Source organism: Monodon monoceros, unplaced genomic scaffold (genome assembly GCF_005190385.1).
Source record: "Monodon monoceros isolate NGI ecotype Baffin Bay Population unplaced genomic scaffold, NGI_Narwhal_1 Super_Scaffold_7, whole genome shotgun sequence".
In the NCBI taxonomy this organism is placed as follows: Eukaryota; Metazoa; Chordata; class Mammalia; order Artiodactyla; family Monodontidae; genus Monodon; species Monodon monoceros.
This window is the reverse complement of record NW_021703784.1, coordinates 93,577,877-93,648,048: the sequence shown is the minus strand read 5'-3', so window position 1 is coordinate 93,648,048 and position 70,172 is coordinate 93,577,877. Positions and strand designations below refer to the sequence as shown.

At 52.5% G+C, this 70,172-nt stretch overlaps 1 protein-coding gene across 1 annotated transcript; it reads right to left on the bottom strand.

Annotated features, from left to right (window-relative positions):
- Window positions 1–12,283: 12,283 nt before the first annotated feature.
- On the bottom strand, window positions 12,284–47,447 carry CREB3L1 (cAMP responsive element binding protein 3 like 1). The gene is made up of 12 exons (XM_029208474.1): window positions 46,893–47,447; window positions 27,979–28,207; window positions 24,671–24,855; window positions 21,990–22,068; window positions 20,029–20,186; window positions 19,265–19,414; window positions 19,053–19,111; window positions 18,796–18,864; window positions 16,704–16,803; window positions 15,678–15,804; window positions 13,197–13,464; window positions 12,284–13,010 (listed from the first exon to the last, which is right to left on the bottom strand). The coding sequence occupies exons 1-12, from the start codon at window positions 46,992–46,994 to the stop codon at window positions 12,974–12,976; spliced, it is 1,563 nt and encodes a 520-aa protein (XP_029064307.1). The 5' UTR covers window positions 46,995–47,447; the 3' UTR covers window positions 12,284–12,973.
- Window positions 47,448–70,172: the final 22,725 nt, after the last annotated feature.

Sequence of the window (70,172 nt, the reverse complement as noted above, 5' to 3'; positions counted from 1 at the left end):
CAAAAGAATATTTGTGACAGTAGAAATGATATGAAATTTAAAGTTCAGTGTCTATAAATAAAGTTTTACTGGAGTCCAGTCACGCTTATTGGTTTCCATATTGTCTGTGGAGGCTTTTGCACACTGTGACTGCAGAGCGAAGTGACAGAGACCATGTGACCTGTGAAGCTGGAAATATTTACTGTCTGGCCCTGGATGGAATCATACTTTGGTTGAGAGAAGAATGTTATCTCATGCTTCCATCTCATACAGTGTCCGGCCCAGGGTCAGAGCTGCAGACAGAGGCGCTGACCCTCCTTCAAGGTCTTTCTAGGGCCACAAAAGCACCCAGGACAGGGAAACCCCCTACCAGCCACACCCCAGTGATCCACCTCACACTTTACCCTTGCTCTCTCTCCTCCAGCTTCTCCGCAGGTGAAGTCAGTGGTTTCTGAACCTACTTGGCTGTCAAAATTACCTGGGGAGGTTTTTAAAAGTTGGCATGCCCAGGCCCAATCCCAGACTCTCTGTAACAGGATCTCCAGGAAGGGCTTTAGAAATGATTTTAAAAGAGATGCTCAGCTGATCTGATTTGGGAACCACTGGGCTTATCTCCAGAGGTTCAAGTTCTGCATCTTCTGACTGCTCCTTTCAGACCAAATCCAGTGTCCCTTGTACCCCTGGCTTCTCCCAGGCTGGAGGCCACCCTCCAATGGTCCCTTGAGCCCAACCCTGAGCATTTAGGACTTCCTTGAGTGTCTGGGAGTTTTCCTCAGGCCCAGATGCAGACACAAGATGTCCTCCCACTTCCCTCTCCCTATGAGTTTCCACTGGCAGAGACCTGCCGTCTCTCCATCCCACTAAAACAGCTGCCAGGGCGGCTTCCAGCCCACACCAAAGCTGTGGGGTAAAGGGAACCTATTTCCCAGAAACCTCCACGTCCCTAAAAGCTCCTACTGTGCTGCTGAAAATCCCCATCCTCACTTATGTCAGAGGCAGCCAGGCCTCAATCCTGCTTCTGCTGCCACCCCTCGCCCTCGGATTTTTTTGCCCCCGCATTTCTGTCTAAAAGCCTTTTCTCTCTGTGAATGGCTTTCAACTGCTTTTCTTAGCAACTCCTCACAGCGGGGTGGGAGGTCTAGTTGCAAGCCAGAGCTGCGTGGAACTGTGGCAGGCAGAGGATGTGGGAAGGGCCACCGTGGGCCTGGCTCTTGCCAGCCCCCAGCGGCCTGTATGAGAAAGAGCAGCATTGGTCACAAGGCTGTTTAGGATGGCAGCCACAGGGGAGGGCTGAGTCATTCCACTGGGGTCCCCTGGGCAGCCCAGGGCTCTGTCTCTTTCCCAGGGCTTCCTCTCCCCTCTACCCAGGGTGCTCTTCTTGACCTGACGCTCTGTCCTGCTCTGGTCCTAAGATGGGGCTTCTGGCCTAACCGCAAGGTATGAGCAGGTGCCTCACTTGATCTGTCCAGGGGTGACAGCTGGCATCCGCCCTGGTGCTTCTTCTGCAGCCCTCACACAGGTGACCCGGAGGTCTCCTGATCTTTTCACAGTCAGAGAGGAGCCACAGCTTGGTGACCCTGCATCCTTAGTGACTAGAGGCCTCAAGTTTGGGCTGTGGAGGGGCCTCCATTCAGGAACCACCCTGGGGGAACCCCAGCCCTTGTGGCTATCTCTGAGTGTGCATGTGTGTGAGTGTGCACGTGTGTGTGAGTGTGCGCACACAGCATCTTCTATCTCAGCCTTTTGATTCTTCTCTGCCCCCATCCCTCTAAGCCTCTACCCCACTCTGGCACTCTGGCTTCCTTTTCAGCTCCAGATGCTCTTTGTTCCTGACCTTGGGTCACCCTCTTATGTCATAGGTGAAGAACTGAGGCCCAGAGAGAAAGAGAGATTGTCTAGCTCAAGGACACACAAGTCACTGGCAGAGTGAGAATACAAGCCAGGCCTCCTGACTCCCAGACTAATATTTCTTTTATTCTATGCCCCATCACCCATCAGTCTCTTTGTACTCTCTCCTCCCCCAGGGGACTTTCAGGGGCCCTTCCCTCTGCAGCTAGGGGACGGACGACGCCCTTCTCTCAGCACGGTGTTCTAGAAGAACTCAGTAATGTACTCCCGATTCCTCATAGGCCCCAGACAGCGAAGGTAGGGCCCATGGGAACGTAACTTCCTGCCCGTTTATTCCGAGCATCTCACTTCATGATGGTGGAAAAGTCCCCTCCTGTTCTCTCTCATCTTCCCCCAAGTGATGGAGGCCCGATGGTCTCATAGCCATTAAAAATACTGGGGTCCTTCAAGCTCCCAGGACTGGTCAGTCTTATGAAACACCCTCCCAGAAGCCCCACATAGCAGGGCAGCCTCAGACACATCCCAAGTCCTCGGGTTGTAAACAGGAAATTTGTCCTCTCTAAACAGGCCGATGGTTTCAAGGACTACAGACACCTCGTTCTCCTTGCTGGATCCTCCAAAGGTCCCTCTGGGCCAGGGGCTTTAGAGGGGCAGCAAGTCCTGGTTGAGGCTGTTGTCTGGGAGAGGAAGAGGATGGCGAGGGCCGCCCCTGTCCTGCCTCCACCACCCTCCTCAGATCCCTCCTCTGTGTAACGTACGCACCCTTACTGAGGGGCAGTCCTCCCCCACCCCATCCCAAATCATAAAAGTGGTCTCTGGGGCCCGCTCCAGCTGATTCCTCTGGGCATAGGTGGTGGGACCTGGGAGGCCGGGAATCTTTCACAGGCAGAAGACGTTTAAGAAGATTCGGGTGGGAGTGCAAGTTTCAGTCTGCCACGGGGATGCCGGTGAAGGTCTGCTTGGGCAGAGGGGTCCAGGAGGGGATTCCTTCCCCTTTTCTAGGCAGCAGGGTCTCAGCCATGGTGGCAGCGAGCATCATTTCGGTCACTTCCACAGGCCAGTGCCTAGCACAGGGTCAGCCTACAGGAAAGCTCAAGTAAGGCCTATTGAATGAGTAGGGGGTCCCTCTTTCCCCTAGAAGAAGAGCCAGGAGCATCTCCTGGCTCTCCCCAGCAGATAGAGGTTCGTAGGATCATGTCTTGGTTATTTTTCCCCTCAGCGCCCAGTACCGTACCTGGCACACAGCGGGCATCAGTAATTTCACGTTGAATGAACAGGGCTTTCACTGTTCATTAGAGAAAGGGTCCCAGAAGCTCCCCCTTGGACACAGAAGGCAGAGACCCCTTGGCAGTCATTTCTGAATCCCCAGGGCCTAGAGCAGTGTCAGGCAAGCCGCAGGCGCTCAATGACTGCTGACTGAAAAGGGGAGTGGTCCCAAGCGCTGGGCTCCCCTCTACCCGCATTCTTACCTGTAAGACACCTGCTTTCGTAGGTGCATCTGGCGGAACCGCTCCTCCACCGGGGGTCCAGCGGCCATGCCCCGGGGCGCCTCGAGCCACTGCTGCTGCGAGACCTCGGCCTCCGCCCCCCGCCGGCAGCGTCGCCGCACCACCTCCTCCTCGGCTGCGCGGCAGCCTCCGCCAGCCCCGTCCCCGCGGGGCCCTCCGCCGCCCGGCCCCTCGGCCATCCTCAGGCCGCCCTCTTCCCGCGGCTCCTGCGGCCTTTCGGGGTTCCCTGCTCAAGTTCAGTCTCCCTTCCTCCTGGGCCCGGGAACGCGAGGCGGAGAGGGAGGGAAGCGCCGGGTCCCGCACGCCCCTCCCGACGCCGGGGCTCAGACGACGGGAGCGGCAGCTGCTGGACCCTGCGCCTCGGAAAGGCCGGCGGGGATCTTCCCGGGCCCCTCGGGAGGGGGTCTTGGTGGGTGTCGGGGTGCTGCGTGATGAGCGCTGGGGCGGCCCCCGGACGGCTGGAGCCGCAGCCTGAGCGGAGCCAGAGCCCGGGCGATGAGCGCGCGCCTGCAGCCACCGCCGCTGACGCGCACCGGAGTGTCACCTTAGAGACACCCGCCAGCCCGCGGGGTCCGGTGCGGAGGGCGCCGCCCGGCCCAGCCAGCCCGGCTCGAGCACTGGAGGAGCGAGCCCGGCCCAGCCGGCGGCGGGCACGAACCCAGCCCTGGGCGCCCGCCAAAGCCCACCCCTGCGCCCCCTCCCCTGTACCCTGCAGCTTGGCAGCGGCCAATCACCGCCCCGCCCGTCGCTCAGCGGCTGTGATATACCCACCTTGTCCCGCGCTTTCCGGCTTCGGCATTCGCCGCTGCGGCGGGCAGGTGGGGTGGCGGGGGCGGTGACACGAGCTGGCTTTAACCCCGTCGGCGCCACGGGACTTTACAGACCCAATTCGATTTGGGGAAGGGGCACAGGAAGGAGAACATACTCTCGGACGCCTGGAATGTGGGGATGGACCCGATTGCTGGTAACACTGCCTCTAGGCCTAGAGCTCTTCTCAACCCATCCGGGAAAGGGACCCAGCTCGGGGTGGGTGTGGGATGGAGAGCTTCCCGACCCTGGAGCCTGGCAGCCTCCTCAAGGCCCAGCTGCCTCTTGTGACCTGCCCCCTGAGGCTCCTGGGCCAGGGTCTCCCAGAAGTTTGAATCAGCCTCCTGGGTCGGGAGAGGGGGGGACCCAACTCCGGAAGGAAAGACTAGAGGTCTCCTTGGGGTCTTCTTCCCCCTGGAAATCCCATGGTTCCTCCTTGCATCATCTCCTCTTGTCATTGGGGTGTTCTTCACCTGAGCCTTACATCTGGATGATGGTGGGACCCTGGTTAGCTTCTCAGGTCTAATGCCTCCTATCTACTACCCCAGACTCATCTTTCTGAAGTCAACCTTTGACCGCAGCATTTACTCTCCCTCTGTAGTATTTAGTGGTTCCCCCTTGCCTATACTTCAGCCTGGCATTTGAGGCCTGCCTTGATCTTCCCACATCCTATCCTCCAATTCCATCCATTTCCTTCCACTCATCTGTGTTCCTTATTCTGGGAATTGGCATCAGGGCTGTACAGCATTGTTCATCTGAAATCTCCTTCTGTTGCTGTACTTCAAATTCTGAGGATCCACTAAAATGCCTCCTCTTCCAGGAAGTCTCCCTTGATGGCTCCAGCTGAAAGGCACTCTTCTTCCTCCCAGATCCCATTGCCCTCTGCACCCAGTGTCTAGTCTAGTCTGTCTTATCTTTTCCCACTGACTGTGAGCCCAGGAAGGTGGGAAGGACCAGATTCTCAGAGGTAGAGAATGGATTACAGAGCGGGGAGAGCTGTACTGCTCAAGGCTCCTCCAACTCTCGCCAGCCCTACAGTGGCTGTCCTGCTCTGTGCTTTTGCTCACGTTGTTCCCATTGCCTGGAATATGTGCCCTTCTCTGAAATCCTGTCTATCCATCAAGGCCATTCTCAGGTGCCACATCTCCCATGAACCCTTCCTGGCACTCCACTACAGATGCTGTCTCCCTCCTTCAGCCCCATAACTATTTCCTGGGCCCCTCTCTGGGCATTCCCCTTCACCCTCTAACAATAATTAACATCTCATTTGATTCTTACCACAGGCCTGGGTGGTAGGTATTATCACTTCCTCCATGTTACAGATGAGGACGCTGAGATGTCATTCAAGTGCTTTATTTGCTCAAGATAGCTCAGGTGAGGTGAGTGAGTGGTGAGCCAGGATTTAAATCCAGGTATTTTGGCCCCAGAACTCATGCCATTTTCCACTCTCCCGTGCTGCCTGCCACACAGTAACAGCCTCACATTTGCCCGTTTCCCTCATCTGTAAACTCCCAAAAGGCGGATGCCCCAGCTCTGCCTCCCCCCTCTCTCCTGGTCCAGCAATCCCATCTTGGATGAATGGTATAAATGGAATTGCATTGAACAGCTTGGCCACAGGGGAGCTTCCTCCCTAAAGCCAAGTTCTAAAGAAGCCCTGTTGCTGAAGAGGGTGGGCTGGGGCACTTGGGAGTTCCTCCTTCCCCACATCTTCGCCCCTGAGATTGCCTTTAGGATTGCTAATTTTCCAAACACCCAGGCTGCCTATACCAAGAATTTTGGTAGTTCCAGCTGGATTTGACATTCCCTCACAGCTGCTTAGCTGCTGGGTTGCCTGTTGGTTTCTTGTTCAGCTCTTTCCTTCGAAGCTCTCCCCGCTCAGTCCTTTTTAAAGTGAAGTTTCTCCACTCTGTCCTCACACCTTCCCCACTTAGGACCAGCTGCTGACTGCATTATTTTTTAGCTGTGGCTCTGCCCTCTTCCCAAGAATCCAAGGGAAAAATGAAAGCCCCCCTCGCTCCCACCCCGACCCGCTTGACCACCTTCTGCAGCCTCTCCCAGCTGCAACTCTCCTAATGGAACGACTGCAGCCATCGTCTCTGCGCTCAGAAAACAATAGCTAATGCCTTTTGAGTGTTTACTGCATAACTGACCTTGTGCTAAGGTCTTCATGTGCAAGCTTTCGTTTACCCCTCACAGCAACTTTAGGAGGGTGGGTACTGTTCTTCAGTTGAGGGTGCTGAGGCTTCGAGAGGCTCGGTAATTTGCCAAGGTCGCATACAAAAGTGCAGCATGGACATCAGACCTATGCTCTTAACTGTCACTCCGATGACAGAGAGACTCGGGCTCCTTTGGAGGTGAATTCCCAGCCTGTCTCCTCCATCCCAGTGCCCCAAGGGGCACCTGTTACCCACATCAGATAGGTGCCCCATTTGGCCAGGGTGGTCCACCCTCTGGAATTGGAGCCTGGCCCTGGCCCATCCCAGCTCCAGGCATCGCCCACAGCTGCTCTCCCTGCTGCTAGAGCTTTGGTTTCCAGGTGTAACAAAGTGTTGGTTGTGGCAACCTGAGTAGGATGACTGGCCCCATGAAAGCCATCACACGTGTTTGCGGCAAGGCCAGCTGCCAGGGCTGACAGTAGAGTGCGGAGCTGCAGCTCCATCACTGGGGCCATACTGGGGATGTGCCCCCTTAGCAGCAGTGACACAGCGCTGAGGAGGCGGGATGTCAACAGGTGGCTTGTGCGAGGGGATTAACCCTGCCTCCTAACATAGGTGGGGAAGACTGCCTGGGATGGACAGGCATAGGGTGGTGACCGCAGATGACCATGCTTTGACCAACTTGCCAAACCCTGGGCTCCAGGACGCCCCACTGTGCTTGGATCTTGTGCAAGGATAAGAAGCTCGGCTGTGGGGAAGGAGGGAGGAAGCTGTGCTGGGATGAGAGCTGGAGAGCCGGAGGGGCAACATAAGCTCTGAAGCCAAACAGACCTGTCTTCAAGTACCCACTTTGCCACTTACTAGATGTATGACCTTGGTCAAGTCATTTCACCTCTCTGAACCCCACATTGTTCATCTATAAAAATACTCACCCTTTAGTATTATTTTGATTCCTAATTGGACATGTAAAGTTCTCAGTCCAATGCTTGGCGGATGGTCGCAAATCAATAATGGGAGGATGCTCGATTTCAAGCCCTTTGCTATCAGGAGCTGGGTCTTGTTTGTGCTCCAAGGTCAGCATGGTGCCATGTACCTAAGGGATACTCCGTAAATATTTGGTTTTTAAAATTTTTTAATTTTGGGCTGTGTTGGATTTTCGTTGCTGCGTGCTGGCTTTCTCTAGTTGTGGCGAGTAGGGGCTACTCTTCGTTGTGGTGCATGGGCTTATCATTGCGGTGGCTTTTCTTGTTGCACGAGCTCTAGGCATGCGGGCTTCAGTAGTTGCGGCACATGGGCTTAGTATTTGTGGTACCCGGGCTTCAGTAGTTGTGGCTCATAGGCTCTAGAGAGCAGGCTCAGCAGTTGTGGCACATGGGCTTAGCTGCTCCGCGGCATGTGGGATCTTCCGGGACCAGGGGTCGAACCCGTGTCCCCCGTATTGACAGGCAGATTATTAACCACTGTGCCACCAGGGAAGTCCCAGTAAATATCTGTTGAAGGATGAGGCTTTGTCTGCTACTCCTCTGAGTGACTATTTCAAACTCTTCCCCTTCTCCCCAGTGCAACTCCCATGCCCACCGTCCCCATTGCCCATCCCCAAACTTCACAGCCTTATGGGGGCTCCCTCAGTTTCCTGTCTCTCCATGTTCTGCACTCACAACGTGCCCTCCATTTCTGTCTAGGCTTCTCCAGTCCTAAGTGGATCTCTTGGGACTTCCCTGCTGGTCCAGTGGTAAAGAATCTGCCTTGCAGTGCAGGGGATGCGGGTTTGATCCCTGGTCAGGGAACTAAGATCCCACATGCTGCGGGACAACAAAGCCCGCACGCCACAACTACTGAGCTCCCGCGCCTCAACTGGAGCCCGCGTGCTGCAAACTACAGAGCCCACGCACTCTGGAGCCTGAGCGCCACACCTACAGAGCCTACGCACCCTGGAGCCCGCGCACACCACAGCTAGAGAAGAGAAAATCCGCATGCGGCAGCTAGAGAGAAGACTGCATGCTGCAACGAAAGATCCTGCATGCCTCAACGAAGATCCCATGTGCCGCAACTAAGACCGGACTCAGCCATAAATACATAAATAAAATAAATTTAAAAATAAATCAATCTTTAAAAAAAGAATAAAGTATTTCTTTTAAAAAAAAAGTGGATCCTTCCACCTGCTCCCTGAATCCCTTCCTCTCCCCCACCCACCCCCATCATCCATCATCTTCCCTCTCTATTGGGTCTTTGTCTTCTAGAAATAACCATGGTCAACTCTCCCCCATCTAAAAGAGCAGCCCCAAACTGCTCTTGATCTCACCTACATCCCCCCTCTAGTTGCCACCCTCTGTGACAAGTGTTCACTACATTCCCCGTCTACCCCAGTCTTCACATCTGACCCACCTGTCCTCACTTCCACCCGGGTCTCACTTCTGCCCCAGTTCTTCCCTACACAGCTCCAGCCACGGTCACTGGCGACCTCCTCATTATCAAAGCAAATAGACACGTTGTCTTCTCATCTTTTCCAGCCTCTCAGATAGCATCTGACACTTGTGAGCACCGTTCCTGGAAGCTCTCTCCATCAGTCTCTGGGGCACTCACCTCTCCTGGTTTTTCTCCCCTCTCCGACCATTCCTTTTCAGCCTTCTTGTTCACTCCTCTTCCTCCACTGTCTCTTAATGTCCAACTTCCCTGGAGTCCTTCCCTAAATCTCTCTTCACTTTGTGTAGACCCAAGACCTTTTTTTTTTTTTTTTTGCAGTACGCGGGCCTCTCACTGTTGTGACCTCTCCCGTTGCGGAGCACAGGCTCCGGACGCGCAGGCTCAGCGGCCATGGCTCACCGGCCCAGCTGCTCTGCGGCATGTGGGATCTTCCCGGACCGGGGCACGCACCCGTGTCCCCTGCATCGGCAGGTGGACTCTCAACCACTGCACCACCAGGGAAGCCCCCAGACCCAAGACTTTAACATACCACTTGGATGCTGACAATTTTCTAATCTGCCTGGGATCCCTTTCTGGCAAGCCCTGGACTTGCATGCTAATGTGAACATTCTACAGGCAGCTCAAATGCAAGATACGATAAAACGAATTCTTTTTCTCTCCAAACCTGCTCTTCCTCCTGCATTCCCTGTCTCAGCGAAAGGTCTCATCCACCACCACCGTGGCCTCCAAGTCAGACACCTAAATGTCATGCCGGGCTCCACCCTCCCTCTTGCACTCCACAGCCAATTTGATGTCAAAGCCTGTTGATAATTCCTTCTAATTATCTCCAGAATCTGTCTCATCTTCACTATACCCGCTGCAGAGCCCCAGGACAGGCAAATCTGATTATCTCATGCTCCGGCTTAACCATATTCAGCGGCTCTCTATCACCTTCAGGATAAAATGTTCTTTCTTTAGATCCCTGCAAGGGCCCTACTTTCTATCAGGGCCGGGATGAGGGTGAAGCAAGTTGGGGCTCCTAGGGTGCCAAATTTAAGGAGGTACTCACTCTCAGGGCTATACAAGTGCCTCCTTAAATTTTGCAGGCTAATCACCCCCCTTGCCTCAACCGGGTCCTGGCCCTGCTTTTCATGGCTCTGTGTCTGCACCTGACATTCTCTCCACCCCAAACACCCTAACCCTTGGTGTACCTCGCCAACTCCTACCCATCCTTTAAGACTCAGTCCAAGTTGCCCTCCCTGACCCACAGAATCTGAATTACATGACATTCTTCTGCATCTCCTTAGCATCCTGTACACCCCTCCATCACACTGGCTCTGATGACTGGTTTACTCCCCAGCCTCCTCCACAAGCCTGGGGGACCTTTGAAGGCAGTTTGGTGAATGACTAATAGAGAGAATGGATGAATCAATCAGGAAAGGGGGTGTGCTAAAAGTTATTGTTAATAATAATCATAGCTTTGGCCCAGAGCCCAGACTTTAATGGCCTTGCTGCAAAGGCCTGTGTGTTCTAGCAGTTAAAACTGATGCCCAGCAGCAGGCAATGAGGTCCCCATCAAGTGGTCAAGATGAGGCTGTGGGAGGAGGATAGAGGATGGGGCTTGAAGGCCAATTCTTTTTATTTTTTAAAGATTTTTTTTTGATGTGGACCATTTTTAAAGTGTTTATTGAATTTGTTACAATAATGTCTCTGTTTTATGTTTTGTTTTTTTGGCCGCAAGGCATGTGGGATCCTAGCTCCCCAACCAGGGATCGAACCCGCACCCCCTGCATTGGAAGGCAAAGGCTTAACCACTGGACTGCCAGGGAAGTCCCTTGAAGGCCAATTCTGAGGCTCCATAGTTCTGTCTGGTCTTGTCCATCTTTTCCTCTGGTGGGCGGCTGGCCCAGGCGCCATCCCACCACCAGGCTCCTTCTTCCGAGTATGAAAGTACCACGCCTGCATGATAAAGTCCAAATGCTAGAGCAAGGCATTCAAGGCCCTTCTGGATCTAGGCCCTGATCACTATCCAGCCTCAGTTCTCAGCATCCTTGCCCTTTACTTTCTGGCTGTTCTGAACTATTTGAGGTTTTCTTGAAGTTTTCCTGCTCTCTCTCCCACCTTTGAGGCCTTAGCCCAGGCCGTTTCTTTCTGGAATGCCCCTTTCTCTCTCCTGCCTACTTCCAACAGTCCTTCGTGTCACCTCTTCCAGGAAGCCCTTACTGCTTGTCTGGGTGAGGCACCCTCCTCTGTGCTTATAATAGCACCCCTAGCTTGGCTCTTAGCTCACTGTATTGATACTGCCTCTAAATGCACAGCTAATCTTTCTCAGAGCCAGTGTACGTTGGGCCCTGTTCTAAACTCCTTATATGATTTACCTCATTGAATCCCTACAACAGCCTCATGTACTGAATCTTAGTTATATCCTCTTTTTATAAACGGAGAAGTGGAGGCTCAGAGAGGTTCAGGTTACGTAGTGTCTTAGCTTCCTACACGGCATAAGGAATTACTACAAACATGGCTTAAAACAGCACATGTATGATCTCAGTGTCCATGGCTCAGATCTGGGTACAGCTCAGCTGGGTCCTGTGCTCAGGCTCTCACCAGGTGGCAGTCCAGGTGTTGGCTGGGCTGGGGTCTCATCTGGAGCTGAGGCCCTCTTCCAAGCTGTTCAGGTTGTTGGCAGAATCCGATGCCTTGCCACCATACCATGAGGCCTTCAGCACCTAGAGGCCACCCTCTCCATGTGGTTCACAACAATATGGCTGTTTGCTTCTTCAAGGCCAGCAGGAGACTATCTCTTCAGGAAGGGCTCAGTCCCTCTTTTAATGGCTCTCACCTGATTAGGTCAGGCCCCCCCACCCAGGATAACCTCCTTTTTAATTAACTCAGAATCAACTGATTTGGGACCTTACTTACACCTGCAAAATCCCTTTACTTTTTCCATGAAAGGTCACCTAATTACGGGAGTGACATCCCCTCACATTCACAGGTCCCCTCCAGACCTTAGGGGAAGGGATGAAACAGGGTGTGTATGCCAGGGGGCAGGAACCTTGGAGTCATACTGGAATTCTGCCCACCGCACATAGCTAGCAAGTGGCAGCTCCAGTAGCCAAACACAGCTGTTCTTACTCTGAAGTCTGTGCTTTTAATCCAGCTGAAGCAAAGGATACAAGAACCAAGAAGTTGGCAGGTCTTAGGAGGACCAACCTGAGTACGGCGTGTACAGTGCCTGGTACAGTGCCTGGCCACCCTAGGTGTTCGTTATCGCAGTTACCACCCCCTAAGGGCCATCTTGGTGGCTTATATGCCTTTCTGCTTCCATACTCAGCAATCGTAGGTACTTGGAGGAGCCTTGGGGTGGGGGAATTGCTGCAGAATTCTTTGACCATCTAGTTTGAACTCTCGCCTGGCTGGAAGAGGGAACTCAACGCAAATGCTTTCTCAAACCCCTCACCCCCAATCACCTCCGGTCAGAATATAAAATAAACTTACCCTTCTTATTCCTTCATCCTTCAGTCCCACCCCCCCGCCCCCAGCCCAACGATGAAGAAAGGCACAAAGTCAGGAATTGATGCTGCATCTTTTTTTTTTTTTACTTATGCCTTCTTAAAGCATGTGCTGAGCTGTTGGGTGAAGCAGTTTGGCAATTAAAAAGGCCCAGCGCTTGGGCAGCGGCAGGAGGAGGCCAGGTGAGGGGTGGGGGGGGACCCTCTTTCCTGGGCCAGGGAGCAGCAAAGCCCGCACTAACTTCATAAAATATAAAACAAGGGAGGGGTGCAGGTCGGAGGGAGACTTGTAAAATACAATATCTTAGGGATTGGCAATAATAAAAAATAAGGTTCATTATTTACAAACAATTTCTGTTCTTGGTCTCTGTACAGTGGGGGGAAGGGTGGGGGTGTGTGTCGGTCTGTTGACGTGTGTGTGTGTGTGTGTGTGTGTGTGTGTGTGTGTGTGTGTGTGTGGCGGGGCTGGGGCAGGGAGGCAGTGGTCCTGTTGGTCGTTATGAGAAAGGTAACCCAGTGAGTGGTTTATCTGAGAAGGACGGATGGCTGTGGAGTGGTGGTGAGAACAGAGCGGTTGGCCTAAGGGGACAGTCCAAATGTGTGGGGAGAGGAGAGGCCCCAGTCAACATCTGGGGCAAAGGTGGGCTGGGGGGAAGACGGACCCCAGGGGGCAGGGGTACTAGCCGGATCCGGGTTAGTGAGTAAGACAACCCCTCTTCTGAGTGCCAGAGGGTACGTCCTGTGTCCTTGGTCTTGGCACTGCCTAGGAGAGTTTGATGGTGGTGTTGGGGCCCAGATCCCTAGAGAGAGAAGAGAAGTCAGGGGTGACTCTGTCCAGGGACGACCCTCTCACCGCTCTGCAAGCTGGATTTGGACACGGGAGGGACGGGGCCTTGGGAGGGTGTGGCTGAGGACATGGGGACCACGGGCAGGCAGAGGGCGGGGGGAGCCTGGGACCCCAGGAAGGGAAGGGGTCACCCACCCACCTCTCGTGGAACCACTCCTTAGGGTGGGAGAAGTCAGAACTGGTGCTGTTTCCACCGACGTCCTTGGGCCAGGCCTCACTCAGGTACTTGCTGGTCTCGTGGGTGCTGTCCAGGTGGTCATGCTGCAGGTGGTCCTGGGGTTGCTGCTCCGCCGGCCCCCCGGGCTTGATCTCCCAGCCATCTGGGGGCTCCACGGGCAGCAGGGCGCTGCGGCCATCCTCCCATGAGCCTGGCCCCTCATCATAGAACAGGAGGCTTCGGGAGGGCACTGGAGAAGGAGCTCAGGGTGAGCCACGGTGCCAAGAGGCTCCCTCCCCATCCAGGCCACATTCAGGGCCTGGCGTTTAAGGACCTGGGCCCTGGAATCTTACGGGCCTGGATCTGAATCCCAGCTCTAGCAATTCTGAGCTGTGTGACTACAGGCAAGTCATGCCTTTGTTTTCACCTTTCTGAGCCTCAGTTTGCTCATCTGTAAAATAGGAATACGGGGGCTAACCTCCTGTTGATGTGAGGTTTAAATGAGATAATAGAGTGATTGAAACTGCACTCAGAGAAAGTTAGATCTTCCTAAGCAGAGGGTACTGGACTGGGGCATCTGAGACCTGGGTTCTGATCCTACTGTACCACTCACTTTCTGTGAAACCTTGAATTAATCTTTTTCCTGTTCTAGGCCCTAGTCTGCCCTTCAGGGACATGAAAAAAAAAAAAGAAAACACATTTTTTGGATATCTATCACGTGCCAGGCATTGTAGGCATCCTTTAACCTATATCAAATCATTAACAGAAACTCTTGGAATGAGATATTTTTAGCTCCATTTCACAGAACAGGAAATTGAGGCTCCAGGTTGCCAGGCACGCTGTCCCAGGCTAGTCTGCAGTGAAGGTGAGATGTAAACCCAGGCGTGCCTGACTCCAGGACCCACCACCGCCCTTCTCACTCTCAGGGCCCGAATCTCACAGTCTATGTGAGCGGAGCCCCTGGAGCTGTGCGGTGCACCAGCTCTGTAAACCAGCCTGCTCCAGAGGTCATCTCCTCTTCGCCCTGCGGACACTGGGCCTGAAACCCACTGCGCTCACTCAGAGGGGCTCATTCATTCCCTCGCTCCTCTGGCTCCTCTGACTCTGGTTTTGTCCATCAACACTCCCTCCCTCTCCCCCTAACCCCAGCCCTCCCCCCCCATTTCCATTCCTTCCTCTCCAAGGTTCCCTGTACCTCCCAACACACATAGGCCCCTCAGGCCTTGGGAAAATGGACACGTGGCTCTCAAGACCTTACATCCCTGCCACCCACCTCCCTTAGTAACTGTCCTGTTCTCTCCTTCTCAGGCTGCTCTGGTCCAGGGAGTGGTTTTCACTCCCCACCTCTGCTTCCTCTTCCCCTAACCCTCCCCACGCCGCTTCCTCCCCTCAAGGCCCTGCAGGCTTAGCTCATTCTCCCTGAAGTATCCCTCCTTCTGGAAACTCACCCCTCCCCAGCTCCTCTCTCTCTGACCTCCCATCTGTTTCCTCTTCCTCCTCCTGCCCTGCTGGATAACTCGCTCCTGGTGAATGATGAGGGACTGTCTGGAAGTGCCTCCGCAGGTCTATCTGGAGTATCCTCTGCTTCTGGGAGCCCATACTATTCTTTGCTACACCCTATACCAGTTCTCCCCTTGCCACTGTGTGTCGTATCTTTTCTCTCCTCTTGTGAGCTCATCAAAAAGGAAGCGATTGTGTTCATTTAGTAGGTGCCTGCTGTGTACCAGGCACTGTGCTAACGGCCTTTGTGCACCATGTCATTTAGTCTTCACAACAAATGTGCTCAGGAAGTGTGGAACTTGTAACTCCCATTTTCAAGATAAAGAAATTGAAATTTAGCGTGAACACACATGCCTGAGGTCACGCAGTTAGTGAGTGGCAGATATGACTGACTCTGAAGCTCTATGCTCTTAACAATCCTCACAGTCCCCTGTGGGATGGTAGCTATCTGAGCTCACACTACCACTACCCCGCCTCTGCCCATGACAGACATTACCAGTGGATCCTGGCACTCCTTCCTGTTGATCCTGAGTGGCGCCTCAGAGTCCTTCTTAACACAGTGCTTCAGGCAGCCACCACCATCTTACGGAAAATGTCCCTGGAGCTGAAACTGATTTCCTATCCCAGTTGTAAAATACTGATGGTGCTTAGCAGATGTCCCTACCAACTGGCACCATAATACATGGGGGCTAGGGTGGAAACATTCCCGTTATTCCCTAAACCTACCCCCGCAAGCCACTCCTGGGTGGGCTGGGAATCAGGGGCTCTTCACTGTAGTCCTAATTCTATAACTAACATTGAACACATCATAGACCCTTTGGGGGCCTCAGTTTCCCCATCTGCAAAATGAGGAGGTAGAATGAGACGGCGCCAGCCCCAAACCTGGCTCCTCTCTTGTGTCTGGCTTCTGCTCAGAAGTTGGGGCTGGCGTGGGGGGAAGGCAGCCTGGCTCAGAGCACTCACTCTGACTGGCAGTGTAGACGCTGTCAGTGGCCATGGGGTCTTCCTTCACAGTCTGGGAGCCGGAGGAGAACTCAGGGAGGCAGGGCACGAGGGAGCCCAGCACCAGGACGAAGCACAAGGCTGCCACCTGGTAGTGGAGAGAGAGCGGAGGGGCTGCAACCCTGGCCACCCCTATCCTCCCCATGCCCCCGAGCCAATGGGGGCAAAAGGCTCAATATTTTTCCAGGAAAGCTGCTCCCGGAGGAGAAGGTAGAGGCTGTTGGGACATCTCAGCCCATTGTAGGGGGCCGCCCCAGGCAGTGCTAGAAAAGAGGGGGAATTGGCCAATGTGGTTATCACCGGTGGGGTGGAGGAATCAGGAAGGGAAGGAAGGGGTAGGTGTGGGAGGAGGCTGAGATTGGGGCAAGGCAGGGGGACGTATCTTCACACCAGATTCCCAGCAGGATTCCCAGGAAGATGGGCCAGCAGGAGGAGGTTAAGAGTCACAGAGCCCAAACTAACCCCTGCCTCTACTGGGGCTTTGCCACCTGAGAGCTTGAGGATCTCGGAGGGCCTGGGGAGTGATTAGCCAGGAGGCGACAGGCTGTACAGCTCCAGGAAATGTGGAAGAGGGGCTAGCAGAGGCCTGAGCCACAGCCTAGGCACCCACCCTCCATTCCAGAAAGAACCAGGTCCATACTTCCCCTCATCCCCCCAGCCCATCACTCCACTCCACTGGGCCTGAAGAAGCTGCCTCCTCACGGGACTTGCCCTGCCATCCTCTAGCTGAGTTCACGTGAGTCACTACACATCCACACCGTGTTAGAACTGGTCAGGGAAGGTCATGTTCTAGAAGGTTCCATGGACTTGGGGAAAAAGGTTGGGGTCTGCTGGACCCACTGCACCAGGTACTAGGATGGTTTACTCTGGTGACACCGCCCACAACATGGCCAGGCCCTTGAAGCTCTGCCCGCCCCCCACCCGTAGAAAGCCAGCCTGGGGAAGCCCTGTCCTCCTGTGGCCCTGCGGTGAGGGAACAGCACCTACCATGAGGCAGGTCCCAGTCTGGGTGGCAGCCATCTTGTAAGGTCTGGAGATCTTGTTGGTGACCAGAGTCTGGAGTTTCTGCAGCTGCTGGAGCAGGGTCCTGAGGAGGGCACAGCGGTCACCCGGCAGGTTCTGACCCAGCAGGCATCTCTGCCTCAGGGAGCTCTCCCGGGGAGGAGCTGGGCAGCCTCCAGACATGGCTTCCACGCCAGGTGCCCGTTTCAATCAAGACAGAAAAGGTCACCTCCCACGTGGCTCCTCTGTGGTGTGGCTGGGTCACCCTATGGAGGCTCAGGGGTGCCCCACGACGCGCTCCTGGCCAAAGGCGGGGGTTGGAGGAGAGCCTGGACCACCTCAGCTGAGGCCACTTTCTTTTTCTTACCCTGCACCAGCCACAGCTAAATTGACCCTCCCTCCTTTGTATCCATGGCACCTTGAGCTGATACGAAGGACACATCTGGCAGCTGCCTGGTATATGGTGAGGAGCAAGTGTCCAGGAAATGGTAGCTACCAGTTTTGTTAATTTTGTTGCTGTTTTTGCTTTTATCACAGCACCTGTAACACTTCGTTTATTTATGAATGTCTATGTCAGTCTCCTTCACTAACTATGGGCTCCCTGAGGGCAAGGACTGGGTCCCTCCCGGCGAGGAATCCTCTGGGTACCCACAGAGGGTGCCCAGCCCACCCTTGGTGAACAAATGTTTAATTCTCTCTTTCCTCCACCCAGCCGGTCGGTGGGGTTGCAGTTCCCAGAATGTACAGCAGGTGGCGAAACAGCTCCAAGGGCCTCGGCCTATTTGGGACTAGGGAGGAATCTGGGCCAGAGGAAGGGGGTGAGGGGTGAGGGCTCCCGCCCCCCATCCCTGAGTCAGGGGGGCATTCTCCAGGTCATTCAGGGGAGTGGCTGGATCCCGCTGGAGAAGCTGGGGGAGAAGGAAGGAAAGAAGGAAAAAGCCTTCTGTTGAGCACCTGCTACATACTAGCTGTTGTCTGTTATTTTAATTACTCCCAGCAAACAATTATTACTCTCACAAACCTACTGTGGGCTCATGGCTGGTCACTATCAAGAATTCAGAATAATAACAAGAAAAAACGAAGAAGAAAAGCTAACATGAATGGAACATTCTCAAATGCCAAGGACAGTGCTGGCCCTTTACTTGCTAGGTCTCATCGCATCGTCACATGAATCCTGGGAGATACTGCTTCTATCATCTCCATTTAGACAGAGAAACTGGGGCCCAGAGAGGTGTACGTAACAGTTTTTCCAGGGTCACAAAAATGGCACCCAGAGTTGTGACTTTACGTGGCTACTGCATGCCAGGCCCTGTGCGGGTTCCATACTAATGTTTCTCAAGCTTAATTGTGCACGTGAATCACCCAAGGATATTGTTGAAATGCAGATTCTGATTCAGTAAGTCTGGGGAGAGTCCCGAGATTCTGCATTTCTTTCTTTTTTTTTTTAAAGATTTTTTTGACGTGGACCATTTTTAAAGTCTTTATTGAATTTGTTACAATATTGCTTCTGTTTTATGTTTTGGTTTTTTGGCCGCGAGGCATGTGGGATCTTAGCTCCTCGAACAGAGATTGAACCCACACCCCCTACATTGGGAGGTGAAATCTTAACCACTGGACCGCCAGGGATGTCCCCTGAAATTCTGCATTTCTAACAAGCCCCCACGTGATGTTAATGCTGCTGGTCTGAGAAACTCGCTTTGGGTGGCAAGCATGTACACTGGTAGGTTCTAACTTTAGGGTGCATCAGAATTACCTGGAGCGTTTATTAAAACACAGATCATTGAACCCTCCCCCTGGAATTCCTATTCAATAGGCCTGGCATGAGGCCTGAGAATAAGCATTTCTAACAAGTTCCCAGGGGCTGCTGCTGTGCTGGTCTGTATCACCACATTTAAGCACCTTACCAGCCCTGTCTGGTATCTAGATGGGAAACTGAGGTTCCCAGGCTGCAGAGTCCCTGTTTCTGGGGTTCTGAACTCAGTGACCTCTCCTCTCTCCTGCCTCCCAGAGCTATGCCATAGCCAGGCACTGGCTGCAGGAGGGCAGGGGCCGGGGGGACGCAGGTGGCACCACCCACCTGTTGGCATTCTCCAGGGTCTCCACCTTCTTCCACAGTTCGTTGTTCTCGGATGTAAAGGTCTCCACCCTGCGGGGGCCAAGCAGGCACAGGCTCGGGGGCAGCCCCCAGACTCACTGCTGCCCCCTTAGCCCTGCCCACCAGCATCCTAGTCCCCGTGCCCCCCCACCCCTGTGAGAGAGGGCTGGGGCGAGCAGGCCAGGCTGGGGAGTGGGGCCCAGGCCACCCAAGCCGCCCACCTGCCCAAGACCTCTTACTTCTTTTCTAGACACTCCACGTACTCCTTCTTCTTACGGCGGCTCTCCTGGGCCGAGATCTAGAGGGGGAAGCCCCCAAGCGGGAGTTACCACAGCACATATCTGCTTCCTGGGGCTCCCCAACTTCAGGGCTGGCATCACCAGGGGAGCAGAGCCCTCCCCCCGAACCAGGGAAGCTCCAGGGCAGGGGCAGGGCCTGGCTCACGCTTTACCTTGTTCTTGATTTTCCTCCGGACCCTCTTTAAGGCCTTCTCCTCAGCTTTGGTGAGGGGGAGTTTCGTGGGGATGGGGTAGCCCTCAGCAATCAGGGTGCGCTTTTCCTCCTCCGTCAGGAGCAGTGGCCCCGACGTCCCCTGTAATTTCTGTGGGAAGGGTGACACGATAGTTAGGAACCAGACAGCCCCGCATTCAAATTCCAGCTCTGCCATTTACTCTTCGCGTGACTTGGGCAAGGCACTCAACTCACTGAGCCTTGGTCTCCTCATCTGAAAAAGGGGCAGATCTGAATTAAATCCAATAACATGTATCAGGTGCTCAGGACGTTGCTGGGAGCCTGGCATGTTTGGCCCTCCGTATATTGCTGGGGGTGGGGTGGTCCCGAGATCCCATCCTGGAACCCACAGCCTCAAAGCTTATTTGTCCAGGGCCCCCTAAACAGCACCCACCTCAGACATCCACCACCTCTTGGGAGGTTCCACACCCATCCCAGTGGATTCTGGGCCTCCTGAACATTGTTCTCCAAACAGTGCCCTTTGGGGGCAGCCTGGGCTGTCGCCCTGAAGGTGAGGAATGTCAAGCTCTAGTCCTGGCTCTGCAATGGTGTGGGTTCGGCAGGCCTCTTGGACTCTCTACCTGTTTCGTATTTACCCCAAGGCACTCCCATCTGCTGGGCAGGCACCTCTCTGAATTCTGATGGGGGTGGGGATCAGGCACTCAATTCCTTGACTCTAGGGTCAATCCACCCCCAGCTGCTTACGTGAGGGGCAGTGAGGAGCGGGGAGGTGGAGATGGCTGTGGAGGAGCGGGCCATGGGCCGGATGGGGCTGGAGGGGGGCAGAGAGCGGGGACTCTGGGAGCCGTCACTGTCGCTGCCATGGCTGCTGGGGGGCGTCGGAGGCATCTGCACCAGGTCCTCTGGGGAGAGCAGGAGAAGCCAGGTTAGCAGGGTGGCGCCCCAGCTCTGGTCGTACAGAGTTCAGCACAGCACGGGCCTAAGCCAGCCCGGAATGACTGTGGGACTGGCTGCTGGGGCCTTGACCGCTATAACATCGGAAGCCCCTCTGCCGTGTCAGAAAGACGAGCTGATGTCCCAGAAGACAATTCCTGAGTGCCACCCCATCTCTGACTCCACAGAAGCCTGGCTCCTTTAAGCCTGGTTCTTGGTGGGGATATCACAGAGGCTGGATTCTTGGGGTCCCTCCCCTACCCCTGACTTCACAGGGCTCAGGATCTTTGAGCCTCCAACTTGGCAACCCCAGGAGGTGACTGGAATCTGCCCATAGCAAGACCCATGGGGATCAGGCTGGGCAAGCCGCAGCCTCTGTCCCTTTCTTTCCACTGCAAAACCCCAGGGTGTCCATTTTCAACATCAGGGTAACAGGACAGCAGGCACTGGGCTTTCAGCAGATCCACCAGGAGCGCTACTCTCCCCAGCATGCCTTCTGTGCTGCCTCTCTGAGGCCACAGCATCAGGAAGATCGATGCTCTGCAGGTGGTCAGGAAGAGGCCTGGGCAGAGCCAAGAGGACCAAGAGCCTTGCTGCAGGGAGAGCTCCCAGGCCAGCACAGAATGCCCAGATTTAAGTCCAGGTGCGGGAACCTGGAGCTGACTGCACCGCAGAGCCGGGCTGAGGCTGGCAGGAGGAAGAGCAGCATCCTTCCGGGCTCGGCCCATGACTGCCTCCTGCAGGAGTCCCCTCTCCCTTCTTTGGCTCTCATTTGCCTATTATGGATGCCAGACTGTAAAGACCACTGAACTTGGACTCAGAGAGACCTGAGTTCAAGTCTTGACTGTTGCACCCCACAACTGTGTGACCTATAGTTATGTTTACTTAACCTCTCCCAGCCTTGCTTCCCTGCTGAATGGGGGTGAAAGGACTCCTTGCATGGAGCCAGGAGGATGCAATGGGCTAATGTATGGGAACACGCTTTATGAATTGAAGGGCACTCTACAATGTAAGGTGTTTTCACACTGGTCCCTTTCTACCTCCTGTTAATTCTGTATCTTCTCTCAGACGCTGGGACCAACTTGAGGGTGAAACTTGGGCCTTATTCATCTTTCTAAACCTTGTGGTACTTAGTCCAGGGCCTGAATAAGCACAGTAGATGCTTAATCAATGTTTGATGAATTAATGAGGTGGGATTGGAAAGATTCAGTTAGCCCTTTCTCTTTCTGGTCAATCCAAGAAGCTTCCTCTGTTCTCTTCTCCCCTGTCAGGTCTGGGGATGTGCTTTCAAGGCTTCCTGGGGATCTGCCATCTTTAATCCATAAACTGCTGTATAATTGGTGGTTTGTCTGTGGCTCACACTACTCTGTGATCTACTTGGGTACAGGGACTGTCTTCTCTCTCTGCTTACCCAGCTCCTGGGACTAGGAGATGTCCAGTGAACTCTAGTTGGATGGATGGATAAATGGATAGATGGATGGATGGACAGATAGATGGATAAATAAGTAGATGGATGGATGGACTGATGGCTATAGAGTGGACTTCAAGTAAAGAATGATGGGAGGGGTGAGAAGGTGTTGATAATAGTGATGACAGCTGTAGATTGTGTAAGAAGGGGACCGGAGGGATGGAGAATGGGCAGGGTGGGAAGGAGAGAATATTCTGGGGAGAGGTGGGAGGTGTCGAGGGAGATGGGTGGGCCAGACCAAGGGAGTAAAGAATGCGGTCTGCCCAAGACTGGAGAGGAAGAGTCCCTCTCTGGACACACTTACCTGGTGTCACTTTGAGGAACTGGTTTACCTCCTGAGGCTCTGCTTTGATCACTGGCAGCTGAGTCATCTCTCCCGGGGCCTGAGGAAGAGACAGGCCCAGCTCCGTCAGCTGCCCCGGGGGGCCCGTCCCCACCATGCCATCCAACCTCCCTCTCTCCCTGGGCCTGGGGGTCTGCCCTGCAGCATTAAGGAAGTATCTGGGACTTCCCTGGTGGTGCAGTGGTTGGGAATCTGCCTGCCAATGCAGGGGACACGGGTTCGATCCCTGGTCCGGGAAGATCCCACGTGCCATGGAGCAACAAGCCATGTGCCACGACTGCTGAAGCCGGCACGCCTAGAGCCCATGCTCCGCAACAAGAGAAGCCACTGCAATGAGAAGCCCGCGCACCGCATGGAAGAGTAGCCCCCACTCGCCGCAACTGGAGAAAGCCTGCGCGCAGAAACGAAGCCCCAACGCAGCCAAAAAATAAAAAATAAGTGGATAAATTTAAAAAAAAAAAAAAAAAAAGGATGTATCTGGGCCCAGGGTTCCAGGCACATTCCAGAGGAGCAGAGGCAAGTTCTCATGCTTAGAGAAATCAAGTAGACCTAAGAAAAGAGAATGGTGGCCAAGTAGCATTGTTTAGCCTCTAAGCTCAGAGAAAGGAGGGCCTCCTGTGGCCTCTGAGGCCAGGGCCATCTTTTTGGTGGAGGCTGACCCTACACTGACTGTGAGCCCATGTGGGTTGCCATGAGGACGGGAGGTAATGCCTGGCAGGTTGTAGTTGTTCAATGAGCGGTAACAACAGCACAGACGAAGGAGGCATTAACTGGCTGGGGGCCCAGGGAAAGCTCCCTGAGCAGCTGAAGTTTGAGTCCTGATGTATAAATAGGAGTATTCCAGATAAGGGATGGGGCAGTATGTAGATGAGGGGAGAGGCGTTCCAAGAAGAGGGAAAAGCATCTGCAAAGGCACAGAGGCCAGACAGAGCACAGCTTAGATCTGGAAACTGCAAGTATTAAGGGTGTCCAGAGTATAGGGGTGTGTGTCAGAGGTGGAATGGTGAGAAACAAGACCAGAAGATCTGGGGGGAGGGCGTGGGGAGGGGGTGAGTAGAATCCAGACAAAGAAGTTTGAAACAATGAGGAGCCCCTAATGGGTTTTTAAGCAAGGGACTGATAGAATTAGATTAATGCTTTAAATAAACATGCATTCCTCTTTCTTTATGCCATCCCAACTTGCTGTTCCAGAAAGGACATCAACAGGCATGGCTTCCTACACATGAGGACCAACACACATACAAGGGGTGTTCTCTTTGAGAAGGCGCTGTGCTGGGTGTTGGATTTCAGGGCCATCTCTCCCCTCCAGGTCTGCAGCCAGCAGAGAGGTCATGATATCGTGGGTGGGATCCAGAATCCCGAATTTAGGCAGGTGAGTAAGAATCCCAGGAGGTTAAGGCTGGCAGGGACCTTGGAGATTCCCTGGTCTACATCCCAGCTCAGGCCTCAAGTGACAGATGAAGGGACTGCGATGCAGTAGGGTGACAGCTCTCATGTGGGTCCCACGCTCATCATTGTCATACCAACTCCTGGTTCCTGTGCCTTCCACTAGGGGGTCTCGGCCTCACTAGAGTGGAAAGTGTGGGCTCTGGGGTCTGGCGGCTGAGTTTGGAATGCAGCTCCATTGCTTCTGACGGTGCAATGTGGGGCAAGTTGCTTAACCCCTTCCACCTCAGTTTCCTTCTCTGAGGCATGCGCACAGCTTCCAAGACCCTGGCTGCCACTGCCGTCATGCCTTCCCTTCCTGCTATGGCGAGGGCTGAGGAGTCGCAGAGCCAGTCCTAGAGGTGGTGCCCAAAGATCCTCCCCATTTGCAGCCAACCCTGAATCCTCAGGTCCCTGGTGGAGTAGGAGGGGCTGACCTTTCTCACTTTTGGTCCCGTACATTTTGATCAGGTGAGCTGAGTGGCCAGCAGGGGGCAGTGCCAGCCAAACCTTGACTCTAGGGATTTCAAGGTAACCCTCATGCTGTAGACTCAGGGTTAGGACCCCCTTAGCAGTAGTTCATGCTCCCATTTTACAGAGAAGGAAGCTGAGGAAAAAACAGGGAAGGCAACATGCCCAGAGCACAAATGAGAGCAGAGCTGGGACCCAGGCAGGGCGTCTCCCAGGAGCCAGGGGTCTGGGATGTCAACTTTGGATTTACAGCCAACTGCTCTTATCTATACATTCACGGGGGTGAGGGCTGGCATGAGGGTGTGGGTTAAAAATACTCATCTCATGAATATAAACAATTGAAATATGGCATCATTTTTATATTTCCATTTAGGTGTTTCTTCCTTTTTAAAAATCCAGACACTTTGAGAAAATTAAGTGGCCTGGGCTGTCTCCTTCCCTGAGACCCTGGACTGGGCCCCTGATGCCCAGCCCTGCCTGGGTCCCTGTCATTTTTCTTCTGCACACAGTGAGGGCCCCAGCTTATTCCGAGGGTGCTGTGGTTTGAGCCCGTTCTAGGATGGTGAAGGGATGGCTCAAGGGATGGGCAGGGGTCTGGTCTGGGAGTTCCGACTCTCAGTCCTGAGGGTCACATTGCTCCCTGTTCACAGAGACCCTGTGTGCACAGGGCTTTGGATTGCTCTTCCCACAGAGACCCATCATCCCTCCTCCCTCCCTCAGCCCCTACTAACAGTCCCCAGGCTCACCTGGTGGGGGATGGGCAGCCTGGTCAGGGGGCTGAGGCCCAGCAGCGGGGTGGTGGCCATGGCGGCAGCGGCAGCCATGGCTGAGGAGGCAGCCAGAGGGTCCATGGGCAGCTCCGGGCTCTGCTCCTGCTTCACCATGACCGAGCACAGTTTGTGTCCCAGCACCCACGCTCCGTGTTCCATATCTAGGGAAGGGGGCAGGACCCAGGCTCAGGGGACTCCTAGAACAGAGGGCTCAGCCCCTCTCCTGGCCCCTTGGAGCTGCTCTGGACAGGACTGTGGAGAGATGCTAGGGTATATCGGGAGGCAGGCGGAAAAGGGCAGGGGGCGGCGCTTGTGAGGTAGGAGGGCGGAGTGGGCTGGGGTCAGAAGAGGTGAGGGCATCTTCTTCATTCAGCAGTTTACAGAGTGGGCTTGGACAACAGACCCCTCCTGACTGGCTGTGTGACTTTAGGTAAGTTGCTTAACGTCTCTGAGCCTTAGCTTCCTCATCTGTAAAAGTACCCGACAAGAAGTGAGTGTTCAGTAAGTGGCAGCTATTGTGAATACAATTATTGTTATTCAGTAAACATCTGCTGGGCACCGGGCTAGGTGCTGGGGATCTGGTGAGAGTCACGAGCAGTTTAGTGCCGTTAGAACACAAAGGGAAGGAGAAGATGGGGTCAGAGAGGCCAGCAGGGATGGCGTGGCCTTGGAGCTGCGACTTTGTCCTAAAGGTAACGGGGAGGTACTGAAGAGTTTTCAGCATGCTCAGATTTGTAATGTTAAAAAAGATCGTTCTGCCTGTGTGTGCAGACTGGCCCGGCAGAGGGAGGCAGGGAGACCCGCAGGAGGCTGTTGAAATTGTCCAGCGAGAGAAGGTGATGCACGTGCTAAGGCAGTGGCAGTGGGGATGGAGAGGAAGGAACATACTGGAGACAAATTTAGAAGGAAGAATCCACAGGACCTGGTGCCTGGGGGGGCATGTGGGGAGTGAGGGCTGATGCTCAGGTTTCCCAGGGCAGTTTCCACCTCGTGGGCCTCCTGGCCTCACCTGGGTCACAGGGCTGCTGGGCATCCCCCCTTTTCCTGATGGGTGCCACTTGGAGTCAGCCCTGCCCTTGTTGGCCCCAGCGCCTGGCTCTGGTGAGGCAGAGGTCTGAGGAGCCAGCATGGGTGGGCTAGAGGGGACTCTAGCCTTTGGAACCCACTGTGGGTTGGGGAGAGGGGTCAGCAGCTGCCTGATCCCACCTCAGAGGCTAGGCCCCACCCTGCTGGGAGGCTGAGGGCCTCAGTTCTGGGCTGCAGGCTGCCCCTGGGCTCCAAGAACACCCACAATCTTCCCAAATTACAGGGCCAGCCCGCCGGCCTCCGGGAAGCTGCCCCCTGCAAAGGACCCACAGACAAACTGCTCTAAAAATAGACTTGGGGTGGTGAAGAATTGCCGGGCTGGGAGGCTGTCCACCCCACATGCTACCCTTCCCCAGGCTGGGGCCTGACACCCCATCGAGGTGACCTCCAGAGGCTGGGCTGAGGCCACGGCACACAGGGAAGTTGAGACCTCCACAGCCACAAGCCCTGGAGCCACTTAAAGCCCCAGAAGGTGTCCCTGCCCTCAAGCGGCTGGATGGGGGCTGGGTACAAAGTCCCGTCTCTGCCCCTGGGGAATCTCAAAGACCCTCAGAAGCAGCTCACACTTCTTGCACTGAGTCTAATTCTAAGCTCTTGCTGCATATGAATTTGTGTATTCCTCCCACCAACCCTGGCGGCGGGCACTGCTCTTCTGCCCATTTAATAGTTGAGAAGATTAAAATACTCACTCAAGACCATTGTTCTCCAAAGGGAAAGAGGAATAAGAGCCCTGTTCATGGTTCTAGACACGATAGTTTTAATAGGACTTTTATACACATAAGGAAATAGTCACTAATTATGTATATATATATATATATATATACACATATACACACATACACACACACACACACACACATATATGAAATGTGCTGGGCACTGACTGAGCTGGGTACTTTTCATATATATATTTTTAATCCTGGCCAGAATTCTCAAGATACCTAGTATCTTCATTTTGTAATTGAGGAAACCGAGGTCCAGAGAGGTTAAGCAACTTGTTAAAGATCACACAGCAGCTGGTTGAGGCGCCGGGATGCACACCAAAGCCAGTACCCTTTAGCGCCCCTTAATGCCGGCAAGTGTGGTGGGTGGCATGGGTGTGAGGTTTAGAATCAGGGGGCCTTCTTGCTCCCAAGTCCCTGCTCTGCATTTACTGTGTGCGTAACCTAAATAACTCAGCTTTCCCGAAGTCTCATTTTCCTTATCAGACAAATGGGGAGTATGATAAAAGTGATTCTGACCTCACCTGTGAGTTGTGAGAGACAAATGAGATAATAACACGAAGGTACTTTGTGAACTGGAGAGTGCTATAGAAATGTTTATTGTTATTCCCATTTGTAGATGAAGAAACTGAGGCTTATCAAGGCTAAGACATATGTCCAAATATGATGGAGCCATGTGAGGAAATGCCCAAAGAGACCATTTCTAGGTGGGGCACAGTCTGGAGTTCTCAAATGTTGATCACCTGAGAGGAAAAACTTAAAGGGCCCTTTGCTTAAAAGGGAGGGAGGTGGGGGAGAGGAGAGCTTTAGAGAACCCTACCTTTGGCAATAAAAGTAGGGTGCAGGGGAGTTCCCTGGTGGCCTAGTGGTTAGGATTCCGGGCTTTCACTGCCGGGGCCCGGGTTCGATCCCTGGTCGGGGAACTGAGATCCTGAGATCCGTGTGATGTGGCGAAAAAAAAAAAAAAATAGGGTGCAGGTGTTTCACCCAGGTAACATCTCAGAGGACATCACAGGTGGTAAGGTTGTGAGGTGGTAAGGTTCTAGAGTCTTGGTGACTTGTCCACATTTATTGTTTAATCCTCCCCTCCCCCCCAGCTGTTCCATCTAAGGCTGGTTCCCAGACCTAAGCATGCATCAGAATCACCTGGAAGGCTGGATCCTCCCCACAGGGTTTCTGATCCAGCAGGTCTGGGTGGGACCTGATAATCTGCATTTCTAACAAGTTCCCAGGTGTTGCCCCTGGTCTGGGACCCACCCTTTGCACATCACTGACCTAAGTCAGCCAAAGACCCTCTTGAGAAATGCCCTTCTGGGTCTGACTTGCGGAAGAACAAAAAGGCGGGGGGGCTCCTCTGAGAGGCTTTTGTGGGAGCCCCCTCGGGTCTGGTGTCCTTCCTCTGGGTCTGGTGTGCCCCCTCTGGGTCTGGTGTCCCTCCTCGGGTCTGGTACCCTGGGCCCTGCCACCCCTTCTTACCTTGGGTGGTATCCTCCATCTTGATGGGCACAATGGGGCTCTGAGGTGCCGAGTCACCGCTCAGGGAGTAGCTGTGCTCGGCCTGGATGCCCGGTGTGGGGGAGTCCAGTTCCATGTCCAGTAGAGGGCTCTTCTCGTCCAACACGGGGTCATCAAAGAAACTGCTGAACAGGTCGTTGGAGAAGTCCTCCATGTTCTCTGCAAAGTGGTCCAGGTGCTCAGGGAAGTGCTAGCAAAGGGGGAGGGGAGAGGAGGGAGTCAGCTCACCCTGGAAAGGGGACGCAGATGCTGCTCTGGTGGTGCCACCAGCCCTGCCACCACCACTGTCCCCACAACCTCCCCATTACTCTTCCCTCCATCATTAATACCACCAACAACAACACCAACTTCTCCCCAGCCCACGTCATCATACCAACTATTATCATTTCTATCACTCCTGTCACCCCATCATCACATTACTGCCACCACCACCTCCACCACCGTCTCTAGCCTCTCCGTCAGTATCCTCAAGGGTGAGTCCTGGATGGTGTGAAAGAATCCAGGTGATAGGGCACAGGGCTTTAGTGCTGGCTCTGTGACCTTGGTCAAATCACTTAGATTGCCCAAGTCTGTTTCTCAGTCCACCCTACTTCCTTCATGGGAGGACTAAGTACTAAAGAATAAGTGTATCTATGCCAGCAAGTTTGCATTCCAAAGGCAATATCAGTGACTTTTGTAGTCTCTTTTGCTGGAATGCAAGGTGGTGAGATTATTGAGGACGCTGCCCCCCTCATTAGTACAGTCCCCATTTGTCCACATGCCTCCAGTGTCTCCCTTTTCCCAGCCATTCTTTGTACCAAGAGATTAGGCTCCAGAGCCATATCATTTGGATTTGAATCCTGGCCCTGATGCTCCTAGCTATGACTCAGTGCCGTTCAAACTGTGGGTGGTGACTCATTAATGGGTTGTGAAATCAATTTAGTAGGTCACGACCAGAATTTAAGAAAACAGAACAAAATAGAGTAGAAAAATATCAGAGTGCACATAGGGAAGTTAAATACTTGGTAGATTTTTTTAATCTCAGTTTTGTATGTGTGTGTGTGTGTGTGTGTGTGTGTGTGTGTGTTCTTGGGAAGGATGTCAAATATATTTCTTAGAAACAAAATAGTCTGAAAAATATTGGTCTCCACGATCCTGGGAAAGTTGATTAATATCTCTATGTTTCATTTCCTCCTTTGTACAGTGGGGATGATAATAGTTCCTATCTGCTAGGGTTATTGTGAAGATTAAACAAGTTAATGCATGTCAAGCACTTAGAATAGTCCCTGGTACATAGTAGCTACTCAACAAACCTCTTATTAGTAAAGCATCCAGTGGCTGGCACATAGGAGGTGTTTGTTTTTTCTCTCTAAAGAATTATAAATATGTAAGGAAATGTTGTTCGTTCTTTTTTTTTTCTGGCCGCGCCACACAGCATGTGGGATCTTAGTTCCCTGACCAGGGATTGAACCTGAGCCCCCTGCAGTGGAAGCACAGAGTCTTAACCACTGAACCGCCAGGGGAGCTCCCTGTTCATTCATTTTTTACTGACTGAATGAATTTGCTGGGGCTTTGCTTCTGGCCCTGGGGTCCCACCTGGAGAGTGGGTAAGGACTGACTTCTGGAGTCCGGAGTTGTTGGCTTTCTGGCCTGGAATACTTGGAGCCTGTCCTAGTCTGGAAGGGATGAGCAGAAAAGCCCTCTGTCTGAGAATAAGATTCAGAGCCACATGAGCATCTGTGTGTGGGGGGCAGGGGATGAGCCCAAGCTCTGCAGATAAGCTTGCTTTTGACTCCTAGCTCACTCCTTGCTAAGTTTACTTCACTTCTCTGGGTCTCAGTTTCCTCATCTGTAAGGGGGAAATAATAGTTCCTACCTCACAGTGTTGTAATGAGGATCAAATATTTGTTAGGTGCTTAATGCTACCCTCATAGGATTATGAGGATAAAATGAGGAAATACATATAACACATGTATACAAATAACATACGTATATATCTGTACAGCAAACACATGTAACACTGAGAACAGGGCCTGGAATGCAGTGAGTGCTCAACAACTGTTAGCCATTGTTATTATCAAAAGCCTAACTCTGGGCCTGAGGTGAACGGAGCCTGGAGCCAATGCAGGGAGGTGGCTTGGTCCTTCCCCCAAACAAAGCATGGATCAGAGAATCCATGATAAAATGAGTTCAGAAACCCATCGTCTTAAGTACTCTCTCCTCTCCCCAGCTTGTCAGAACTTACCATCCCTATCCTACACTTTTCTTGTGGTTTTAACTTTCTGAAGTGCTTTCATACACATTGTCTTATCTAATCCTTACAATTACCCAAGGAGACAAGGAAGTTGCATATCTATATTTGACAGGTAGGGAAACCGAGGCTCAGGGAGCCAAGGAAAGCAGGGAAGCATCCACAACCACAGTCACACCCCAGTCCTCCTCCAATGGCAGCAGACGTTCCCCTCATCGGGAATTGCCTGCCTGTCAGACTATGAACTCCCTGAGGTAGTAGGGTCTGGACTTGTTTACCTGCTGGGTCCCATCCCCTGGCCCAGGATAGACACTCAACAGCTATTGGTGGAGGGACAGCGCCTTGTACCCCAGAGGGCAACGCCATCAGTATGTCATTCGTCCCATCAGTGCCTGGGGTGAGGCAGTACCAGGAAGTCAGAGGCTGAACAAGACTCCAAGACTGTGATCTCAGCCAAAGGCCATTTACAGTGTGCAATGCCCCCCAGCCACCTAGCCAGCCACAGTCTGGACTGTGCTAGCTACACCCTCAGCACAGTCTGGGTCAGCCCACCTGGGGGCGCCCTCTCTCCCCCTCTGTCTCTCTCTCTCTCAGGGTCTCTGAAAGGCCTGGTGTGAGGCCCAGCGGGAGGGGGTTGTGAAGAGCCTAGTGAGTCAGCTGCTAAGGTATTTCTGTAGCAGCTGCTTCTCAGGCGATAAGCGTTTGCCAAGCCCTTTCCCCGGGCCTGGGGGAGGAGAGAAGCTTCCTCCAGTCTGGGCCGGGGTCCCTAAAGGATTCCAGGCAGATGAGCCAGGTCCTCCTCAGAGACCCCTTTTGGGGTGCCCGCAGGCACCTGCTGAGGGAGATCAGTTGGTCCCTGCTTTGTGAGTAGTCCCACCCCACCTGCTGGAGACAGCAGCAAAGGCCCAGCAGGACAGAGCTTCCAGAGGGTGGGAGCCAAGTGGAAGGGGAGGGCGGCCAAGGGGCAGGCGGATTGGGGGTGGGGGACACTCAGAGAACCCAGTCCTCCTTGCTCAGGGCTTCCCTGTGTGCTGGGTGGACCTCTGGGGGCAACGGTGGGATGTCCCATCATCCCCAGGCCCACCTCCTGCTCATGCGAGCATGCCAGAGGGCCTCCCTTTAGAGAGCTTTGAGCCCTATTTCTATCTGGTGTCTGGCCTCTCAGAGCAGCCCAGTTATGGCTGGTTGATACCATCAATTTAGAGGCAGAAGGGACCTGAGAAAGCCCATGGTCCACGCCCCCTCTCCCCACTTGCTAATGAGGAAACAAGTCCAGAGAGGGACCTACCAGGGTCACACAGTGAATTGGTGATGCTGAGGGAGAGGTTATCCGCAAAGGAATGTGGAGCAACTTCTCCTTCGTGTCCTCTCTTCTTCCTCTGTACCCACCCTCCCCCCAGCCCTGGAAAGCCCCCTCTGGAGATCTCAGGCCTCCTCAGCTTGAGCAAGGCCCCTTGTCCCTTCTCCCACGCCCCCAAAACCACACCCAGCTCTTTCTCCAGTTCACACACAAAAAGTTCAGGTTTCAGACTACCTGATGGAAAACGATTCGGGCAGCGAGTCAACGTTCTGAGGGGGATGGGGTTCTACTGGGGGTGAGCGTCCTACCGGGGGTGCCTTTCCAAGCAACTGGGGTGGGAAGCCAGAGAAGGAAATATTATGATTTGTTTCCCTCCTTGTTGAAGACTTTTTCCAACAGTCTTGCCAATGTAAGCTCCTTCCCGGCTGCCACGCGCAGCCGGCGCCGGCTCCCCTCTCTTGGAGGACAGGTCCCGAGCTCTCGGGCTCTCAGCCCCGCGCACCCCTCCCCCTCCGCAGCATCTCCTCCCGGAGCCGGGTCTCAGTCGCCGACCCTTTAAGTTTAAAGGAGAGTGTCCAGTCGGCCCCGCGTGCCCAAGAGAGGTTAACGCCTGCGCGCGGGGGGCCGCCCCGCGCCGGAACCCAGCATGCTCATTGGTCGGATCTGCGGAGGTCGTGGCCAATGGGAGGAGGCTGCGAGACACCCGCCGCTGGAGCCGCGGGGAGGGGGAGGGAGGAGGGCACTGCTCGCGCCGGGGAGGGCTCGCGGCCTCCGCCGAAGGCGCGAGCTGCGCAAGGTTAGAGTGTGTTTGTCTTGTGTCCCTTTCTGCACCTGAGGCAGAGGCAGAAATGGCCCCTTTGAGCTTTCAGGTGCGCCTGGCAGTTCTGTGGTGCCCTAAGACCCTTATCAGCTGCGTGGCCTCGACCCTGCGCCGGGAGCCCGAGGAAGTGAAGACAGAGGGGAGGCCAGGCCCCAATTCTTAAATTCCTTCGCGGCTCTTCCAGCTCAGCGACTTCCTTCCCTCCTCGAATAATCCTACCTTGGGCGCATTGATGGGGCAACGGGAGTCTCTGTCCCAGGTAGGGGGAGGTGGGACACTCCAGGGCGGTAATAGCGCCGTCTGAGGCTCCTCTCAGTTCCCTCCCCTAATTCCTCCCTGGGGGTCGATGCAGAGAGAAGGAAAAGCTCTGGGGGCGCGGCTGTCACCTGAGGGTGTGTGTGGGAAAGAGGTTCCCCCACCTGCCGCAGCCTGAGAGCGCCCCCTTCTCTCTGGTCCCTACCCCTCGGCGCCTGCACCCCCATCCCGGGCCCCTCCCCCTCCCCCGGTCCAGGCTGATTCAGTCTGTGTTTGGGGGAAGGAGGGAGGAGGCCGGAGTGGGTCCAGGCTGAGCTGTGGGATAAGGAGTGGGGGGAATGCCGAGCCCGGACATTCCTTCCGAGAGAGTGAGCTCTGGGGAGCGATGGGAGGAGAGTCCTCTCACATTTCCCCTTCCCCTCCCCCGCAGGTTAGCCCCCCCCCCACCTCCTCCACTGACCCATACATTCCGGGACGGTTACTTGCCTCGTGGTCACTAGAAAATTGCCCCCATTTCTAGCTGAAGGGCAACCAGCCTGAGTCACTGTTGTGCCCTGTGTGTGGCGGTGAGGGGTGGGGGGTAGGGTCGAGAGAGAGCAGGGAGGGGCTTGGGGAAGGGAGGCGGGCCCCTGGGTACCCAGTGGTCCTCCTAGTCCTGAAGCATCACCATCCAGTCATTTGGGGATAGGGGGAGATCCAGGCATCTTCCCAGAGCTAGACTGGAAGGCTGTCCTATGAAGGAAAAAAGGCCCTAGACTCAGACTCAGGAGGCCCCCGTTCAAGATCCATCTGTGCTGTGAGACCTGGGCAGGGGCAAGTGGTGTCTCCTCTCTAGGCCTGTTTCCCCATCCATTCCCCAACATAGTCTGTGTTCCTACTGAGGCAGGGGTGGCAGGCATAGGGTGAAGTGGACTAGTCGTCAGAAAGTGGCCTCTTTTCCTCTGCTCTGGCATCTCTGGGGACTGTGAAGGGACAGAGCCAGTTTTCCTCATCCCTGGAGCCAGCCCCTCCCTGAGCCTTCCTGGCAGGGCACAGGGGTGAAGGGAAGCACATTGTTCCAGCCTCCAGCCTCACTCTCACCCCCATCCCCACAGGCCCGGGGAAGGCGGCTGCTGAGGTTTCATATTTTCCCCCTACCGCACTCTTCACCACAGAGCCCAAGTCCAAATAAGCAGAAATGCTTCCCTGTGTGTGTGTGTGTGTGTGTGTGTGTGTGTGTGTGTGCGCGCGCGCATATGTGCACATGCTACACAGACGTGGGCTGTGAGGTTCTTTCTTACACAGGGAAACACCATCTTCCTGACACCACACAACATAAGATCCCCACATTTAGACACATTCAGACTGTTCCCTATACAGCCTGGCACAGATACTAATGCACATACACACTCTCTGGGCTCACATAGGCTGACACTGGCAGGCACTGACACAGACCCAACAAGGAAACACTCCTCAGATGTGATCAGACAGACACAGACTCCCATGTGCGCACACACACACACATACGTGCAGTTACCCGAGACAGTCACGGTCATAGACGTGGGCATGCACACTCTCACACAAACACACACAACATCTCACAACACCACAGCGCTGAATGCTGACTGTGCCAAGCCACATGCCTGAGTCATGTGACCCCCAGCAAGGGAGCGTTGGGAGTCCCGGGCTTGCCTGGGGCTGGGACGGTGAGGGCTGGGACTGGAGGAAGAGGTACCATGGGGACTGAGCTTTCCCGTGCCTGTGCGCTGGAGAAAAGAAGTGGGAGAGGAAAGGGCAGGCTGGTGCCCACCACAGGCTGCCGCTGTGCAGAGCAGGGTCCACGGTCTCTGCAGCCCCCAGCCCTGTTAGTCTGGCTCTCCAGTTCCCCCTCCTGACACTGTGGTAGCCCTTCCCTGGCCAGACCACAGGTCCCTCAGGAAAGTGAAGAGCTGGCCTACAAGTTCCCAGCCAGCCCCTGGCATCTTCTGACCGGGCGGCCCATGTGCTGTGGCGCAGCCTTGGGGTGGGTGCCAGGTACTGTCTGGGCAGAAGGAAGCGATGGCCGCTAGTGCCGCCGCCCAGGGCTGGGATTAGCTGTGACTGGCACCACTGAGGGCACAGCAGCCCAGGGTCTGGCTGCTGGAGATGTTGGTCCCTAGGCAGCAGCCGGAGGATCCCTGTGGGACAGCTCAGGACACTGGAGACTAAGTGCCAGGGCTGGCGCTGGGGGCCTCTGGAGAATAAGGGCATCTAGTCCCATCCACTTATTCATCACTCGTGCATTTGTTCAGTGTTTACTGAGGACCTACTGTGTGCCCAACCCTGTGGATACAGAGATGAACAAAGCCCAGTTCCTGCTCCCAAAGGGCTTCCTGACTAGTGGTGTGACCACCCATTTATGAAGGTAGGTGCAAGGCTTGAACTCTGATCTGTCTCCAGAACATTCTCCACCTTGGGATCTTCTAACATAAATATGACCATGTGACTCCCCTGCTCACTATCCACTAATGACTTCCGCTGTCCTTAGGCTAGTTTCCAACTTCCTTAGTATAGCTTGAAATGATCCAGCCATGTCACCTCTGTGTCTCGCTGTGTCCGATTCTCATCTGTGTCTCCAAAGCCTAGCACTGGTCCCAGCACATGGTAGGTGCTCAGCTCTTTGCTGAGTGACTGAGCGACTGAGTGGGCGAATGAAGGAATGTGCCAGTGAGCAAATGGACTGAGGCCTTTCCTTCTGCAGCTGAGCCTCCAGGAGTGACTGCCCTGAGTTCCGCTCTGCTGCCAGCCTGCTTCTGCCCCAGGCAGTTTCCATGCGCCTGGACGCCTTCCCTCGGCTCCTCCCTGGTGGGGCCCGTTGCACCCATTCTCTGGGTTGTTCTTTCCCAAGGCCTTTTTGCTCTTAAGCCCCAGCCAGACCAGGTACCTGGGGACCACAGCCCCCAACTCAGCTCTGGAGGAGCTGTCCCCAGGGTTAGGCCAGGTCCCAGAGGATAAACGGAGCCCAGTGGCCAACCGGCCGAGCTGCTCTTCCGGCCCCTGGCCAGCTGGAAGGCCCTCTTGGGCTGGAGCCTGCCACCAGGCTCTGGCTGGAATTCCCTTGGCCTCTTCCCTCTCCTCTGTGCACTCAGCATTCGGCCTCTGGCTTCCTCAGCGGTCCCGGGCCTGTCTGAGTTGTCCTCAGGTTTTATTTTTGGAAGAAGTTGCATTCTCTCTCCTTATTTACTCCCTTCCTTCAGGGAAGGTGTGGGACCCCTGGGCTCGGCTGGGGATCAGGCTGTGACTCCAGCCCCTGGGGTTTGGACTTCCCTGGGGCTCCAAGGAGGGGACCTCCAAAGATTCCTGACCGATCTGATGCTTCAAAGCCATCTGACTCTGCCCTCCTTCCCCCACCCAGTGTGTGACTAATGCCTGCCCCTGCCCTTCTTGAAGAGCCCCACGATAGCCAAAAGAAATCATTACAATTTTAGAGCTGAAAGGAATTCTGGCATCATTAGGTCCATCCCCATTTACTTGTAGAAGCAATGTAGTTCAATGGTTATAAGCAAGAGAGGCAGACAGATCCAGTTCTAATCCTGGCTCTGCGGCCTACTGTGTAGCCTTGGGCAAGTTACTTAACCTTTCTGAGCCTCTGTCTCAGCTATGAAATAGGGGTACTTATATCTACGCCACCTGTGAAGTTGCTGTGAGGGTTAAATGAGACAACATTTGTAAAGTGCTCTGTACAATGCAAGACACATAGAAGGCTCTTTTCAAATGTAGCTATTATTATTATTATTATCATTATTATTACAGAGAGGAAAACTGAGAGCCAAGGGAAGGAATGGACTTGCCCAGGATCACACAGCTCAAGGTAAGCAGCCATTCCCAGAGTCTTTCCTCTGTCTCCATCTCCCTTCCAAGGAGAAGGGAGGGGGCAGGCACCAGCCCAAAGGAGGAATCGCCTTGAGTCAGTCGCATGGGCAAACCCCTGGGTCTTCCATGGCTGCCTCCTGCATCAGGCCCGGGCCCTCCTCTGACTCAGGCATTTCCTCCACTGCCCTAGGGGCTTCTTGCTTACTGGGGGTGAGAGGTCTAGGGAGGAGACCCCAGGCTGAGGGTCCACCTCAGCCCCAAGGTGGACCCCAGGCCAGCGGGACTATGAGAGGAGGGGGAAATGCTGGGTCCTGACATCACGGAGCAGAGAAGCTGGAGCCACAGCCATGCAGGCCAGCTGGGGCCCTTCCAGCACGTCCAGATGTCTCAGGAATGTGCTGAGCTGGGAACCACCTCACTCCTTCCCTCACCACCCCCAAGCCCTCATCCCCTCATATGCTTGCTCAAGTTCTGCCTCTGCCCCGCCTCCTACCCTTCCTCTTTCATCTCTCCCTGGGAGAGCCTCGTGTCCCACTGTCCCTCTGGTTCCTTGCCACAGTCCAGCTGCCTCTCAGACCTCTGAAGGGGTCACCAGAGGCAAGAGCCCTTCCCCTTCTGCAGACCCCCTGGTCTGACTGTGAAGGGGGCGGGGGCGGGGAGATGGAAGCCTGAGCTAACTGGGAGGGGAAAGTTCGGAGCAGACAGTGCCTGCCAGATCGCAAATGTGGAACTGGTTTGCAGCCCTGGGAGAGAAAGGGGTGAAGGCTTTGGGGTGGTAGAGGGCAGGGTTGGGCCTCTTCTCCGGGAGGATGATGAAAGGGGCTTTGGGTATCTTGTCCCAGTTGATGGGTGGGAGGGCCAAGGAGAGGAGGTGCCAAGCTGGGCTGGGCTCAGAAGGAGGGCTCAGATCCTTCTAGGCCGCTGGGATCAATGGGGACGTGCTTTGCCTGATAGTGGAGGGTCCTGAGAGGGTGAGGGAACCCCATTAGGGTCTTGGCATTGGGCCAGGAGGCACGACATGGTTCAGACTGGAGCTCTCAGCCCCAAAGAGGGACAGCTTGTGTCTCCGCAAGGGTGGAGTTGCCTTGGGCCTCCCCAGGCCAGCCTGGCCCCAAGTGCTGGGGATGAGAGAGCCAGAAGGGAACTGGTGCTCCTGGCTAGTGTGAGAGTGACATCAGGGCAGGGGGTAGAAATCAGAGGAGAGAAGGGACCTGGGGTCAGTTGCTGCCTCGGCCTGCTCTGGGCACAGAGAGGAGCCCACAATGCTGTCTTGGGGGAGAGGCCCTGATCATCCAGACAGGCTGACAGCTGGGACGCCCTAATGGACTCTAGACCTCCTAGCACTGACACGGTTCAGGGGAGCAGGGACCACTGCCCTGTCCAGCTCAGAACTATCATTGAGAACTATCACTGGCTCCCTTCTGCCTGCTGAAAAAACTCTCAGCTCCTAAGCACAGCATTCAAGTTTTGTCACAAATTGATCTCAACTTTCCACTATAGTTGGAACCCCTCATCTTTCCTTTCCCTCCAGCCTCATTGGATGACTGCTCCCAGTTCCTTAAACCTGCTGTAAGCTCCATGGCTGCAGGGCCTTTGCTGGTACCATTCCCTGTGCCTGGAAGGCCTTTGCCTTTTATCTCCTCATTCTAACTCCTATCAGCCTTTAAGGCCCAACTCAGTGCTGCTTCCGCCAGGAAGGCTTCCTTGATCACCCAGCTGGAGGAGTCCTCTCCATCTTATACCACTGTAGCATTCATCGGCCACTGGTTAATATCATGTCTTGAACTCTGATTATCTACAATGGGACCCATCTCTCCTTCTAAACTTTAACCACCTTGAGGGTAGGATATAGGATGGATTTCATCCTTGAACCCTCTGCAGGGCTTCACACAGGGACTGGCATACAGTATACCTAATAACAATAATAGCTAATATTTATATGCCAGGCACTGTTCTAGTTCCTTCCATGCAGTACCTGATTTAAGTTTCAGAAGATCAGGTAGGTACTGTTAGTACTGCCATTGAATGGTTAAGGAAACTGAGGCACAGAGAAGTTAAGTAGCTTACCCATTTTATTCAGGTAGCAAGTGGCTGAGCCAGGATTTGAACCCAAGCTCTGATTACAGAGCTTGTGCTCTTAAGCACACATGACAACACTGGATGTTGAAGGAATAATGATCAATTTCCTGCTGTCCCATCCCAGCACCTAGGGCCAGATACAAAATATGGGCCCCCATTCCAGGCACTGGGTCCTCACATGGGGCCCCATATTTGCTCATCCCTGGCCATCCCTCTCCTGATGCCCAGAAAGACATAGCCCTGAGAAGAGGCCTGGGGTCTTTTGCCTTTACCCAAAGAAAATAGCCTTTCAGCTCCAGAGAGGTCCAACAGGTAGGCAAACAAAATCCCTATGGTTAGGGGTCAACAAAGGCATGAAGATGGGACATTCCTCCAAGGGCAGTCCAATGCTGAGGACCGTCCTTTTGGGCAGGGACAGCAACAATCAGAATGAAAACAGCAGCAACAACTACTGTTTATAGAGGGCTTGCCGTGTGCCATGCACTGTGCTAGGCTCTTTGCAAGAGTTGCCTAACTGAGTCCTTGTAAGAACCCTGTGTGCTACAGTCATCCTTACTTAATGGATGAGGAAAATAAGCTCAGAGAGGTTAAGGCACCTGTCCAAGCTCACACAGATGACAAATGGTGAGAGCCAGAATTTGCTCCCAGGTCTGGGCAGGGCTAAAACCAACCACTAATGGTCACCCCACGCCACCTCAGGTATGGCTTGGCTCCCCAGCGCTTGTCGGGGTATCTGCCTTCTGACCTGTGGACTTGCGGTCTGGTCAGGTGGTGTCTGGGAATAGACACCAGGTCTCAGGAGAATTTCTGTTCAGAATCTGCCCAGAGTGGAATGGATTTAGAGTCTACAGCTCAACTTTTCCCCAAGCTCATGCAACTTTGAGAGCCCAGGATATTGAGAGCTGGGTCGATTTCTTTAGCTGGGTAGTGAGTACCCAGGTATCCATTTTATTACACTTTGTAATTCATATACATGCATTATATATATTCTCTTATGTGCATGATATATTTCATAATAGAAAAGGCCACCATAATTAGGAGATTGGGATTAACATATACACACTACTATATATAAAACAGATAACTAACAAGGACATACTGTATAGCACAGGGAACTCTACTCAATATTCTGTAATAACCTATATGGGAAAAGAATCTGAAAAAGAATGGATATATATATATATATATATATATATAACTGATTCACTTTGTTGTACACCTGAAACTAGCACAACATTGTAAATCAACTGTACTCCAATAAAAAAAAGAAAAAAGAAAAGGCCATCATGATAGAGTGAAAGGTAGATGTAGGATTTAGGTTAAGATTCACTACTTGATAAATAAAATCCACCTAAAAAAAGAAAAGTACCATCAAAGCTGAAGTGTGGGAGTGTCCTTTCTCCCATTACCCATCCACCCACTCGTTCATCCATCCATCACCGCTTCTCACTCCTTCCTTCCATCTATTCAATAAATAAACATTTCCTGAGCACCCAGTCACTATAGCTATAACTAGTGAATAGATAAAAACAATTGCCTGACACTCCCTGCCCTCAAAGAACTCTCAGTCTAGTTTAGCAATGAGGAAACCAAGGGGAAGTGATTTGCCCAAGGTCACACAGAGAGTTAGGGAGATGAGGTGTGAGGAGAGGTGAGAACATTCTAGGCAGCAGGGAACACATGGGAAAAGGCTTGGGCCTGTCTGCCTCCACAGCAAGTCCCCTCAATTGCTGCTTTCAAACTGCCTCCTGGCTCTCCGTGAGGGCCTGAAGAGCCTGCCTTACTCCACTGCTGCTTTCATTTTTGTTATTCTTTTGGAAGAAGAAGAGGGGGACAGCTGCTGCTGTCCAGCTGTTCTGTCAGACCACACAGCCCAGCCCAGATGTGTCAGCCTCACTGTGATGGGTGAAATGGCTCCTGGGCCAAGGGCCAAGGAAGCCGCAGTGAGCGCTCTGTCCCGGGAGAGTTGGGAGAAGAGGCACCTTCAGCCCGGCAGCAGAGAAGCCCAATATTCCTCCAGCTGTCAAGTTGGCCTCGCTCATGATGTGGTATGTCCAGTTCATAAGGATCAGGATTTTGACATTCCAAGGAAATCACCCTTGATCTATTTTCTCTGATGGTTAGAGTTCTGGGCTGTTTCTTGCCCCTCCCAGCTTCCCCAGAACCAGACATCCTCATGCCTACCTTCTGCCCAGTCCTGCTCCCCAGTTCTACCATTTGCTCTGCCTGCTGAAGCGGGTTACTTCGTGTTCCAGCCAGAGCAATGCTCATGGCCTTGACTTAACTCCACCCAAATCTTCTTCCTCCATCCTGCCCCCTGGAGCGCTGAGACTTCCAGAAGAACAGCCTGTTCTCCAGCATCTGGAGCTGGTTTCTTGAGGGAGGTTCAAGAGCAAGCCAGGTCCCATAGAGGGATGCTCTGAGAGGGCTTTGGTACCAGGACTTGCAGGAGGCGCATCGTATGGGGAAGGGAAGACACAAAGCGGGGCTGGCCTTCGTCCTCCCCTGTCCTGGCACAGTGGCCAGGCCAGACATAAACAGGCCCTCCTGGGGAGTCCTGGAAACTGCAGAGAGCAAAGGTCCAAGTTCTCAGGTGGGCCGGGGAGGGGCATCCTAGAGTGAGGATGAGGAGAGGGCAGGGGATGGGATGTGCGGTCTCTCCTCGGACAGGCCAGGCAACGTGCTGGCTCTGCCCTTAAAGCTGTAGGCATCCATGGTGCCCTAAGGATGGGAGTGAGTGAGCGTGACGGCGGAGCCCCTCTGCTATCTGAGATCCCAAACGTTCCTGCCCTGGAGGGCAAAGTCCAAACCAGAACAAGAGCGGGAGAGAAGATGATGATTTCTCTTCCTTGACTCCATGGGACCCTGTCCCGAGAACAGCATTTAGATGTCCCCTCCTCTGTAAGTGTCAGTTTTCTCATCTGCACAGGGGCCAATGATGCTTATATAACAGGCTCAGGAAAAGGGACACGGCCCCAGTCCTCCCTGCTGAAATACCTTCCAATAACTCCTTTGCCTATAGGGATGGGGATATTGGAGAGGGAGGGTGGGGAGGTCACCTCCTCTGAGAACCTTCCATGACCTCCAGCCCGGCTGGAGGCTCCTCTTTGGGCTCCCATCATGCTCTCCTGCGTCGTGGCGCCCCGCGGTGCTGCTCTGTCTGCTTCCCTCTCTGTCTCTCTTATTTGGCTGTGAGTGGCTGGAGGTCATTCTGCACAGTGACCAACACTGGCGCTCCTTTAGTTCCCAGTTGTTAAAGGATAGATGTATGTATTGAAAAATAACCAAGCGAATTCCTAGCTGGTCCAGGGAAGCCGGAGGGACTTCACAGCAGATGGGGACACAGGCAGCATTTTTGTGGGACCCAGTCCGCATCACCCTCAGGGCTGGCTAGGCCAGAACCTGAGAATCCAGGGCCCCTTCTGGAATTATCAGTACACTTCTTGAACACTCAGGCCTGTCTTTTTAAAAACAGTTTCCCCTTCCCTTATAGGGACTGCCTATAAGGGAGTCTGAAGTCATTTTCTCTACAAATACAGTAGACCCTTGGAATAGAGCAAAGTATACTACAATGTGACCAAAACTTGGCTTCTGTTCTATGTCTGGGACCCATCTCAAATAAAGGTAGGAAAAGCTCTTATCTTTGTGGGGCTCGTGCTCCTCTGGAGCTTCCTCAGTTTGGTTTGCTGCATATGCACTAAGGTTTCACAATCTTTACTTTTGTGCTTTTTCTGATAGTACAGACCAACTGAAAAATACCACTTTTCATTGATCCTATAATAACATAACTCCACATTTTGTATGATTGAAAATTTTGGACTCAGCTTATTGTTTTATGGTTGAGTTTTACTATACTAAACGCCTATTTTGTGCCACGGTACTGTGCTAGGTTTATGGCACACTGACACACAACTGACATGGCCTCTGTTCTTAGGGAACTTGCTTTCTCACAGAGGAAGTGGATAATAAGCTGATAAAGTAACAGCAAATTGCGATACGAGCTACGAAGAAATCAAAGGACTGAAACAGGGACTTCCCTGGCGGTCCAGTGGTTAAGGCTCCGTGCTTCCACTGCAGAGGGCATAGGGTTTGATCCCTGGTCAGGGAACTGAGATCCCACATGCTGTGCGGCATGGCCAAAACAACAACAATTACAACAACAACGGACTGAAACAAAACAATAAGGGGTCCCACTTGAGGTGGTTGGGGAGGCTTCTCTAACGAGGCTTCCTTTGAACTGAGTAAGATGAGATGGAGAGAACTGGAAAGCATTCTAGATGTCAGGGATAGCATGTGCAAAGGCCCCACGGCAGGACTAGAAAAGACTTAGTTTTAAGCTGGGTGAGTGTGGATCCAGGAGTCCCAGCAAACTGGACAAGGGGAAACTGGGGAAGATGGAAGCCCTAGAGCCAACTGGTGCTCAGGGTGAAGCCTAAGCCACAAGTTCAAATCTGCTGTGCATCTGTCAGCTGTAGACTATCCTACACCAGGGGTTGTGGGGGTCTGTGCCAAGGGTAGGGATGACTCAAGGCAATGATAACTCATTGGAAACCTTCCTGAATTTCAGAGACAGTGTGGGCCGCAGGACCCTGATGGCTGGGAGTAGAGAGCATCCTTTTTCCTCTTCCTTAAAAAATGTGGGGCCTGGCCTGAGGGTTAGGGAAAAAGGATTCATTCAGCAACGTTTGGTTGAAGCCCCCTCTGTGCCAAGCACTGTGCTGGGCACTGGGGATACAGCAGTGAACAAGACAGTTAAACGCCTGCCCTCAAGGAGCTCACATCCTAGTGGGAGGAGCAAAAACAAAATTAAAAGCTGCCCAAAACAAACTTAGTGTTTTAGAGGAGAAGGAGGTGTCTGGGGCGATCTCCCTTCCTGAAGGGGAGCGCTGAGATTTGGGTTCCTCCATTAGTTTTTCTCTATTAGTTCTTTTGTAGTGGATTCTACTTGGAGACCAGAGTGCCTCGGCCCTTGGGTCCTTTTTCCTGTTGGTGAGAATTTAGAGAAACACAGGCACATGCGCTGGCACCCTTCCCCTTTTAAGGGCTGTTAAAGGCCCACACACAGACATAGGAACACCCAAATGCACATACTTCTCTAATCTCCCTAAATCCCCCAAAGGCTGGGGTGGTGGAAATAGTAATGGTAGTGGTTCTCTGCTTCCCTACTTAGCTCAGGAGAAGCCAGGCTGGGGGCCTGGGGAGCAGTGATCAGGTTTAGCCCTCACCAGCCCCCTTCCCCTGGGCTGGTCCCCGGTCCTTGTCATTCCCACACCTGGCCTCACCAGCTGCTGGGAGGTGAATGAGTGTGCTGGGCAAACATCCTTGCAGCTTCCTGCTGTGCCCCTCTGAGACAACAGAACTCCTCTTCCTCCTTCTCCTCCTCCCCACACCCTCCCAGCTGGGGCTTCTCTGGGATCCAAAGCCATTTCCCTCTAAAGAAACCAGAGTCATCCTTTCCCCTGAGCCGGAGGATGGACCTAGTGTCTCTCTCTGGAGACATAACCTGTTCTCCCTCTGGTCCTTTATCCCAGTTCTCTGAGCACCAGGCCCTCTCTCATACCTGCCCAGGGGCTGAGGGGTCACAGGGTCCAAGGGAAGACGGCTCTAGGGAGGCCACATCAGGAACTGTGGGAGAGTGGGGAGGGGATGGGAGGAGAAGCCCCCTCATCTGGCAGGAAGGGCAGCTCCTTCCGAGGGATGTCTCTGAGAATCACGTAGACAAGATTGCAATAGGATGAAGGTATTCTCACAGAAGGAAAAATACAGCACCCCTGGCCACCTCTAAGCACACATGGCTTATGCAAAGTATGCAACTCATTCTCCTGTCTCTGTCCAAGCGATGGCATATTTCTTACACAGTTGTGTTCAGGGTAAGCATCCTTTTTGATTTTTGCCTTTTGTACAGAGTAACAGAGCACACACGGTTTCCACCGTGACTTTATGGCTTTTATCTGGATTTTTAAGAAGGATAGTGAATAACCTACCCTCCATTTTCCAGACTGAGAAGCACACAAACTTCACCCCTTTCCATCTTTAACCCTGGAAACACTTTCCTGTCCTCATGCAGGATGAAGAGGGAGTTGGGGATGGGGTTGGTATGGGGTCCCAGCTGGGAGGGACCTTAGACATCTAAACAATGGAGGCACCAGAGAAGGAAGGTGACCTGCTCAGGGTCACAAAGCAACTCCTACCAGAGTATTCTTTACCACTACCCCATCTAGTCTCCAGAGCATGTTAACTATGGAAACTTACCTGGCAGGCATCGTCCTGCATTAATCTTTAATTAATATTCTCAGTAAATCTCTATAATAACACTATGGGGAAGCTTCTGTATCTCCATTTTTCAGATGAGGAATCCAAGGCCCACAGGAATAAAAGTCACTTGTTTGAACTGCCCAGCTGGCTGGTGGCAGAAGCACAGCTAGAACCAAATTTCCTGATTCCCAGCCCAGGAGTTTTCTTTCCTCTTAGAAATTCTTTCCTCTCCCCCTGCCTCACCTGGCCTTGCTTAGGCCTGAGATAAGGAGCTTTCCCAGCAGGGCTTTCCCTCCCCAGTCCCAGTACTGGATACCACTGTCTGATCATGATCATGCCTCCTTTCCTGTGCTGGACCAAGGCCCAGATGAGCAGCTGGGGATGCAAGGCTGAATGGAGCAGCAGGAAGAGGCTGTAGGCGGCAGAGTTCATTCAGAAGAAAGTCCAACTCAGAGCTGCTGAGGGCTGAGGGAACCTCACAGGGGGGCTCTGCCCATAAAGGTACACGCTGCAGCAAATTCCCTCCCTCTGACCAGTACCTGTTACCAACTCCAGGAGGGGCGTATGGAACCCCAGATCCCTGCTACTGCATTCCTAGGATCTGTGCCAGACCATCCTTAGAAAGAATGATCCAACCTCTTCCCATTTTATAGACACGGAAACAGGACCAGGGAGGAAAGCTGGTTGCATGGCCCAGGCTCACAGGGAGAGGCAGAAGCAGAGGCAGGACTAGAACCCAGGTCTCCCCACTGCTGGTTCAAGCCCTCTCCCCTCTTCCCCTCGGCTTGTCTGCAGAAGTGTGCTCTCTCTGACTGGAACCAGGGGCCTTCCTAGAGAGCAGGGTGACCTGGATCTACTGCCTAATGGAGGACCAGGAGACCTGTCACCCCATGCCTCCCTGACTCAGGTTTCTGTCCCTGGACTTGTTCCCCACCAGCAGCCTGGAACAGTTTAGGTGGAAGTCCAAGATGCCCAGTCCTTTAAGTCTCAGTGCACTTGGCTCTTGTCTGCCAGGTTTATCTTAGTCCCAGGAGTTAGAGGCCAGCAAATAGAGACCCTTGAGATTATCACTGGGTGTGTGTGTGTGTGTGTGTGTGCTGGGGGGGGAGGAGGGGAAGAGGGAGAGACTGGCAGGTCACTGCATGGGGTGGGGGAATCCCCCCAGATCCCCCAAGCAGCCCACATTTCAACCCGGCAGGCCCTTCTGAACCCAAAGATTTTCTCCCATTACCGAGCCCATCCCCCCGCCCCCCAGGGCTTTAGGGCTGAGCCTGAGAGAGGGAGGGAGGGAAGAAGAAAGAAGCCACGTTTCCTTAGGGAGGGAGGGGAAGAGAAAGAGAAGGACAAGCCCGGCGACAGAGACAGTCACGAAGCCACAGGGAGAGAGAGACAGTCAGGGAGACATAAGGGATAGAGAAACAGACCTAGAGAAAGACCTCCCTCCTTCTGAGCGACCACCCTGTGCTGCGCTGACCAGTTGAGGTCCCTCCCTGGGCGGTCTCCGGCCTGACTTCTTGGGGAGGCCAGGGCAGCACCCCTATATTTCCGGGTCTGGCTCAAAACCCGGGTCTGCCTCTGGCCCCCCAAGGGGCGTCTGGTCTCTGGCCCTCGAACACTCCCCTGTGCGCCCCCCAGCGGAGAACCAGACGCAGAGCCACCGAGGTCTTAAAGGGGGCGCAGGAAAGGGCGCCGCCAATTTGCGCCCAGTCTGGTCCCGGAACCCCAGGGTGGGTGGAGGACGATTAGAAGACTTGGGGGGGGCAGAATTGGTGTTTCTTGAGGTCGTATCAGTGGATCCGATGGCCCCGACGCCTCGACGTTCCCTTCCCCTAGACGAGGCCAATGTATCCATGGACGGAGCCTCCAGGAGGACCGTGCACGGGCGCAAGCTCAGAGGCTCCAGGTTCGGAGTCTAGGGAGGTGTCGAGGGATCTAGTCACCAAATCTCAGAGCTCTAAGCACGTGTCTCTCAAGGGGACCTGCACCGAGCCCCCTCCCCCACTTCTGCCCAGTGCTGTGTGGCCCAGTCCTTCGGGGGCCCCAGGTGCACCGCGAAGAGGAGTAGTAAGGAGTGGTGGAAGGAAAACACAGACTGTTCGTCTTACCGCATTGTTGAGGAAATCAGACTCGTTCAGATCCCCCAAGTCCAGGAAGCTGGATCCGGGGAACAGCCTGTCGGCCGGGAAGGGCTCCAAGACGGCGTCCATCGCGGCAGGCTCCGGAGACCCCCTTCGGCTGGGCTTCCCTCACTCCAGGGCGGCGGCGCGCCCGGCCCAGAGCTCCGGCCCGAGCGCTGGCAAGCGGGCGGGGGGCAGGTCCCGGGCAGAGCCCCGGGGGAGGGGCGGGCAGAGGCTGCGCGGCCCCGGGTAGGGGGCGCGGGGGCCGCGGAGGCCTTAGGGCAGCGGCGCAGAGCTGGCTGGGCTCAGGGGCCCCGGGCGCACCGCGGGCATTTAGCCGACTCCTCCTCCTCCCGCTCCTCCGGGGGCACAGCTGGCTTCCATGGGGAGCCCGGGAGTGGGGCTGAGGGCTTGAGGAGCCCCCCGGACTGGGTGGGAGCCGGGGGCGGGGGAGCTGAGCGCTCCCCCGAGACTGGGTGACTGCCGGGCGCTCCGCTCTCTCTGCGTCTCCCTCTGCACGGCTTCTGTCACTTTTCCTCTCTGTGAAACCGGGAACCCCTTGGCTGGTTAGCCCAGCTGGCTGAGGCGCCACTCCTCCACATCAATATTCACGATAATTTCATATTAATGAGGAGAAGGAGCGGCCTGAGGAATCGTCCCTCCTCTTTTAAAGAGACAGCTGCGAGCTAGTCTTGCCAATCTTTTTTCTCTGAAAAGATAGGGGCTTGAAGCAAAATTGTCCTAGAGCCAATAACTGTGTTCCTTGAACCTCAGCATCTTAAGGCTTTGCCAACCACACTCCCATAAGCTCACGAGGGAGCTGAGTTATTTCTATTCTTCCAGGCTTATGCTAGGGCCTGAACCAAATCCAAAGTCAGGGAATTCCATCTCTTGGGCCCCTCAACAAATCTCCTTTCAATGGGGGAGATTTTCAGGTCTCCTCCTCCAGGAAGCCTTCCCTGACCCCCAGGCTGAAGCAGTTACCATCACTACACACCCACAGGGCATGGTGTGCTTACCTCCATGTGGTGAGTCTAATACAGTATTGTCATTGTTTGCTCATGTGTCTATAAACCCACTGGACTCTGAGATCCCTCAGGGCGAGGACTGTATCCAGCTTTCCTGTGTGTGAAAATGCTGGGGGGGACAGGAGAGATGAGGTAAGGACCCCTCTTCTCATCAATCATCGAGTACCCCTAGTGTTTCTGAAGAGCAAGAAGTTGGAGAACAGTAGTCATGGGCTCTGCGTGAGCCAAGATGTAGGTTGGCTGCATGCTCCATGGTCACAGGACACTCCCAGGCCCCCTGGATCCATTACCTAAGTGGCCCGCTCCAGAGTACAGCTTAATCTCTTGAAAGGGCTGATAAACAATCACCAGGCACCTGAACAAATGCAAGTGGTCAGAAAGTCACTCCCTCCGAGGGCTGGGCACACTGTTCCTGCCCAGAAGTCATTAATAGGATTAAGTGTCTGGAGCTTTTAATTAGCTCAGGAACCAAAAGCCTTTAAGAAGCAGAGATGTCATCGCAGTTAAGCCAGGGATGTCACCCAAATTGCTCTCTCAGTGCCAAGGTGGGGAAAGGGCACACAGCTAGGCTGAGATAGCAGCTGTTTGCCTGGGGCGGGCGGGCAGGCATGTGGCTTTCCCCCGTCTCCTGATCCGGTTGACATAGTTCTGGAGAATGACGGTTGACATAGTTCTGGAGAATGACGTTCTGACCCTCCACATTGTCATATGACTATTAGCTCCTGGGCCTCCCGGAGAGTTTGCTCTTGAGAAGCTGGGAATACAGCCCGTGCTCTGGGGACCAGTTCACCAGCAATGTAACTCTGAGAAGTTAGGCAGGGCCAAAAAGAAATCAGTTCACTCTCTAAACAGTGGCAGGTAGAATTAGGGTGCTGAGACCATGGGAGTTTTCCCCAAGTGTGTCACCTCTGGCCAACTGGGGAGCAGTCAGATACTGAGAATGTAGCTGATCCTTTGTGGGCGTGGGGGGTTGCCATCTCTGGCTGGGCAGACAAGTCAGTCCATGGTGGGTGAGCTTGCGACTGCAGGTGTCTGGAGTCCTGGCTCCCGAGCTGGAGTCCCTGCAGGTCCCCAGAAGGAACAAAAGTGCCCCTCTGCCTGAGGTTGGCTGGAAATTGTGCCTGTGTTCCTCCCAGCCTGCTCTGTAATTAGAGACATAGGCACCACTTAAGTGATTGGGGAAGATTATACAGTTTTAGATAAATAAGATTAGAGTGTCCTCTCTTTCCTGATTCTTACCCAGGTGAACACCCCAGGAAACCATTGAAAATAATCCGGGGGAGACACTCTGGTTCCAGCACCTCCTGTGGAGTCTGAGAGGCAGGAGGTCCCAAGAGAAATCCTGGGGGGAAGGGACAGGGAGAGGAGAGGAGAGGAATGGGCAGTGTGGAGCCTGGCACGTACAGTAGAGAAGGATGGCAGGAGGTTTGTTCACACATTCTACAAGTATTATTGAGCACCTGTGAACAGTCCCTAGACCAGGCCCTGGGGATACAGTTGTGATTAAGTACTTAAGTTCTAGAGTGAATGAGGAAAGAATGGGCAAAAAAAAAAAAAAAAAAAAAAGTTACGAAGATAATTTCAAATAGTAATAGGACTATGAAGGAAATAAAATAGTGTGATATGATTGAATAGGTAAGGAAGCCCTCTCTAAAGAGGTGATGTGTGATCTGAGAACTGGAGTCATTTATGGGGCAAAAATGGAGGGAAAAGCATTCCAGATAGAGGGAACAGCAAGTAGAGGAGAAAGCAAGAGAAAGACTGGGAGGGGCAGGCAGTGACATGGGAGAGAGAGGATGAATGTGAAACCCCGAGGCCCTATACACACTCGCTATGGTCTCACTGATTCTATTCAAGTAGTGAAAAGAATTGTGCCTGTTCAGATTAGAGGGCCCACCTGAAGCCTTCTGTAGCAGTCATCCCTTCGGTATCTATATCTCTTAAAGATTTTCCAGCAGAGGAAAGTAGACAGCTCACCGGGTCTGCAGTCTGGGTTCTGACCCAACAGGGAGGGTCTACTTCCTCCAGGCCAGTCCTGAGCTTGAGGCCCAGATGCCTCAGGCCCCTTCTCTACATCTGAAGGGGCGGGGGAAGGAGGCCCAGATTGGTGCTGCAAACACCCCGAAATACTCCAGGTCAAGAAAAGCTCACAGACCGTAGCCCCTCCGGTTGTGGCCTCAGGAAAATCTGGTTGGCGCTCTCAGCAGTGGCTCCAGCTGTGAAGCATAATGCATAAAGATGCTCCAGCCCACACAGTGACGCACCGGAGAGAAGGGACAGAGGTTAGCTTCCTGCCTGTCCCGGACACTGAAGGTCAGGTGGAGAGAGAGGCGCAGGGAATGGGGGGAGGTAGGGTGAAGGACCTGCCTCTTTAGGAAGCCTGGAGCTCCGATTTTCCAGGCTTCCATCCTGGAGCCTCCAGGAGGGTGCAAGGCTGGGTGTTTACACTTGGCAGGCAGGCTCTGGGTGGTGGTGAGAAGGTCGCCCAAAGTAAACCTGCCTTGTTTGCCTGGATTGTAAAGGAAAAAACGCTTTGGCACACTCTAACAGGAACTTCTGAGAAATGAAAACATATTCATCCTGGAGATTAGGCTGACTTCCGGGGCACAGAAGGGGGCCCTTTGTTCTCTTGTGGCTCCCTAAAATGGGCCTCATGGCTGCTCTCCCTGTAACCCCCACAGGGCTAGAAGTGGAGTCCCTGGGGTTGCACCCTGCCAAGAGGGCGGGAGTGGGCCTCAGACCCCAAGCTCTTACTCTTCTCCATCCCCTTGGCCTGTGGTTCCTTCCGCACTCCCCCCGGAACCATAAAAATACCTGACATTTATTGAGAACTTGCTTTGTGCCAGGCACTAAATACTTGACTTATATTACCTCGTTTAACGCTTGGAACAAGCTTGTGAGATAAATATCATATTCACTGATTCTGAGATGCACATTTACACCTCTGAAATCAGAATGTGTCTTATAATCGGTAGTATGTTATACTTGAATGGACAGTGTTTTTTCCTTCTTAGCGTACAGTACAAAAAAAATGGTGTATTGTACAATTGATGACATCTTAGAGTCGATGAAACATGATATTATTATCATCCCCGGTCTGCAGAGGAGAAAACGGAGCCTCAGAGAGTTTATATGACTTACCACTCCTTTATTTTGCAGGGAACCGAGGCCTCGAGCCATAAGAGGCTTTCCTCAGGTCAGCCAGCTTCAATGAGACAGAGATAGGACTGAAATCCAGGCCTCCAGGCTCCTCACCCAGGGCCCTCTCCACTCACCCCAGATGAACTGGGTTTGCTCACCAGGGAGAGGCAGGCGCTGAGGGGAGGGCCTTCCAGGGCCTTCCTCAGCAGCAAGGGAATCACCAGCCACTCTGCCTTGGAGAAGGGCCTTAAAGATAGATTTTTTTCCCTCTCCAAATTCTCTGAAGACTGAAGTTCCTTAAGGACTAAAAAAACACTTGTTTCCCTTCCAGCTCCTTTTCCTGGTAATTATTTTAGCTTCTCTTTCCCTGAATTTCTGCTCTACTGTCCCATCTTTGGACTGGAGGCAGGCCCGCCCCTTGGCCCTCGGTCTGCCTGCTGCCTGGGGAACAGCTCCACCCGCTTCCTGCTTTGCTCTCGGCCCTGCTCTGATCTCACCCTTCTTTCTTCCACCTCAAATCACCTGCACCAACTCTGCTTCTAGATGCCTCTATAACCCAGGCTGCTGGCTCCAACCCCGAAGACGTACACTCAGGCATACTATGTCCTCCATCTCCCTCGCTCTCTGAGTCTACAGTCAAGGGAGGAAAGTCAATAAGGCTAGTCTTTCCTCTTGCCTCAGTAAGCCCCCATGTTGTTGGGGGCACGCCCCTGCCAATCCTGCTTCACTTAGGGCTGCAGAGCTGGAACTGTGGGAAGGGCAGGGGCATGGAAAGTCAGAGGCTTGACTCTGCCTGTGATCTACTGCACTGTAGATCTACCCCCACCCTAGCCCGTAGCCTAGGTTTCCCCAACCTCCAAGGCTGGTGAGGCTGAACGGCCCGTCACCAGGAAGCGGAGAGGCAGCATCAGGCGTTTAAATCAAAGGCTTTGCTAAAATGCAACCAGGCACGGTTCACTTCAGCGGGGACTGATCGCCACCCGGGTTAAGCCAGGGCCTCAGATTCTTCCCAGTCAAAGGAGGGTTTTGGATAGGATAGTCTCTGAAATTCCATCCTACCAGCTCTGAACCGCTATGATTCTGTCTCCCTCTGCCCAGAAAGCAAATATAGGCCTTGTGTGTGAGGAGCCCATGTGTTCTCTGGGCATCGATTTGGCCAGGAACTGAGTGTGCTGCCTGTGGTGGTGTGACTGTGCGCACACATGCCGCTGGGTGGATGATCCCGTGTCTGGAGGTGTGGACCTACATGTGGGGCTCCTGCCATCTGTGCACGTGTACAGTCCTCTGGAGGAGAGAGTGCCGGTTCACACCGAAGAGCAGGCCCACCCCCCTGTGCACAACCATGCCAGAGCGTGCGGCTGCAAATCTGGTTTCCATCTTCTTCCAATAGGCAGCTGGGCTGGGGGAGACTGAGTGGAATATTAATTGTGCTTTTGCACGTGGCTGAGCTCCATGAATGTGGTGGTCGGAGGGAACAGCCTGAAGCTATGTGGGGAATGAGGGGGAAGCCACAGGAGCGGGGTGCCCTGGGGTTTACGGGCACACTTGGGAGGAGGCAGAGCCCTGAGACCCAAAAGGGTGGGTGGCAGGGGGAGGGAGAGGGCTTCTGAGACTAAGGATCTGGGGACAGCGGGGAAGATACTAGCTAGGTTTAGGGTGATTCGGATGTTTGCCTGATCCAGAGCCCGGCACATAGTAGGTGTTCAGTAAGTGTTTGCTGAATGATTAAATAGCTGACTGCTCGAGTGCATGAGAGATCTCACAGATACTCTTACCTGGGAGAAGATGGAGGACTGAGTAGGTAGAAGGAAGTGGGCACATTTGAAGCACCTACCATAGCAGCCCACTCTGAGGGTCACCGTCAGGCGTTTTATTTTATTTCAAACACAGAAAGGCCTAGGAGATAGTATCACCTTTGCTGCACACACCCTCCCCTCCCCACTTGCGCTTTTTTGGAAGGTCCAGGTGAGAACTTTTTCTTTGACTTCAGAGCCCAGAAACGATGGCTGCTTCCGAGAGGTGGGTCTGTTTTTTTTTTTTTTTTTTTTTTTGCCTGTGCCGGGCAGCATGCAGGATCTTAGTTCCCCCACCAGGGATCGAACCTGTTCCCCCTGCAGTGGAAGCATGGAGCCTTAACCACTGGACTGCCAGGGAATTCCCAGAGGTGGGTCTATTTTCTATCTAATGGACACTCTGGATTTTATAGCTCACTGCCTTTCCTTCTTTACTTGGGCTGTCAGGAAGCTCAGAGATGAGTTTGCTGGGGCCCACCTCTTGCAACAGGGTCTCATGGGGGTGCATTTCACAAACTAACTGCATCCCTGGCTTCATCTTAGCTTTTTAATCCCCCTTCTCCATATCCTTTTCCCTCTATTAATAGCCATTTAATTCCATTGTCTGTAGGGTTTCTCAAGAAACTTTAATACACCCTGAAGTGAGACAGGTATAAATACAAAAATATTTTTACTTTTATAGGTGAAGAAGGTGAGGGGACTTCCCTGGTGGTCCAGTGCCTCAGACTCCACGCTCCCAATGCAGGGGGCCCAGGTTCCATCCTCGGTCAGGGAACTAGATCCCTCATGCCACAGCTAAGACCCGGCACAGCCAAATAAATAAATAAACATTAAAAAAAATAAAAACAATTAACCATAAAAAGAAAGAAGGTGAGGCTCAGAGAGGTTATGTTATTTGTCCAAGGTCACACAGGTATTAAGCAAGAGAGTTGGGAATTTGAGCTTGGATCAGTTTGACAATATTTTCACTGTGCCAGACTCTAGGAGTGGACAAGATGTACAGCAATCAGGAGGCTTTCAGGGAGTTGGGAGGAGCCTTTAACTCTCACTGGCCCTCATCCAGTCTCTGCTTCTTCTTTTTTTAAATAAATTTATTTATTTTATTTATTTTTATTTTTGGCTGTATTGAGTCTTCGTCGCCGCATGCGGGCTTTCTCTAGTTGCGGTGAGGGGGACTACTCTTCATTGCTGTGCGCGGGCTTCTCATTGTCGTGGCTTCTCTTGTTGCAGAGCACGGGCTCTAGGTGCGTGGGCTTCAATAGATGTGGCACGTGTGCTCAGTAGTCATGGCTTGCGGGCTCTAGAGCACAGGCTCAGCAGTTGTGGTGCACGGGCTTAGTTGCTCCATGGCATGTGGGATCTTCCCGGACCAGGGCTCGAACCCGCGTCCCCTGCATTGGCAGGTGGATTCTTAACCACTGCGCCACCAAGGAAGCCCCAGTCTCCGCTTCTTGAAGAGCAGGTCCAGGTGGGGATTCCCATCCCAGGTCATGCACAAAGAGGGGGCGCTGGGGGTCCTGGGCATCCCCTGTCTTCAAGGACCAGTCCTAGGCCCCATAGCTAAGCAGAACAGAGAGAAAACCAGCAGAGCTGGTCTTGGCAATCACCAGTTAAAGCGAATATATATTCCAGATGCTCTGAGGAACGTTTCTGGAGCCTCCAGAACTGAAGGGCGGACCAATTCCCTGGAGGAAAGGAATGGATTTGGGCCCAGGGGAGCCACATTTTTTCTCAGCTCTATGGCAAGCAAGCACCAAGGGTCCAAGGATCAGGGCAAGGAGCTCCAATGCTGCATATTCCGCACCTCTATTCCTCGCTGTAGCCCTTCAGACCTGCCCACCTAGAGTCTGTCTCCCGTGGGGAGCCCCTGGATGATGACTTTGGGATTCCCCAGGGAGGCCTTATACTTACCTGTTAGTGAATTCATTCCTTACAGGGGATCACGCATGTGCTCCACAAACTTGGGGACCCCTGGGGAAGGCACAAAGGATGAGCCTAATCTAGGGGAAAGGGGTGTTGTTATTCTGAAAGCCGTAGTGGAGAATGACAATGTCGGTCAACCCAGGGGACACCATCACACTGACAGTGACACAGAGCCAATGAGTAAAGACTCATTTCCAGATAAGCCCTGAGGTCTCCTGTGTGGGATGCCTTCAGACACAGCCTGCATGGCCTGGAGGAGAAATAATCATAGAAATAATGATTTTCACAAACTGCCATTTGTTGTGGACCCGTTGCCCTTCAGTGCTCCGCCAGTTTGCAGTGCGCATCTCAATCTTCTGAATCTATAAAGAGCTCCTATAAATCAATAAGACAAAGGCCAACAATCCAATAAAAATATTGACAAAGAATATGAACAGTGAGTCTGGTACATTTATACAGTACTATTTATCATGTCCCAGGATCTATCTAAGCACTTCCTCTGCATTTTCTCATTTAAGCCTTACCACAAGGCTTGGAGATAGATAACATGATTACTCTGTTTTCCTGAGGCTCAGAGAGGTGAAGACACTTGCCCAACGTCACACAGTGACTTGGTCTGACTTCATAGTCTGTGTTCTTAAGGTACGAGTTGGGATGAGAGTCACCATTTATGGGGACCCAAGGCCTCAGGAAAACCTGGCAGGCGCTGGGGAGGGACAGTGACAGAGGGTCAGCCAGCTGAAGTGAAATCCTGTCTACTCAGCAACTTGGGAAGAAACCTGGAGCCCCCAATACCTAGGGAGAGGGGTTTTTTGGGTTTTGTTTTGTCTTTTTAAATTTGTTGAAAAGATAATGCATCACATGACTCAAAAAATATATATATATAATGGGGCTCCCCTGGTGGCTCAGTGGTTGGGAGTCTGCATGCCGATGCAGGGGACACGGGTTCGTGCCCCGGTCCGGGAGGATCCCACATGCCGCGGAGCGGCTGGGCCCGTGAGCCATGGCCGCTGGGCCTGCGTGTCCGGAGCCTGTGCTCCGCAACGGGAGAGGTCACAACAGTGAGAGGCCCGCGTACTGCAAAAAAAAAAAAATATATATATATATATATATATAATAATAATGAAAATTAATCCTCTCATTCCTACATCCTGTGTCCTAACCACTAAGTTCCCACCCTTCAACCAGCATATGATTAATTTTATTACTTTCTTGGGCATCCTTCAGTGGGGGGTGTGTGTGTGTGTGCGTGTGTGTATTCATATGTATATACATCTTTTCTCTCTTTTTTATTTAACCAAAAAGGAGCATATTAAATACACTGTTCTAGGGATTTCCCTGATGGTGCAGTGGTTAAGAATCCACCTGCCAGTGCAGGAGACACGGGCTTGAGCCCTGGTCCCGGAAGATCCCACATGCCGAGGAGCAATTAAGCCCATGCACCACAACTACTGAGTCTGCGCTCTAGAGCCCGCGAGCCACAACTACTGAAGCCCACGTGCCTAGAGCCCGTGCTGCGCAACAAGAGAAGCCACCGCAATGAGAAGCCCACACACCACAATGAAAAGTAGCCCTGCTCACCATAACTAGAGAAAACCTGTGCACAGCAACGAAGACCCAACACAGCCAAAAATAAAAGAAATAAATTTACATTAAATACACTGTTCTACATCTCCCCCCCCCATTTTATCTGTTTTGGAAATCTTCCACATTAGTACATAGAAAACTTCCTCATCCTTTTTTTTTTTTTTTAAGTAGGTGCATAGCTACCAATTGTGTGACTGTACCATAGTTTATTTACCTGTCCCCAACTGATGAACATTTAGATTGTTTCCAGTTTTTTACTTTTAACAAATAATGCTATAATGATAGCCTTGCTCAGGCACTGTATATATGTAGGATAAAATCTCGGAAGTGGTATTGCTGGGTCAAAGAGAATGTGCATATGTAATGTTGACAGATATTGTCAAATATTTCATTTCGACTTACCCCCTCACCAGCAGTATATGAAGCTGTTGGTTTCTCTACAGTCTCTCAAACAGTGGATATTATCAAACTTCTGAGTGGCTTTGTTTGCATTTCTCTTATCATTAGTGAGGTTGAGAGTCTCTTTAGATGTCCTCGAACAATTTATGTTTCCTTTTCTGTAGACGCTTTTCATTCTCTGACTTTTAAAAAATTGGTGGTTGGTCTTGTCTTATTGATTTCTAGAAGCTCTTTATATGTTAGGGAGATTGTGATATGGTTTGCAGCAGCAGTGGGGCCACAATTGGCATCCCCTCTGGGAAAGGCTGTGGAGGTGGATTCTTCCCCACATCTCCACCCTCTCATCCAAGCCCAGCCATTGATTCAAGGAGCATTCATTGAGTATCTCTTGAGTGCCAGGCTCAGTGCTTAGGCAGAGGTGAATAGACAAAGTTCTCAGGTTGCTGGAAGTTCGGTGGGGTAATCAGACAGGTGGTGGTCGAGTGTGAGATGAACTGTAGTTCAGGGGTTCAGAATGAGTGCTTCAGGAGCCTGTGGGCAGAAGCAATAGCCTCTGCCTATCCCAGTAGACTCTGACACCTGTCACCTGTGTCCACCTGGGGCTACCGAGGCTCTGCCTGCCTCCCCTCTCCCTGTGGGTTCAGCCCTCAGACTCTGATTGCAGAAATGCTCTGCTCCAGGAAGATGGCTCCCTCAGTACATATTTACAGAGTGCTTACCACACACCAGTCTTCCCTGAGCTCATCCTGTCGGCTCTGCCTCCACGTGGCCTCCTTCCCTGGCCTGCGCTGATCCTCACCGCCTGATTCTAACCTGTCACGCATTTCTTTTTACTTTTTCTTCTTTTTTAAAAGTATTTATTTATTTGCACGCCCTGGGTCTTAGTTGTGGCACGTGGGATCTTAGTTGCGGCATGTGGGATCTTTAGTTGTGGCATGCGAACTCTTTGTTGCGGCATGTGGGATCTAGTTCCCTGACCAGGGATCGAACCCAGGCCCCCTGCATTGGGAGTGCAGAGTCTTAGCCACTGGACCACCAGGGAAGTCTCTGTCGTGCATTTCTTGCCACCTGTTTGGGGGTGTCCGTGCCTCCACTGCTCAAAGGATTGTAATCTCTTTGATGGTATGATGGGAGACTTTCCTCTGGGTCCCCTCCCCTTGGTGCTTAGTATCCGGTGACGCTCAGTGAAGGCTTGTTGGATGATTGATCGTCAGGTGACTTGGATGTTAGGGAAGTTGGAAACCATGGCTCACCTGAATTGGGGTGTGTATGTCGGGGAGGTGGGGATGGCCCATTAAGCACGGGAAAGGATGGTAAGCCAGCCCCAGCATCAGAGGCCAGCCAAGAAAGGGTTAAGCTTGCCAGAATTTTGTGTATGAAATGGCACCAGGGGGGAAAAACATACAGACTAGCAATTGAGCCCTGCCTCATCCTGGTTCAAATGACATTGTCTGAGCTTCCCCAGCCTCGCCTCCTGCACTAATTACAGACCTTCCCTAGGGAGGGAGACCAGGGCCTGGAGGTCCTCATTACAGGCTTGCTCGCTGGAGGGAGCAAACCCCAATGACTGAACTCAATGACCAAACAAACTCTCTTGAAGAGAGACCCAGGGGTTCCTCTGTATATCGCTGCTGCTGCCTGGCTGGGAAAGGGTTAAGAAGTAGGCATGCATTGGAGGGACAGGCCAAAGGGAAATAGTGGAGGGCCAGGCTCGGGCTAAGGTACCCCTCCCCAACTCTACTTGCCCAGGCCTGGGCTCCCTTCTTGCCTTTGCCCCCCACGATGGCTGCCACCAGGGCTGTGTCAGGGCCTCCTCTCTGTGGTCGGCTGCCGGCCGCCTCTCCCTGTGGCCTGTGGAGACCTCGCCTTCTTTAATCTTCCATTTATCTCGAGGCCTCGCCCCTGTGAGATCGGCTTTGATGTGGGGCCTGCTCCCAGGGGAGAAATCAAGGGTTTCTGAGGCCCAGTCTGGACTCTGCCCACTGCCCCCAGCCCAGGCGGGGCCCAGAGGTCTCCCAGCCATCAGGGCCAGACAGACCCCCGGGGTGACCTCAGCAGCCAGGGCGAGAGCTCTGGGCCTTAACCTTCAGGCAGATGGAGGGGCTGCTGCCCCAAAGTGGAGGAGAGGGCTCCGAAGTAAGAGTTTTGTTAGCACATTGTGTAATTTATTTTTATACCTGTCTCCCCCACGAGGCTGTGAGCACAATAACGAAAGCAGCAGCAGCGTTCTTGTGTGCCAACCTAGCACCAGGCACGAGGCTGAGCGTCTTCCGTTTATAACACCATTTCGTCCTTATAACTGTGTGCCATGGGTATCATTTCAAAGGGGAGGAAACTGAGGGTTATTGATTCATTCATGTTCGTAAAGATTTATTGAGCTCCTACTATGTGCCAGGCACTGCTCTAGGCGCTGAGAAAGTAGCAGTGAACAAAGTGGGCACTTTCCTACCCATCTGTACTGAAGGGGAGACAGGCCATTAACAAATGGTCAAATACACATAGTATCATGTTCTATAGTATAAAGATACGGCCTTGAATAAAAGTATCCTCTCGAGTCAGGGCCCTCATTTTGGACTCAGTGGTGTCCTCTTCTGTGAGGAAACAGAGACCTGAGGGGAGGGAAGGAGTTAGTCATGTGACTAAGGAAGAGAAGGGGCAAAGGTCAGAGGTTGGAGGGATCTTGTTTTGCTCCAGGCACAGCCAGGAGGCCCGTAGGATGAGGGGTGGACCGTGAGAGGAAGCGAGCTGGGTAAGGGGGCAGGAGCTGGTCTTGTGGGGTCTGCTGAGGAGTCTGGAGCTTATTCTGCGTGTGATGGGAGCGATTGGAGGGGTTGAGCATGAGACGGACTCAGAACGTAAGTGGCAGAGGCTGACAACCAGCTCCGCTCACATGGCTAGAAATGGAGATTTAAACACAGGTGCGGTCTGACTTGAGGATGGCAGCTATGCTGCTGTCTTCCACAAGGGACAGGGACTGTGTCCCACTGGCCTCTGTGTCCCCTTGCCCAGCAGAGGGCCTGGCACAGACTGAAGGTCCAGCAAAGGCTTGGGGATCGGTTCTGGCACTTCCACTGGCCAGGCAGTGAGGTCGGGCAAGTCACTGAAGATCTCTCTGAGTCTCAGTTTATCCATCTGGAAATGGGGGAGGAAACAACATCTGCCTTGCCTGTAGGACCCCACCTGGAGGGGGGCCCGTGAGACCTGCTATCCGGAAGGACTTTGTGCGGTGGGAAGTGTCAGGAAACGCTCTGCTGTCTGATTTCATCTTTCCTCACTCCCAGGACAGCTCTTGACATCACTGCTTAGGGGCACAAATGTGTCCTCGTGGCTGTCCTGCCCCATGGGGCAAGGCATGCCCGTGTTACCTGCCTTCGGTATGTGTGAGCCTGTGTGTATGTCTGTTTACCTGTGGTGACAGCACCTAGAGCGTTGCTGCCTTGGCCTGGTGGTCTATGGGAACTTGACCTCCAGACTTTGGGGAGAGGGAGTGGAAGACATAGAAACAGAGGCTTCTCTCCCCCTCATCCATATTGGGACCCCTGGAATTCCCATAGCTCCTTCTATAGCCTCTGTCCCAACTCACAGTGGAAGGTGTGGGGATTGTCTGTACACCTGTCATTCTATCCCACCTGCCTGTGGGCTCCTGACGGCCAGGACTGCACCTTGTTCTTTGTACCCTAGGAAGCAACACAGTGTCTGGTGTATGATGGATGCTTCATAAGTGATGGATGGATGAATGAATGGTCCATAGTCCTTGCCATCAGAAGGGCCTGGAGTTACAGGGCTTCTGGACTCTACTTTAGCCAGGTCACTGCTCCTAGGTGGGCCTCAGTTTCCTCTTCTACAAACAGGGTTTTTGTCTTCATTCAGTCCGTCATCTCTTGTGACTGTTACGGTACCATGGTATGTTCTAGGGAAACAGACACTAATTAGAATCAGTGCTTCCCTCAAGAAGCTGAAAGGTGTCACAGGCAGAAACTGCAACGATTGCAATGTAAAGTGATAAATGTCTTTATGGAGAGAACCAGAGTGGCTCAGAGGAGGGAGTGGTCCGCTCTGCATTGAGGGGAGGACAGGAACATTTCACACTATAAGGGGTTCTTAATGTGGGTCTTGAAGGATGAGTAGGTGTTTGTTAGAGAAACAAAAAGAGAAAAGGGCATTCTGGGCAAAGGGAATAGCATGGCAAAATCCTGAAGGTACGGCAGAGCCTGGCGCCTTTGGGGCACTGCTAACAGTTGGGAATGGCTAAAACTTTTCAAGGCAGTGAAGGCGTGGTGAGGGGGTAGGATTGGAGAGGGTAGCCCAGTGCTATTTCCTGCAGGGCCTTGTGGGCCCCCTAAGGGATGCTAAGAGCCGTTCTGAAGGCAAATGGGAGCCACCGGCAGATTTTACAGAGGAAAATGGCATGACCAGGATTGCATTTTCCATAAACCACTCTGCTGTGGTGTGGACAACAGATTGGAGGCCAGCAAGACTAGGTAGGATCAGCAAGTGGAATTATGAGGCTGCTGCTGTTATCCAGGCGGATGTGATAAGGTCCCGAGCAAAGTCAACAATGGCTAACGGTTCTCCAGTGTTTACAGTGTGCCAGCCATGCTCTGTGATAAACATTTGCAAATATTATTGCATTTCATCCTCATAGCTACCCTGGGATTACATGTTATTATGATTATCGCCTGTGTATTATAGATGGAGGCACAGAGGCTCAGTCACAAGGCTAATAAGGGGCAGAAGAAGACTTAAATCCATCCACCCTGACTTCAGCCCCCAACATTCTGCTCTCTGATGAGGGCAGTGGGTGGAGACAAGGGCTTGGAGTCCAGAGCTGGGTAGCAGGTGGGACCACCAGGACATCGGTCAATGGGATCAGCAGTGAACACAAACAAACGAGCAGGTTTGAAGAACCCTGCCGCTATAGGTCTGGGATTCTGGGACAGCGTCCAAGCTCAGGAAAATTCCAGTGTGTCTCTGGTGCTCTTACCATGGACCTCCCCATGGCATGCTGACACGAGGCCGGGCACTCCACCAGGCGTCTCTGTTGCAGCTGGAGTCATCACTGCCTTTACCTCTTTTCCTACAGGAGTTCTGGGAAAAGGAGCCCCACCTCCCAGTTCAGGCCATGGGAGGAAATTTTTGCGGCCTCCCCTGTCCTTCCAGGACCCTGCCCCTCACAGAGGGCACTACTAGTGTGTGCACACTGGTGGGTGGGTGAGCTAACACTGGTCGTCTCTGGACCAGGTCCTGGTTTTCACTTGGAGACCCATTTCCTTGGGCCCTGTGGACTCCCATACCAGAGTCGGGCAGAGTCCCCTGAAAGAGTCTGGCTTTTTGTTCAGAGCTGGGAAGATGGCATCTGCTCCCTAGTAAGAGGTTTCCAAGTGGCAGTGTTGGTTCTGTTTGTGCTTCCCCTCCTGGGCCACAGTTTGAGATGCTGGCCTCCCCACTTACCTCTGTGGCCTTTTCCAGGCCTTGCAGCCAGCTGGGTCAGCTGATGTCTGGAGGCTGGTGGACCCTGAGCAGGGCTGCCGATTCACCCCCAGTGGGGAACCCTTTGGCCTCCGTGTAGAGCTTTGATTTGTCCTTCACAGGTCAGGGTGCTGCTTTTCCTTTTTAATAAATAAAGCTGAACCTGACTCACAACTCAAGAGAGGCTCTGGTGCTCAGTCACCAGCATCACCATGGTAACCACGTCATCCATGAGCACTTGAAAAGGAAGTTATCAATAGCAACCTGCCTCTTCCTTCTTACCTCACAGCAGCCCTGGGCTTCCACAGTCCTGACCCTTGGGGCTGGGTGAATGGCCCAGCTCTAGGCCTGGGCTTCCCCAAAAGCAGGCAGTTGAAAGTAGGGACCTGAGGTTCCCACTCATGCTTACCTATCTGCCTCTTGGACATCCTTCCAGAAGGACCTGAAAAAGTCTCTTTCATGCTGGGGCACTAGGGGCAGACATGAAGTCCACATTTTAAAGCCATGAATCCATGGCTTTGTCCATGATTTCTGTTGGGAGGACAAAATTGTTTGGTGGGTACAGCTGCAGAGATGATAAAACCTAGAATTAAAATGAATGTGAGGATGTTAATAATAATAATAACCGTTTATTGAGTGCCTACCACCATGAGTCAGGCAGCGTATAAGAAGCTTTATATACCTTGTCTCCCTTGCTGTAATTACTTTTCTAGAGGCAATTTTAATTAATAAGTTAATTTAAATTAGTTAAATAATATTATCTAGAATTTGTTGAGTGTCAGACACTCTGCTAAGCACTAATGTTTATTTTCCCATGGGAAGCACTATGATTATCCCCATTTTACAGATGGGAAAACTGAAGCTTAGAGAGGGTAAAGAATTTGTCTGAGGTCACTCAGCTACCAAAGGATAGAACTAGGGTTTGGGTTCAGTTGTGTCTGGCAGTCACCCTCATTATTTTATTATCTCCTGAGGCTCAGTCAAGACACAAACTACATACTGAGCATAGAGAGGCTCCAGGTTCGCCTGGTATAAGAGATTTTCTCCAAGAGCCTTGATTGACATTTTTCCCCCAAAATGGTTCCTGGTCACCCTCATCAGGGTCAACTGGGGAGACTGAAAGAAATGCAGATTCTAGGCCCACCAACATCTATTGCATCAGATTTTTGGGTGTGGGCCCTAGGATTCTGTTTTAGGCAACTCTCCATGTTGAACTCTAACACTGGAGAATTTAAAGTTGACTAAGTTCCACGGCCCTGAGTAGAAGCTCGGAAAGCATTTGTTGGGTTTGAATGAAAAATGAAACAGGCCCCATTGAGACCCCCCCAAGCCTCGTCAGGGCCAGGTCCTCCCTTGGCTCTGAGAGTCCACTGGTTTCCTCCTACTCACTCCCTACTCCCACCCATCCCCCATGCCCGCACCCCGACCCTGAGCAGAGCTGCCCACTTGGCTCTGCCCACTCCTGTGACTTCCCTTGCAGTGGGAACAGCGGGATACAGCTGTTGCCAAAAAGCTCCATTTTTTTGGGTAGAAACAAGCTCAGGCCCATAAGTCAGGTTTTAAGGCAGATACTACCCTGACGCCCCAGCCAAATGTCTTGGGTGGGTACCCACAGGGTACAGAGGAAAGCTTGGGAGCTCTTCCTCCGACAAGTTATAACCATAGAAGAGGCTTATTTATCAGAGCAAAGCACCCAAGTATCAAGTTACAAGGCACTGGTCTGTAAGCAGTGCTATATGCATATTATGGACTATTTATTAAGCAGCCATTAAAAATGAAGAATTTTGAAGACTATTTAATGATGTGGTAAAGTGTTCACCAAAAAAATAAGAGAAAAATACAGAATACAAAGCTACATGCACTGGAAAGATGTTTGTGAAATGTGGCAGAGAGGCCAGTGCTCCCCCAGCATCCACTCTCCCCTTCTGCTGTGGTAATAGAACCCCTACTTAGAAAAGATCCTATTTCCCAGGGGCCACGGGGCTGAGTTCTGGTGGGTGGGGTATAAGCAGAAGTGATGCATGTGAATTCCAGGGAGTGTCCTTTGAGGAGAGGCAACTCCTTCTTTGCTTCTTCCTCCTGGTGCAGCCGTCTTGGGTCCCGAGTGGGGGGCACGTGTTGAGGATGGGGACCCCCAGTTAGAAGAAGCCTACCTAGGTCCCTAATGGTCACAGAGCTTCTGTACCAGCCTGGGCTCCTTCCCTTTGGATGTCATTTACTAGAGAGAGAAATGAACATGTTTAAGCCACTGTAACTTTGGGTTTTCTGTCATTTGTAGCTGAAACAATTACAATCAATATAAGATATGTTGTTAAGTAAACAAAATATGCAGGTTCAAAATAGTATGAATTGTATGATTCCAATTTTATTTGCAAATGTGTGTTTACATATATTTACATATGTACGTAGAAAAGTGGACAGGAAGGTTAAAAACTAAAATGTCAGCAGAGGTTATTTCAGGATGGTGAAGCTACAAGTATTTCACATGTACTTTTGTTTGCTTATCTGTATTTTGTACTGATCTACAACAGAAGTAGTACTTTTAGGATAAGGAAAAATAATAAAAGGTATAAATGACCCAATGTATGATCCATATGGGTCCAAATCCTAAAAAATATACCTTATTCATGATTACATGGAAAAAAGACTGAAAAGAAGTGTTCTAAAATGAAGTAAATATTAATATTCAAGGGCATGGGAGACTGTTCAAAATATATTGTTGGGGGAAAACGTTATTAAACGGTATAATTCTAGAGTTTTGTTTTGTTTTTGTTTTTTGGTAAAAAGAAGAAAGTGAACCTAAAATGAATACAATGTTACATGCCAATTATATCTCAGTTAAAAAAAAAAAGATATAAATACATGCTAGAAAAAAAGACCAGGAGAAGATAAGCCAATATATAATGGTCTGATTCCAAAGTAGAGATTTTGGTGATTCTTATTTTTCTCTTTATACTGTTTGGCATTTTTGAATTTTTTTCCAATAAACCTGTATGAATCTTATTTATTTAGAGAAATTTAAACAATCCAGAAAAGAATGTTACAAAGAGCAATAACACACGTACATCCTCACTGCCCAGAGTTAAAATGATTAATATTTTGTTATACTTAATTCCTGTCTTTATTTTTAAGAAACAAAAAGGAACAGTAAAGTCCTCTTTATGTATGTCTGTCATGATCATTAAAAACACTTAAATTAGAGAGGACTTGCCCTGTCTGGGACGGCCAGGGTGGGGCTGAGGGAGGTCAGGAGGGAAGCACTCAGGCCTGTTAACTTCCTTCCACCTTCAACCAAGGGTTTGGCTCCAAATGCCTATTTCCAGGACAGAGGCGGCCTGGGTACAAGGGTGCCAGATTGGCCTGGCGCTTCCCCTGGAACATACAGTGGCAGGCAGGGCTGAAGGAGGAGGGTCCCAGCCGAGCACTTCCCTCCTGAGGTCAGTTGGTGCCCAGCTAGTGTTTACAAAGAGGGTGCGGCCCCAGTCGCCCAGCTCTGAGGCCTTTGCTCTCAGGGGGAGCTGGCCCACAGCAGGCCACAAGCAAAGGGTGGCAAAACCGCTGTCTCCTGAGAAGCTCAGAGGCTGGGAGGATGCTGGGAAATGAGGGCCTGCAGCTAGGTGCTCACGTGGTCAGTGGAGGTAAGGAGGTCCAGGAGGAGGAGGAATGAAGGGAGGATGCAGGGGCACTCCCATTTACTAGACCTTCTGTGGGTATAGTTATTACCTCCATGTTACAGAAGAGGAAACTGAGGCTCGGAAGTGTTGGGTCACTTGCCCCAGCTCTCACAGCTCCTATCAGTCTGGACTGAGACTCAGATGACCCCAAGGCTCATGCTCCTGCAGCCACACCAGGCTACGGCCTGGGGCTGTTAGGAGGGAGCCATTCTGCATGACTCAGAGCGTGGAGCAAGGCTTGGGGTCATTGGGAGGTTGATTTCCAGGAGGTGGTGGGATCTGGAGATGAGGTTTCTGAGGCAGCCTGTCCTTATTCAGTGTGAGCCCACAAGGGCATCAGCCACCGTCTGGCTCGGAGGCTGAGAGAGGCCGGTCGAGTCCGAACGGATTTTGGAGAAGGAGTTTCCCAGTGTCCTTTCTTCTTGACTTTATGGAGAGCAAAAGCCTCCAGGCCCATAGCCAGCTCTTCAGGGAAACATCAGAGCATCTCCCCAGAACTGGGAGGGGGATGAGAGTGGAGCCACCCAGCCCTTCCCACTCACCTGCCAAACGACCATCCCTTCACTGTCCTCTCCTGGGCCAAGGTGGGGGCCAGGCCGGTGTGTCCACACGCGTCTGTGTGTATGGGGTCACCCCCCGCCAGGCAGCACTAGCCACCTCCGGGTGGACCACCATTTTCAAGCCTGCAACATCTGGCAAACATCACGAAGGTGCAACAGGCCTGGAGGCCCTCTAGAATGATGAGAGGGCCTCTAGAATGATGAGAAAGTAAATTTCTATTGTTTAAGCCCACCAGTCTGTAGTGTTTTGTTATGACGGCCCAAGCAGACAAGACAGTGGACCTCAGAGTTGTTTAGTCCAGAAACTCTGACTCCATTTCCCTGCGGTTCTCTCAGCTCTGCCCTCTTTGTTTGTAGCCCATGTATTAGGCTGGAAGCAAAAGCACTGCGATAGTTCCAGGCCCAGCAATGTGCAGAGGAAGAGAAAGAGAGAAGGTTGCTCCATGATGTTCCCTCATAAAAACAAGAGAGATCTTTCCCAGAAACCCCTATTAAACCTTTCCTTGTATCTCACTGGCCCTTAGGTCACAGGCCTAAAAGACTCCAAACAGAAGTGTAAGCAAAACAGAAGTTTATGTCTCTTTCATATCATAGAAGAGTTAGGAAAAAAAGCCATCCAAGACTGATAGGTGGGCTCCACCATCCTCCAAATGTGGCTTCCCTCTCTAGGTCCAGGGAGACTGTTCCAATTTCTATTACCTCTCAGAAAGGGGGAAGGGCAGGGGAAGGACAAGGGAGCACATGCACATTCTTTGCGAAGGCATAGCTTAGAAGTGGTACAATCGTGTCTGCTCACAGTCCTTTGGTGAGAACTTAGACTTGTGGCTACATCAAGCTGCAAGGGAGGCTGGGAAATGTAGTCCTTACCAGGCAGCTACCGCTTGGCCCCAAACTGGGAGTAATGTTATTAAAGAAGGGGAGAGCGGATATTAGGGAACCAGAGAAGTCTCTACCACACACTGATTAGTTCAGGCCCAGGTTCCCGAACCAATTCTTGAGAAGGGTGGTGGGCCCACCCCTGGAGCTGGGCAAGGGGTCAGCTTCCCTTGAGGCATATGGGCTTGCTTCAGCCTCTGTACTCTGGGTCTGTTTGTTACGGCAACTTAGCTTGTCTACTAAATAATGCACTGTGCCTTGTATACTCCTTAGGAAGCTGGAAGTGGGGTGAATGGGTCTTGGGTAATCAACCAGCAGGGTCCACTGCATTGCCTGCCTTTGAGGCCCTCTGACTCTAGGAAAGGGACAGATTTAAATACGTCACTGTGGGTCAACATAACAAATGGTAAACTAGCAGCAATATATAAATCCCAGTGAAAACAGAGGGAAGAATTAAGAGAAGGCTTCTAAGAAGGGGTAAAGGATATCATGAGTTCATTTTGTCTGGGTCTTAAAGGATATGTGGGAATTCCCCCAAATGATTTTGGTTGGGAAAGAGCCTTTCAGATAAAGAGAACAGCAAAATCACAGAGGCGTGAAGGCCTACAGGGTGTGGCTAGTGGTCTGGTGTGGCTAGGGAGTGGGAGGGCGGGAGTGATCTTGGGAGCAGTTAACAAAGGGCACCTGAGAGCCAGGGGCAGGAGGCAGAAGCCCGTCTGACAAGCCTCTGGAAGCCATGCAGGGTTTCTAAGCCAGCAGAGACATGGGCAGATCTGTGTCTTTCTCTGAGGTAGAGACTGGAGGATGACTCGTTAGGAAGCTATTTCACAAATTCGGCTGAGTAATGAAGAGAGCCTGCATCAGGGCTGTGGTGGTGGGAAAGGAGACAAGGAGATAGTCTGCAGAGAGATTTTGGTGGCAGAACTGACAGAACTTGGTAACCGGGTGACTGAGGGGGGTTGAGCAACGACAAGGCAGAGGGGGGAGTTAAATATGATCCTAAGTTTATTTACTTGTGCTAGAAATCTGGAGAAGGAGTACAAGGAAAGCAAGTTTTGGGGGTGAGAGGAGAAAACAACTACCCACTGTCCTCAGCCTGGTCCATGACAGACTTCTCTGGGTCCCTTGAATGTATGACGTTCTCTTAACTCAGCGCTTCTGAACACTCTGTGCCTACTCCATGGAACACTGCCTCACCCTCAGATCTCTAGCTGGCTAATTCCTCATTTCCTCTAAGAGCCTTTCTTGACAACCTCCTCCAACTTAGGTGAGAAACCCTCTTCGATTTTCTTGTAGTACCCCAGGGCTTTTCTTTACAAGCCTCTAACTCAGGCTCGTTTAATCACTCAGTCACTTCCATGAGGGACCACATCTGTCTTGCTTGCGGCTTCATCCTCAACACCTTGTCCAGTGCCTGGGCACTTGTGCTGGGTTTGAGGTATTCAACAGTTGTCAGTGGAACTAGGAATTGGCCAATAGTTTCTATCAGGGCTCATTCAGATGTAATGCAAAGCAATGAGGCCACCATGGGGACAGGTGACGTGACCCTTTAGTGGGCCTGGATCACTCTAGACCAGTGGTTTTCAACCAGGGGTGATTCTCTCAGACAAAGACATTTGGCGTGTCTGGAGGCATTTCGGGTAGTCCTGACTTGTGTAAGTGTGTGTGTATGCTACTGCATCCAGTGGGTAGAGGCCAGGGATGTTGCTAAACATCCTACACAACGCACAAGATAGCTCCCCACAACAAAAGGAGTATCCAAGCCGACATGCCAGTAGTGCCCAAGTTGAGAAACCCTGCTCTAGAGGTGGGTGAGCCAACTGGATGGCCAAGCGCCCATTTGGAGTGCTGGCTTCTATGGGCCAGCTGAGGACGAGCAAGAGAAGCTTAGTAGCTGTCACAAGAAATATGGACTTGTGATGTGCAGCCAGGAACCACCTTGGACTGGTCTCAGTCAAAGGCCCAACACCTCGGGCAGTTTCTCCTTAACTTAACTCCCGGCTGTAAGCCCAGGAGGCCCAGCCTGGCACTCGCCTCTCTCTGACTCACCCCACTTGGGTTCCTCTTGCTCTTTGGTGGAAGTGGCCACCGCACACTCTTCCCACCCCATCTGCCTCGCTGATTATTTTCAGCTTGGCTTGCAGAGGCCCAACGCTGCAATTACACCCCAACCTCAATGGCTCCTTCTGAAAATAACATTTGGGTCGAAGAAAACCTCAGTCTGGTGGGCTGGATTTTATACTAAACAGTTAAAGAGTGGGTGTGGGCTTGGGGGTGGGGATGGGGACAAGGGAGTGGCAGGATGGTACAATTAAGAGAAGAGTCTGGAAGAAGGGGAAGGAAAAGGAAGGGAAGAGAGGGAAGGAGTGGCGGCAAGGGCTGCTGCAGAAAAAAAAATATATTTACGGGGCAGGGGTCAGCCATCTTTTAGAAGTCTTATGCCAAGTCTTCATTTAAACCCCTAATTGAGGGTTTTGTTTGCTGAAATAACTCACCCCTACCCCCAATCATTGAGGCCTGGGAAATTCATGTCTGCCTGGGGCCAGATGAATTAGTCTATGGGCATACCAATCTTTGTCCTAGCTAATGACCAGATTTTCCGACCCCAAATAGGAGCCACATGGTTTGGCACACGATTTTTGTTCTCTTTCCAGGCGAGCATGGCAGTCTGGGAAATGTAGTTTCAACGCTGGAATTTCTAAGCAGTTCCATGGTCAGTGGAGGAGAGAAGACAGGACCTTCAAAGTAGGGATTCCCAAGGAAATTAGAGATTTATGGGTTACTTTAATTCAGAGAAGAGAAGAAAACACTAGAAAAG

Excerpts from the sequence above, each read along its gene's own strand:
- CREB3L1 (XM_029208474.1), bottom strand. The coding sequence starts at position 46,994 with ATGGACGCCGTCTTGGAGCCCTTCCCGGCCGACAGGCTGTTCCCCGGA. Across the intron at positions 28,208-46,892 it reads CTGATTTCCTCAACAATGCG|CACTTCCCTGAGCACCTGGA; the intron begins GTAAGACGAACA and ends CCCCTTTGCTAG. Across the intron at positions 18,865-19,052 it reads GTGGAGTGTCTAGAAAAGAA|GGTGGAGACCTTTACATCCG; the intron begins GTAAGAGGTCTT and ends TGGCCCCCGCAG.